This window comes from Amphiura filiformis, chromosome 3 (assembly GCF_039555335.1).
Source record: "Amphiura filiformis chromosome 3, Afil_fr2py, whole genome shotgun sequence".
NCBI classification, from domain to species: Eukaryota; Metazoa; Echinodermata; class Ophiuroidea; order Amphilepidida; family Amphiuridae; genus Amphiura; species Amphiura filiformis.
In genome coordinates, this window is record NC_092630.1 from 57,139,543 (window position 1) to 57,211,631 (window position 72,089).

General features: G+C 36.9%; 2 protein-coding genes across 2 annotated transcripts in view; one reads left to right on the forward strand and one right to left on the reverse strand.

Moving 5' to 3' along the window:
- The first annotated feature begins 17,058 nt into the window (after positions 1–17,058).
- Positions 17,059–55,965, forward strand: LOC140148813 (uncharacterized). Its single transcript, XM_072170884.1, has 30 exons — positions 17,059–17,111; positions 17,966–18,272; positions 24,471–24,617; positions 25,282–25,440; positions 26,519–26,641; positions 29,650–29,829; positions 31,005–31,145; positions 33,676–33,822; positions 35,381–35,611; positions 35,994–36,123; positions 38,413–38,622; positions 38,864–39,061; positions 39,256–39,459; positions 40,203–40,430; positions 41,262–41,430; positions 42,833–43,082; positions 43,974–44,181; positions 44,985–45,213; positions 45,958–46,141; positions 46,389–46,488; positions 47,017–47,217; positions 47,756–47,875; positions 48,840–48,962; positions 49,697–49,928; positions 50,634–50,666; positions 51,436–51,571; positions 52,902–53,036; positions 53,616–53,771; positions 54,652–54,786; positions 55,547–55,965. Exons 2-30 carry the CDS (start codon positions 18,192–18,194, stop codon positions 55,739–55,741), a joined length of 4,785 nt encoding a protein of 1,594 aa, XP_072026985.1. The 5' UTR covers positions 17,059–17,111; positions 17,966–18,191; the 3' UTR covers positions 55,742–55,965.
- A 13,461-nt stretch (positions 55,966–69,426) lies between these two features.
- The window catches only part of LOC140147728 (monocarboxylate transporter 13-like), a 6,556-nt gene continuing 3,893 nt past the window's right edge, over positions 69,427–72,089 (reverse strand). Inside the window, exon 4 of the mRNA XM_072169486.1 lies at positions 69,427–70,615. The gene's annotated coding sequence lies outside the window, so the exon portion shown is untranslated. The remainder of the gene's footprint in view (positions 70,616–72,089) is intronic.

Here is a 72,089-nt window from a genome sequence, read left to right on the forward strand (position 1 = left end):
GCTTTGCGTGGAATTATCTTGACGGTTAATTGTCAATTCTTTACTGGTATTATCCTGGGGAGATGAAGACTGTTTATCAGTCCCTTCAACCACACATTGCTTTTCACCACCTTCACACGTGATATTGGCGTTTGCCTTTTCTTCTTCGTGTTCTTGTCCTTTGTTGTCAACATCACGAAGACAATGAGTACCGTCCAACCTGATTATGTCTTCCTGTTCCAACAGCTTCTTATCGTCCTTCTGTTGCTCTGTTGGATAAGATATATTTTGATTGGAGTCCAAATGTGTGCTTTGTTCCATCTTTACTGTTTTTGCAGAAAGACCATGAGCGTTCATTCCTCTAGTCGTATTAGTCCCAGGCTGTCCGTTTTCGGCAATACCACTATTATCATCCTGCTCCGCATGTTCGGAAGACATTTCCAGGCAAGCATACGTGATGGCGTCAAACATCATACCTTTTGCTACTGTTGACACCTCTCTTGACGTTTCCGCAATGGAGTTAGGTTTGGGGTTGCATGACAAGGTTATCGCATCTCCCCTTGACCGTGTTGGTGTAATGGACGTTCCACGGTTTGACTGGTTGCTATCAGACTCAACATGATGTTGAGAAGCATGGTCAATATCACCGACATGTTTTGGTTGCTTACATTTACATGATGTAGGTGCCAAGGCATCAGCTATTGAAATAAACCTGTTTTGTGAAATTGGTTCCAATTTTACCAAACGTTGGTCTCGTTGACCACCAGCACTGGCTTTGAGTCTAACCATCTTGTCAGGAGTTGGAATCGGAGTTGATGAGATAACGTCAGCGTATTTGGCACACTTGGAGCTTACATCGCGGTATTTAGCTGCCAAATCTGCCCACGATGAAGACATATTTACGTCTGTAGACGAAGAAGGGTGTGGATCGAGATGATCTACAACTGTAAGCTCTGCATCTAACGCTTCCGTATCCGTTGGAGATAATTGTTCACTGCTGGTGGTATACATGCATGCATCCGATGGCGAAGATGAATCGGATGCTGATTGAACTTTGACAGCTGAATCCGAATTAACCAGAGGTGGTCCTTCGTATTTGGTTTCCAGACCATTAGGCTCTTTAGATTTCAATATCGCCTGGTCATCTTGCGTTGTTACTGTGCTGTGCGATGCGTAGTTTTTGTCTGAAGGTTCAATATCGGCGCGCGGCTGACGTGATTCATTAGATTTCTCGTTAGAGTGAGTTGCATCCGTGGTGGTGTCATCGATACTCCCGATTTTGGTTATATCGTCATCTTGTGTAAGTTTTGCTTTGTTATCACATTGGTGCTCCTTTGCAGGTTGGTTACTAACCTAAAAGGAATAAAGAGTAAATATGCATTGTATTCATCGTAGAAGTGATGATGTAACAGGAATAACTACCATAGCAATAGGTGAATACAATTTTTTAATATGTCACCCTTCCCTACAAACAGGTTGCACTCATCACCTGCGCATATGTCTGCAATCATAGATTGAATACATAATTACCGCTCTTTTCAAAGATACAATACGATTGACCAGCACAGAATGAGAGAAGTGGTGACCAGCATGCTATGAATATTCTACAGAATAAAGATCCAGGTCTTTTTCCCTGATCTGACATCTATATAAATAGTTCAATGCAGAGGTACCGCGTGAACGTACTAGTGCAGTGCGATATATTCAACAACTGTATTCACCTATTGCCATGCTATATGGTATAGCCACAGAAATCTACACCCACTGTTTGGGAGCTGAAGATCATGCCTTCCATAGGGGGTATGGATTTCAAATGGAATAGCCCAATAATGAACGAAGTTTGAAATTTAATTTGTACGAAGTCCGTATCGGTATACATGTAGCTGATAAAAGAAACAAAAAGTATCAGAAAGTACCCAGCATGCAAACACAAAACGTTTTCGACATAATTCGCAAAAGGTTAGAGAAGGTTGCTAGAATGTCGGTTTATATAAAGGTATAAAACGTTTTCATATGACATTGAAAAACATTTTTTGAAAACAAAATGCAAAATATTCTAACAACATTGGAAATATTTTGCAAAAATGTTTGCAAAAAATATTTCATACTAACATTTTTAAAATGTGTAGTGTGTTTTCATACAATTACAAAACGTTTTAAAAACATTTTTTAATGTTTATGTCGACCTTTAACCCAACATTTAATGTTATTAACACGTTTTTACCAAAACCCGAAGTATAAACCCACATGTAGTAAGTAGTAAATGTTTTAAAAACGGTTTGTGTTTGGTGGGTAAGGTGTAAGCCTAAAATCTCCGAAGTAAGCCAGAAGGCAAGTTACCTGAGGAAAGGGCTGATGTCCTTCAGAATCAAGTTCGTCTTTCGGTTTCGCCACCACTTCAGTGTGTACTGATGGACTCGCTGTTAAGACGGAAGCAGAAGACTGGTCAGAAGACTGCTGAGGTGTTCGTGGATCTGTGTAAAACAGGAAAAGAGTGGTGAAAACGCGCGATGATCTGTTGTTCCAAATGGAGGCATGTTTGAGCTATAGCTGCGTATTATACATAGTAGTAGGTCATCATAAGAAATTATTTATCGTTAGCTTTAGATGTCTAAATTGTAATCACTAATTTGTATTGCGACGAAATTGGGAATAAAAGTCCCCAATCCCATTCTCACTTTCTTATTTTTCAACCCTAGGGGCCAATAAAAATAGGCTACACACGCTTCATTTGTTAGGAGCGGTATCCATGCTATTTCTTTTCTTTGCAAGCTTGGCTTTCAGAGTAATTTGCTGGAGTCTGATCACATCAGGACCCAAGTGTGTGCACTGCATGTGTGTCCGACCGTACCGTTTGAAGTTGACCTGCTAAACGTTAGGCCTATATCACAGCCGTTTTCGCCAAACGTTTGTTCAACAATTGCCGAGCACAAACGTTTGTCAAACATTTTCGTAAACGCCCGTAAACGTTTGGCAAACGTTTTGATCGCTAAATGTTTGTCAAACGTTTGGCGAAAGCGGCTATGTACCCTTCAAGCATGGACGAAGAATAGAGCCTCTACTTACGAAAATAAAAAGTGTATTATCACAAATACCAACCTTTGTCGTTTACCCTGTGTATTGAATCCTCGACTTCGGCATCGATAGAACATGAGGAACCCATATTCCTTATGGTATTCACAATTGTTTAAAAAACCTCTGCTTAACTTTGATATTTTACGTTAATTGCAATCAAAATATGTAAAGAAAAGGCATGACATCGACCATCGTATCGTAGCTGCATCAAGAACGCTGCATGCAGTAGCACGCGCACTTTGCGAGTCGCGCCAAAATAAGTGCGTTCGCACTTTTAGTTGCGTCAATCACGCCCTTGGCGTGCGCGCCTAAAATCCCGGCAAATTCAAAGTCACATTTTTGGGCAAAAAGAAGAAAATGATTTGTTCACAATAACTTTTTCATATTTGTATTTGTATGTGGATATTATTTTTATACGTTCTTGAAGAAAAAGGTATTTTCACTTAAAGGGGCATTTCGTGATCCACAGCCTCATCCCCCACTTTTCTATAAAAAAAATGAGATTTTTATATCACTGGAAACCTCTGGCTAAATAATGTTTATGTACAAAATATTTCTTGCAGATTAATTCGTTTAGCAAAGATATCGTGAAATTTCAATTTCGTTCTGGTGCACCAGAACGAAATTACAACGCATTGTCTATGGAGAAGTGTAATACACATAATCATGCATAACTCGCGAACGCAAAATCGGAATCAACTGAAATTTTGGGAATAGGTTTTTTTCGTGGATATCTAATGAAAAATGACATAAATAGAGGATGCTATGATCACGAAATACTCCTTTAACGCGGCTGTGTACTCAAGACGTTGTTTCTTTCGCAAAATTGAGCTTTTTTGATATTTGTTACTTTGTTATGTTTTTTATAAATACAAGGAAAGAAAATCCAGATTTATAAACTCCAACTGCGCTATTTTATGGATTTTATTTCACTATTTCATTCGTGTTTGCAATTTTAAACGAGAGAAAATCTTTGTTGTATCAGCGGGTGACACGCGCGCAACAACGCATCGCGCTGCGTATCGCGCAATTTGTTAACGCACAGATACGCTACGCATACGCGACGCTTATCTGCATGCGTGGCGCATCCTTTGGAAACACTAATTTCAAGTGGTCAATGGCTCCGTTTTAGCTGATAAAATGTGGGTTTTTTCAAGTTCTTTTCCTCGATTTGAATATCAAGTTATGAATGGATTTCGCTCAAACTTCTCAACGGGCTGTGGATTTACCCGATGTTCACATAATATAAGGTAGAAAAACGAAAACTGCCGCATTCTCCTGTGAGATTCGATGAAAGGGCAAAATGTGACCACTTTAAACTTTAACGGCCATTATTTCAATGTTCATTTTCTCGGTAAAATGACGATTTAGGTACGATAACTCAATAAATACAGCATCTATAGGTAAGCAAATATGATCATCGTAAAAAGCATGATCGACTCAAGAAACGGTTTTCTCATTTTTTATATTTTGGTCTATTTCCGATTTTAGGCATCATTTTGTGCAAATAGGCGTTTGTGAATTTTAAAAAGTTCAATTTGATGCCTTATATGGTCAATATCTCAAAAACTAAGGCCGATATCAAAAAAATAAAAAAACCGTTTTTTGGAATGGAGCCTCAAGATTGAGCTAAAAACAAAATAAAATATTTTGGAAAGAGCGTTTTTTTTGTTATGATGTACCTAACAAATATTGCCAAAAACTCACTTTTTGTGATTTTCTTCATAATTGTTGTTTTTACCCCAAATCTGTATTTATATTAAGATTTATTGATGTCTTGCCTTTATAAAAATGTATACTTTTATATGTCTTGCGCGAATAATTACAAAGTTATTGCACTTTTACTACATGCATGTCTGAGAGTACACAGCCACCTTAAGGCATGGGATCATTAAAGTAGCGTTCTCCGAAAAGTTTTTCGATAAATTCATTAATTTCTCAAAAAGTAAAAATCTCAGTTTAATAAATAACGGTTAAAGTGAAAGCCATTATTGGGGGCCTAATTATCGTATCATTATAATAGGTCTGGCACTAATGCAAGCATTTGTTTCGGTGTCCCAAATTCATAGTAAAATATGCTGACGCTATTTTTTACAAATCGCCTGGAATTGCATATTTAGGTTTCAGCGATTGCTGAAAAAAGACGGGTATATTTCTGAAAAGCGTTTCCGCTTGGAATGTAGATGCCTATTGTGGAGCTTAATGTCCGTGATTTTAATTTATAAGCTCTTTCATTGACAATTTGCAACGTCTTTTGCACACCATGCGGGTCGCCTGCTTGAATCCCGATATTTTAAAAATTATGGGTTTTTTAAACCAAACAACCAGCAAAAGAGTTCTCTAAACTGCCCTCTAACCGCAGATAACATTAGATCGACTGTGCTATCGGTAGAATTTAAACGACAACCAAAAGTGTTCGCCAAAGTCATGTAAATATGGACTATCGCGGAATATGGCGTTTTAGTAAAAAGTTGCATTTTTGCCAGTGATTATTCTGTTCTTGCTATGAAGAACATTATGAACTTACCTCAAACGTAGAACATAGTTGGCAAATATATTCCGGTTCGACTATGACTTATTCCAGATCCTTGATCTTTGCTATTGCCAAACTTATGAGCATATTTGTATTTTGTAAAATGGCGAAAATATTTCAAAACTGACTACTCCACCAGCCATACTTTAAACGTGTCATGCTGTCCTTTCCGATTTTGACAGAATGCCGTAAGCGTATTGAAATTCAGATTCTGTCCTATTGATTTGAAACAATTGATTCGAACCAACGTCCTTGATTCTGCTGTAATGTGTTCAGAAGTTTATGGATCTTGATCAATTGTGCAACAGCTGTGCTCAGTTTCTCGTATAATAAGCGTCTCTTTGTTATTTACATTAGATAAATGATTGGGAAATAAAGAGAGTTTATTATCGTGAGTTCTATATATGTTTTTTGGTTTAGTTTATCACTATGCACAGCTCAAGATATATAAATATATAGTGCGTTTTATTTTTTTAATTCATCCCATTATTTTGGCTTCAAATGGACATAAACCATTTTTTACAGTTATTACTGATATTATTTCTTGACTTTTGGTAAACCGAAATAATAAACTATAAAACCATTAACTTATGGAATATATTTCCTATAAGGCGCGTGAAAGTCGATTCCGAGATTATCGTCCCCCCTCCCGCGTCACTTTTTGGAAACCAAAATACCCGCGTCAAATTTTCAAAATGCCAAAATAATTCATTATTTCCAAAGTATCAGTGTTTTCACCAGTTTTAGCAATTGGAAACATATATTTTTGTTTGTAAAACATATATTCATAACTTGGAAGCAAAACCAGGCTCTTTTCTAACTTTCCTAGTACTTACCCATATAAAAACATGTTTATAAATCACATGAATGAGTTTGGTTTTAAATCAACACGCATTTTATAGGTCAATAATGAAATCTGATGAAATAGTGAAAAATGAAAAAATGAAAAAGTCACCTCACCAACCTGGAAAAAAGGACGATAAACTCGGAATTGACTTTCATGGGCCTAATCTATACTGTCATGTTGGTGCAAAGTAGAGCATTTGAGATTGTTCATCAGGTGGTAAAAGTTGTTCCTGAGAGCATCTTAAGTCCCGCTGCCTTCAAATTCCAAGCCGTAACAGTATCAGAAATGTTGAATGATACCAGGCAGCTGTTAATTGCCTAACCCATCCCTCCCCCATAAACCCCGGGCCATAAACACAACGCATGCCCCTCGCATCCACACACCTCGCTCTGCTTTCACTTTGCAATGGAGCTTATAACTCCCCATTAAGAACTCAGGAAATCATTTTGTATTCTTACATGTCAAAACTAAGCATAAGCCTGTCATTATCTTGCTATTCGGGGGAGCACTTCAGTTATATGAGATCTACTAATGACGCCTACTAATTTCAAAAGACTATTCGGCAACATAATCAGTGATAAATATAATAAAAGTTGTAAATGAAACAATAAAAGCGTCTGAATCAGGATGACGATAGATCCAATGGGAAACAAGTGTGTGTGTGTGGGGGGGGGGGGTGGATGACAAACCATGTGATCTGGGGGATAGCGAAAGGGGGGGTCTTAATTCAGTGATCCCAGCGAAAGTATAAAATGGTAAAACAAATTTAAATTGTATATAAAATGCCTAAAAGTGAAGGATAAATCATTAAAATTGTCATTAGATATTTTTAAACGTTTTGGCAAGAACCGAGGAAAGCAGCAGTATTGATACAGTTTAAGCCCCGTTCAAATGCTGAGCCCTGTCCTATATTTTGTTAATCTTTTAAATCAGTTATCTCCTCTTGGGATTGTTCTTCATTGCCAATGCCATGATTGCTTTTTATAGTCTGGTACAACAGTACTGTTATAATATGTTTGACATATTTTGGATTTTAGTATATTTTGATGTTTTTCATAGTGCAATAGTATTTTGGTCAAATTAATATTTGCGTGCAATATGATGCTTTTCTGATCTAATACTTTTTTTTCCTATAGATGCAATTTTTGATGTATTTTAAAATTTCTTAAAGTGTTTAATATTTTTAATATTTATATGTATGTTCAAATAAGTAATTTTACATGTAATTTGGCCGTTTGGCCACGATATGTGAAAAATAAAATACCGAATATAATAATAATATCTGATTTCTCTACATACTATGTAGAGAAATTACAGATTCATGTAAAATAACTTATTTTGTCTTTAATACAGGGCTTAATGTTTGCACATCGAAACTAACAAAGGTGCTGGGCAAGGTGCTAAAATCTAAATTTTGCTGATTCATGGATTTCTACATTCTCCGGATGAAATTACTGAACAGGCTTTTTACAGCCCTACATAGGCCTACTACGCATCAGTCACCTTCGCCATCCTAGAAAATAACGCCACTGAGCTATTATGGAAGTCCCCCGGACAAGACAAATTTCAATACCATTTAAAGCTCGAGGTACTTGCCCACTGAAGCATGATTAATAGCTGCTAGTATTGCATAATATTGTAAAGCGTTTTCTATCGGAAAAAATATAGTCTGGTCAGTACTAAAAGCGCAGAGTGATTTAAAAATATTACTATAGTCTGGTCAGTACTAAAAGCGCAGAGTGATTTTATTTATTGCATTTTTAATTAAAAGAACCACTTTTTAGGCAAGTTACACAGCTGAACTTGTGATAGTATTGAGATACAACAATATCATGGTATAAACAAGAATATGTTCCTTTGGTAAAAATTTCTATTGTCTCTACCCTTAAGATGCATGACGTGTTTTTGTTTGTTTTTTACATTTAAAAAAAATCATACCTATAGATGGGTTTTTACAATGCATAGGCATACGTGGTTCGTCTCCCGAATAGAACCTTTTCAACGAAACTCATGTGAGACGTTACAGGGTAAAAAGAAACAAGTTGGTTTCCCGTAAGTAACCGGAAAACGATGAGAAATCGGTGGATAGGCCTATATGTCAGGGATGCAAATTGTGATTTCTTCCTCAGGAGCAAGGTTTTGGGCTCAAAATATCCTCAATCATACCAGACATAAAATAGCTTTATTCTACACTTCGAAAGATGAGAATGTTAACATAGCATGTTTTTTTGGAAAGACTCTACATTTAAAGAACGAAAACCGTCTCTGCAAAGGGCTGTATTGGAATAAATGTTCGCGCGTAGCGCGCAAAATTTTGTATTTTACACTAGTTTGGCCACATGATTGGGGTGAATTTTGGTGGGACACGGGCTCTTTTCCCTTTCTTTTCCTTTGCCCTCCAATTTCTCTTATTTTTGTCAGATGGAGAACTTTTCTCTTTCATTTTTTATTAGAGGCACTCTGCCCACGCCCTGCAGAGCATAATTGCTTCATTGTCTCAAGCACATTTTCAAATTTCTTCCCAAATCTGTTGTCTGATATTTAGGGGTTTGAGTAACCACAGATAAAAGAAAAAGTCTGAAAAAATGGAAAGCTCCTATACTTTTGTACTTGAGAGATTAAAGAGATTAAAATCAAGATCAAAACATCTGAATTCAGATTTTAATCTGAACCCTCACACTCCTGGATATTAGTTTGATACTGATAGACTTCATGGTAGTATTGTGTTTTGTCACCACTCTTCAGTCCGTGTTGTCCTTTCCTCACTGGCACTTCTGATTTCATAGAATTGATACTCTGAATTTCCTTTGTGACTCTTTCCATAACATCCTCATTGCCACCTCTGTTCTTTAGACATGATCTCTTTCCACCTGCCTTCACCCAACTTCTATACTTCCCTGTATACCTCCTCTAGAAATGAAATTTAAATTTCCTCAAATATACATTGTTACCAATTTCAGGGAAATTTCCATATTCTAACACCAACACCTTCCTCTTCTAAGGCTCTTATTTCTTGAACAATCGTGTGAATTCCTCAAACTTTTGCACAACAAGTGTCTTGAGATTTCCTCACTTCCATTCAGTGGCTTCACTGCCTTACGGCCAGGGGTAGCGCGAGCACAAAAAATCAAGGGGTCCAATTTACTTTTTCTGGAACCTTTGGTACCTGCAAAACCAACATTTAAGGGGTCCGATGAGAATTTAAGGAGTCCATCTGTCCGAAATTCTCAACTTTAGAACTTGTCAAATATTCCAGTGAAATTATTAGTGTTGTTGGCCTATGGTGATTCAAATGATTTACTGATTTTTTATTCTTAAGGGGGTACTACACCCTTGGCCAATTTTGTGCATATTTTTGCATTTTTTTCCCAAAAATTATAGCGCATCGGTGATGACAAGTAAGATATGTATATTATAGGGGCAAGGACTACAACTACTGCACTGGAAATTTTATTTCAGCACAGACAACAGTTGTGGAGTTACAGTCAAAAATGAGGGAAACGCAATATTTGATCATTAAATCAATAACTACTTGCCTTGAGTTGCTGAATTTTCAGTGCAGTAGTTGTAGTTCTTGCCCCTATAATATACATATCTATACTTGTCACCAATGCGCAATAATTTTTGAGAAAAATGCAAAAATAGGCAAATAATTGGTCAGGGGTGTAGTACCCCCTTAATTGATGATTGACGTGAAATTAAGGAGTCCATACAGTTTTTATCGGACCCTTTCAACTTGAGATTTAAGGAGTCCAAAATGGGCAAAATGAAAAAATAAGGAGTCCCTGGACGCGCAAACTCCTTAAATGCGACCCCTGCTCAAGGCCCTCACCTATTAACTTGTTATCTTTTGCTGATGTTTCATCATCGTCATCTAATACCTCACACCTCTGCTGCATCCTCCTCTTCTTCTTCTTTCCTCTTTTCTTCTTCCTCTCTTCTTTTATTTTTCTTCCCCCTTCATCCTTTTCCCCTCTTTCTTTTTCCTTCTCAAGGCATCATTTCCTCAATTTTGACTGTCATTTCCTAGGAGCGGTGCTCCCCGCTCCCGCACAATTTGCATCCCTGCTATATGTTATAACAGGCCTACCTATGCCTCAATGCAAATCACAAAAAATGTATTGTCAAATCAGTGCAGATTATGTTTATAGACATAAGTTTTATGAAAACTAGATTGATCATAGGATTTATTGATTTCATATAACTTGCAAAATGTACGAGAAAAAACTTTCATTAATTTTGGCTTGAAAATATTTTTTATGGATTTCTTACTTGGATAAAAAGATGAAATGCGGTAAAATTAGCCGACGAGAAATTAACTTGTTTTTCTTTTAGCCTTGTACGATAATGAAAGAAACGTAAAGGATGAGACTACCAATGGGAACAGCTTCTTACAGTGTAGGGTCTGTATGATTTATTTATTGTTCAACCACAAAATTATCTAATTATGTGCGTTCAACAAAATATAAAATAACAATCCCAATGCTCAATATTCATAATTTTCTGTTTATATCCAGTGTATTAATTGTGCATTGCGTTAAGTCGTACCGATTGCTCATGTCATTGGTTTAGGTATACTTTTTTTTTTACAAAATGTAAAATCTATAATTACCCGATAATTCAAAGCTTTTCTAAGTCAAGATCGACCAGTATTTGTTAGAAATGTTATATTCTCAAAACGATTGTCCAAATCAACTATACGAACCCGCGTACACATCCGCGGAGACCCGTCACTTGGAAAGTGTGCTTTGATGTCAAGTTTGAAAGCGCATGCAATACTGTAACTTCTTAATTATTCACGCGCGGAATGCAAAAGTTTAATTTTATTTTGAAATAAAAAGAGCCAAGGAATATAAATATAAACACGGATTTGGTGTAAAAACAACAATAACTGGGATAAATAGAATGTGTTCTTACACATTTTTGGAATATAGGCCTACTTTAAAAAAAAAACTTGCTCAAATGTTAGACTGTCTCGCAGCCTGACTTTTTACTTGTCTTTTTCTTTCAATCTCAATCTAAATTCTGTAATTTGCGGCATCTAGCTTCCCGCCGAGAACCGTGAAATACGTGAAAAGTCACTTTTCACTCGTACTCGTACTCGGGACTTTGCGGTTCTCACTCGGCGGGCAACTGGACGCCGCAAACCGTTGCAAATTTAGAATGAGATTGAAAGGAAAAAGAGAAGAAGAAGAAAAAATTCAGCCAGGGTGTTTTTCTTAATCTTGAGACTCCATGAATGGGCTATTCCAGAAAATAAGTGCACACCCCCTATAATAGAGGAGTAACTTTTCAATCAAAGAAATGTCTGGATTTCCAAGTCTGCTTTCTGAAAACGACTGGAATTCCAGTTGCCAATGTCCCCAGAAAAAGCCTGGAAATCCAATTAAATGAAGGAAAAATCATGGAAATGTCCCAAATGAGCTCTCAAATTGAGGATTTCTGAGTTTGAACTGTTTTTCTGCTGGATTTTTTCGCGTTTGGATACTTTAAAAGTCTGGATTTCCAAAAATAACGACTGGACAAAAAGTCCGGATATCTATTTTCTGGAATAGCCCAATTCCAGGGACGGTTTCTTCATCCTTCAATCAACGTGAAAACAGTAGTTTATGATGATGAAATTGGACCATATTATTCTTAAGACGGAAGATTTAAAGCAAATGTAACATAAACATTATAATTGTTGATCCGTCACTTTTGTGAATCCAAGTTTCAAAGTTAGATTCATAAAGTTTATTCGTATAATGTGTTCATGCAATATGTTGTTCATGTCAAGCGCAATCGCATCCTTCAAGACCAGTAAGTTTGTTGCTCATTTCATCCATCTGAAACAGGAAAACAAAGAAAGAATAATATATATAGGTATTATTTAATAGGATATAAAGCAGCGGTTCCAAATTATAAGGATCGCGAATCAACTTTATAGGTCGCGGACTGTTTTAAACTTTGATGTCTTTTAAGACATTAAAATGCGTAGAAGCTCGTAGACTATGAGGGTACAGCCCGTCACTCAGAGACCCGGTAGTTAGAAGACCCGCTATATTCAAAAAACCCATTATTCAGAAGGCCCGATAGTCAGAATTTTCTGAGTAGCGGGCCTTCTGAATAACGGACTTTCTGAATAGTGGGCTTTTTGTTGAATTTTATGTAAAAGTCCCACTACTCAGAATTTTCTGACTAGCGGGCCTTCTGAACGTGGATTTTCTGGCTAGCGGGCTGTATCCGTTAAGACCCGCTACTCAGAATGCCTACTATTCAGACTTCTGGCAAGTGGGCTGTTTTAACCCTAACCCTAATCCTGACCGCTCTAACCCTAACTTCTGAGAACTGGGTTTTCTGAGTGGCGGGTTGTCTGAATCGAGGGTGTGCAAAGGGCTCGTTAATCAGAAGGTCTTCTGGTTAGCGGGTGATTTTAAATGAAAGCAAGCCTGCTATTCAGAATTTGACGGTTTTCTGAATAGTAGGCCTTCCGAGTAACGGGTCTTCTGAGTGACGGTTGCCACCCGACTATAGCGCAAAGAAAATTACTTAACAAAATGAGAATATGGGGGTGTAGAATTGTCACCCCTGGGTAATTTAAGATTTCCAAGGTCAAAGTTTATACAGGGGTCACAATTCAAAATTGCGCAATTTAAAAAAAAATCATACCAAAATGTAATTCCTCTTATCTTAAGGGACCGATCGTTATTTACGGCAGGGGGGGGAATGGGTGTTTTGGCAAAAATATCGACAACAAATTTCGCGTTCCCCTCGCGTCCGCTCAAAATTTTCGCGTTCCCCTTGTTTTCCCAATTTTCTCCATTTAAAATTTAACAATCCCCCTCCTGGTTCAACTAAAATTTCAGGTTCCCCCTCAAGACCACAAAAAAATTTCGTGTTCCCCCCTAAATCTACCCATTCCCCCCTGCCATAAATAACGATCGCTCCCTAAGGATTCAAAAAAAGTATATAGTTTGATCCACCTCCGACTTATCGTTTTGGAGTTATAAGCCAAAATGTAAAGGGTTAACTTTGAAGAGGTACAGGGGTTGAAATAGATAATTTTTGATAAAAATGGTCTCAAATTGTTGGCACTGTTATCTCAATCGAATAAAGAATAGATATACCAACTGTAATGACCCGTTACCTAAGTAACCATTAAGAGAAGTACCAGTAGGTCAACATCAGTAGGACTCAGTTGACAATGACCTATTTTGATGTGTTACCTAGGCAACAAATCATTCTAGGTGGTTCAAACTCGGGTTCAAACTATTCTTTTATTCGAATTTTGTTATTTATGTGTTAATAACCGTAGGTCTAACTGGTAAACACATCCCAACTAACCATGTTAATTGGTTTACTGTCGATTCAAAAACTAATTCCCAGCTTTCGGGTCAACATTTGTGCTATGGTTCTTGAATGGAGGTCATTGAGCTAGCTATATGCCACTGGAAATTAGATAATTTGGCTCAAATTATTATAGTGATAGTCGAGTCTTACTTGTCTCCCAACGAGGACAGCATCTCTTTGAAGTTGATCTAATTTACTTTGCAGTTGATCCTCCCTGTTGCACCCACCACCGACACAGTTGTTACCTACAAAGACGATAAAAAAGGTACTGAATTATATGAGCTTATATGGCGAAAGACATTATTATAATATACCATACGCTAGATCATAATAGGAAACCAAAATTTAAGTTTTACACATAAAAAAATACTCGCCCCTATAAGTCAACCCGGGGTAGGCCTACGACACACATTATTATTGTAGGCCTACCTCTTCAACGCTGTCAATAGTATATTTCGAAGTTCAATGACGTGGGTTTCCACTGTTGCCAACGTGTTTTCAATGGATACTATCAAAAACCTGAATTGAGACAAGACTGAGACAGTCTGATGTGGCAGGAAACCAATTGCTTCCTAACATATTATTGTGTAGCCTAAAGCAGTGTAGGTTTGTAAAAATCCTTTTGGGGATCCAAGTATTTTATATATATTTTAATGGCGTATCAGGGTCAATTTTCTGAAGGGACAACTAAATATTTCCGGGTGGCGGGCCGGGTGGACATCATTTTGTTAGGAGGATGTCATTTTCTTCGGCGGGAGGGGGAGAGGGGGTATGTCAGTGACCGGAGTCATTTGTTTTATGACCCCCCTATCACGGGCTAAAATTTTTACGACCCCCCTATCTTGGGTCGAAAATTTTTATGACCCCCCTTCCGCTTAAGACTCTAGACAAATTATTCATTGCTGGCACTAATGATTTGTATGCAAAGCCAGTGCTAAACACGCTAAGGGGCTGTGCAATAATCGATTGCCCTCCCCCTCTCGGCCCGCCAAACAATCGCTTGCCCACCGCCCTCTCTCGGCCCGCCAAAAAATCTTTGCCCCACTTGCACATGGCAAATTTTTGGGATCCCAATTTGCAAACCTTAATGGTCAAAATACATGTATGCGAGCGCAACGAGCAGGAAAATTTGCATATTTAAGCGTTTCCGTACGGTTTTGCTAAGCCTTTTTAGAGCGTTTTATTTAAAAGGCGCCCAAGAATGTGTGCTTTCCCCTCCCCCCTTTCGGCTCGCCAAAAATTTCTTGCCCCCCCCCCCCCCATTTTACCAGGGCTTGTAATTATTGCACAGCCCCTAAACGTATACCTACCGTAAAACCTCGTCTACAATTAAGCATATACATGTAGAGTGCTTCTGATGAAAGCTAAATTATTCCAGGCGCCATTATGGAGTTTGAGCAAATATATTTACAGATCCAAGCATATACAAACAAGTATTATTGTAAGACCAATCTATTGTATTGGTATATTTACGCATGTTTCGTATTAATTAAGCTTTCATCAAAAACACTATATGCTTGTAGACGAGGTTTTACGGTAGTTTGTATTATGTTAAATATTTATATGATTATAAATAGTTGGTATACAAAATTGTTCATAATTATACCACAATTTTTATCCAGGGCAATGGCATATTATAAGGGATTACCATAAAAGTCAACAATTATTTCAACAAATTGATGCAAGAAAGTCTCTTTTATATCGGCTATTTAATACTAATTTTGATTATATGTACTTACTTTGCCCTGAGTTGTGGATAGTTTGTGATTCACTCTGCAATATCAGTACTAGTAAAAAGATAGACAGCGTTGCTGCTAGTCTAGTCCTTCGATGCATATTGAAAACAAAGCAGGATGTACAGTAATCAGCAGTGTCAAAAGGACGGTCCAATTACTAATGATATTTAGACTTGAAATGAAGTTTTCACTGCTTCAAAAACTTTGACAATTCTCCATATTTACAATCAATAAAAGTTTCGTGAAATCACCGATATGGACGGAAGAAGTTGAGAATAAATCCGGTGCAAATTTAAAGTTTAACTTCAGCACTGAATTTTGATTTCTCGACTTTGTAAATTTGTTCACGACGTTCAAGCATCCAGAAATAGCTGACTGCCTGATTAACTTCCCACCAGTCAGTCGCGACTCTGGTTGTGACTTGACCCTTTGTGCTCGGGGCAGATGTTTTAGAAATCTCTTGTGGAGCCTTGTTGGGATTTCTGACCATGAACTTGGAAGCAACCTTCCACGCAGTCTGTTTAATTGTATTGCTTTCAATGTCAATGTTAATGTAGAATAGCTAAAAATCGTAAGACTGCATATTTGTAACCCAGGAATATTTGTAAAAGAATCTGGGGCAATAATAAATGTTCAGACATCCCTTTGAAAAACGAATCATTCAAACAAAAACGAAATGAAAAGAGATACCGTAAAATGGGGTAACTTTGGGCACTTTTCAGAGTTTTTAAACCACTGCTTCCAAACAAAACCAATTATATTTCTAATTAACTCTTTTTTGTGACATTAGGGTTCCCTTCTTCACCTTGAAGTTGAAAAAGATTTTTTAATAATTTTGTAAGGGTGCCCTAGGGGTTCAAAATGACCTGACCATAGTTACCCCGCCTTTGGGGTAACTTTGGTCACAGTAGGCCTATTACATTCCATGAAGGAAAAAAAATCAAAAAAATTGATCTTCGCTGAATATGGGCAAGTTGTTGTTTTTTGTGACATTTGACACCTTGCAAAATTAATCAAACACACATCCTTGCTCACAAATATCGATTTTTATTTTTCTGAAAAAATGTAAAAAATGCTGATTTTGGTCAAAATCCCGCTTTTTCGTAAATTTCAAGGAAATTACACACGAGCGACTATTATTTCTTCCAAACATATTTCTTAACAAATTGACACCAAATATGACTAAAAACAATATTGCTGTACAAAAATATGACCATTTAAAAAAAAAAATTTGACCGACCAAAGTTACCCCGCTGACCGAAGTTACCCCATTTTACGGTAGGGATGCATGTCATGTAAGAAGTAAAAAAAAAATAAGAAAGACATTGAATGAAAAATTAACATGATTAAAGGTAAAGTCGGCCGGAGCGGCCGGAAAGAGGAAAACTCGGAACTAGCCCCCCCCCCCCCCCTCGGAAGCCTTTTAATAGGGAACAGACTCATTTGCAATAATTGTACCACATTTATCATTTATAGCCTAGCCTGCCCCGATTCAGGCTTTTTCTGTAAAAATATTCTGTTTATTAATAAAGTTTGAGAAAAAATGTTGGGAATTTGATTTGCTAAGAGTCACGTCTTGCACCGGCTGCGGTTTGCATAATCGGAAATCCAGGTAATCCCATATAGGGTATAATCTTCTTCCACGGTAAACCAAACAGCTTCCGTGGTAAACCTTATAGCGCCATCACTTGATGAAAGTACGTTATTACTGGGCGTGAGTTAAAAGCTATCTGGGCTAGAACTATTGCGACTGTAGGGGTGTGCTTGCCCACAGGTAAAAAAAATACTCGTGGCGGTTAGGCCTAATAGGCCTACGGTCTAGTTTAGGGCAACGGGGGGGGAAAGGAGGGTAGGCCTAGGCTACTACGGGGATGTGCGACTGATTCGGGGTGCATTTTGGTTTATTGATGGCCCTCAATTCCATGAAAATTTGGTTTAAGAAAGATTGTTTTATTTATTTATTTTTAAATTAATTTGTTTCCCAAATTTTTATCGGAAAGTACGTGTGCCAATTTCTTTATTGTTAACATGGCGTGCGATAATAAATAGGCCTATTAATATAATTTTTAAATGCTATTTTATTATTTTGTTTTTAATTGAAAATCTAAAATAGTATAAAATCGTATATGATGCCTTAAATTAAAGTTTAAAACGTTCTTCCAATATTAAAAACTATTATTAAATAATCCCTAACATCTCAGACAACACCCCCCCTCCCCCAACACACACACCTACACACCCCTACACCAACAACCACATGCCAAGTCTTGGCGAAAGTCTACCTTGTACTAGTACATGTGCAACCGCGCGTGCACCATGCCCCGCTAAAATACACTACCCTATTACGAGCAATGGAATAGCCCGTCAATCATACACAGTGGTTGCTCCTGGAAGGAAGATTATACCCGATATGACGCGGTTGCTCATGGAAGACAAGAAGGATTATACCCCTTTTCGGTAATCCAGCCTGCGGAAATCGGCAAGAAGGAAATGTTACGACTGGAAAAGAAGACAATTTGACCTTTGCAAGCCGATGACACATCGCGTCCCAAACAACAGATTCTGAGCCACCTGTTGCAATTAACGGCTTTAATTGAAGCGTTAAATTCAATGGTATCTGGGCGGTGGCGTCAATTGTAAATACTGATGATAAACTAGGCATTCCAGAGATGATATTGTGAAGGTGGAAATCATGGAGAAGTCAGGGGGAATGCTTTCAACGCTTGTCCAAACTCGTTCCATTGAACGCGTGTTGGCTCCTATTGCAGCACAGGTAAATACAAATTTTTAAGCTTTATACCAAACAGCTAGTACAAGGAACTTCACAAACTGATACTATCTGTCCATCGTAAAGCCTGTTACCGTACGATAATGTGGTGAAGGAATATTACACAGTCAAGAATAGGCTCCATCATTTTTTTGTAGTTAAGACTGTCCTTTTTCACATAACGCAGACAAAGTAGGGCCAACTTGCCTAGAAATGGTCAAATTTTGGCAAGAAATATCTCTGTGTAATCCTATGTTAAGTCCCATATCACACAAACCGTTCAAACCCAAGGGAACGTCCATTATATATGAGCCTTATATGGAAGTCACCACTTGACTTCGATTATTCCGTGGTATCAAAAGCCACAAGTACTCGAGTACCATCACTTTACCTGGTCTCATGTACCCATACCTAGTGTATGGGTACATGGTATTACCAGGCATTCAAACAGGCACGGAGAGAGCTGTCAAAGAGTGTATATTTCAAAACATGATAACTACACCAGTTATAAAAATTCCTGTATACCTACCACTTTCAACTTGCATTAAAAGTCCTTATTCCATGTCTGAAAAATATGATCCCCAATTTGTACTCACTTTGTTCAAGAAAGTTTAAATATCCACAGTCAAATTTCAGCTGTATATGTTCAATGTATATTCCAAAACATAACCCCAAATCATGATTTCCAATTATTACACCTCAATACAGCCCAAGGCAGTGCAAGCAATAAAAAAGTCACTGTGTGTCCACAGAGCATTTAATCCATAGCACCCCAATGTGTGCAGAAAGGCATGAAATGGCAACCCTTTCTAAATTGCCAACATGTTAACTCCTCATTGGTTAATGCTTGCATGCTTGAGTGGAGGGTATTTCAAGACATAGCATCATGGAATAATTGGTAGGAAACGGCACTATCTCATTAGCATGAGCTGCACTGTTATTTAAATAGCGTATTGTTATTTAAATTTGGCCTCAGACCGTATAGATGGCGCTAGTCATGGCATGCAGACGGAGCCTGTTCGAACCAGTGGAAGTGTACAGGCATGTTTAATTGATGCATAAATCACCGTTCTGTATATAGGTATATTTTGTACACGATTTCTTTATACAACAATGGGGGTGATATTAAATGTATTAAGTTTATCAAATGTGACATTTACGTGCTTTTTTATTGTCTGTAGTGCAGAGCTCCGCCGACTGAAGCAGCTTGAAGCTATAGATGGTATGGTGCCAGCGTGGCCGTCCCTGGCTGCATATGTAGAATTCAATTCCAATAATATTGAATTATATCAGATTCATTTCAAGCAAACACCATTGGTCTGCTCTTGAAAAGAAATGTTAATTCCCAAAGATATATAATCGAGTATAACAATGTCATTATATTATGTCAAAACAGCCGTGAGAGCTTAAAATGTTCAAGGACCCTGGTTACGTGATTTCCACACGGCGTTTGGTGATAAAATATGAATAAGGGATGAAGTGGTCTTCATTTCTGATCGGTCAGATGTGGTGTAAAAGATTTTGACTTAAAATACTACTTGTATTTCATACCTTCTCAATTTCCATCGCATTATTGACAGCAAGTCCTAATTTCGACATTGCTATTGTAAAAAGTCATTCCCTTCTCAAATTAGCAGACTTTCAATAAAAACATATCTCTGGTGCCTAATGGAAATACCAATCCGCCATTACGCGTGCAGAGGTCAGTGGTCTCAGACCGTATAAGCGGCGACTTTCAAGCTTGGTACTCGCATTGAACAGACAAAGTTCGCATACTGAATGGCGGCTTTATTTGTCAGCCGTAATTTAACATGATCAAAGGGTCGAACATGAATATTCATAACCGATCAATAACTGGACTCATTTTCTACCAAGCAAACCAGCGGGATTTGTCATTGCTTTGCGTGTTTAATAGAACAACCGTGAGTTTAGTGTCACCCCCCTTGATAGCATGCCATGCATGTGCAATGATGTGTGCAATATTGCATCATTATCTGGAACATGTGTGCATATTATCATCAAATTGAGGCATAGTTCTTATTCTCTGCACATAGATGGTATTGAAGAATAGGTCAGCCAGTGCAAGGAATGAGATGGAAAAAAACATCCTATCCTGCATTTGGGAAGAAGCCATCTCCCAACGAGTGTGGTTGGGAGTTGATATGGCAATTGGGAGGCTTGGCCAAGCACATTGTCATAAAGGTCAGAACATGCTATGATAACATCTCTGATCAATTCATGAAAGTTGGACATTTAGGAAGCTGCTGCTGGGAATATTGACATGAAATTGTCATTTTGAAGGAACATACATGTTGAAAATGGATTCTATAAATTCTTCACCATGTGCTGGTCAAGCTTGAGCAAATATGAAATGGTAAGTGAAACATATTTGGGAGAAAATTACAGCTGTACATCGAAGGTGGCATGTTTTGGTAGTCCATTGGGAAAGTGAATTAGTATGATGTTCTGAACATATACCATCACCCACGTGGTCAGCTGACATTATTTTAGCAGATTTAAAAATAAATAAAAATACATTTATTATAAATGAAAATGAATCATGATATTATGATTTTTTTTTTTTTTAAAAAAACACAGGAATTATTAGTACCGGTACTAGAGATTTATCATGTAAAATAATAAACAAAGTCGTCATTTTAATAAATCATGACAAACTTATAAAATTAAAATCATGCTACTATGCTAGCCTACAGTACCATCTAAATAAATTTAAATTAATTCATGAATGATAAATAAATGAAAGTTACCTGAAGAAATTAACAAAAATAAGAACATAAACAAATAATATATTATACTTAGCTGTAGGCCTACAAATAAACTAAAACTACAAAGAAAAAGATAAAGAAAAAATCTGAAATGAATTCAATGTAGGCCTACTTTTTAATTGTATTTTTACAAATTCAAAAATAAGATAGTGATATTAAATAATAAATAGTAATAATATTAGGTCTAGTAATAATAATAAATACCGGTAATAATAATAATAAAATAATGATTAATATTTATAATAATAATTTAATAATATAATAGTAATAAATAAAAATAACAATAATAGATAATATAAATAAATAATAAATAGTAGTAATATAATATTTAAAAATAATATTGATTACAAAAAAACCATTTAAAAAACCAACATTCATCGTGTTTATATCGTGTTATTTTTAATAATATTATCAAACTTATTTCTCCACTGAAAATTATAAAATAACTGTAAACAATTATAACTAAATATATTATAACTAAATATTAATTGAGTGACAGCCAATCGATCAAAACCCATCATAAACATCCAGGCATCCATTGCCAAGACGGCGTAAGAGGATTAGGTAAATAATAACAAAGAACTAGTATTATAATAATAAAGGACGTTCCCTTGGGTTTGAACGGTTTGTCATATCACATCGGCGATCGAGGTTTTTTTTTTCTGAAGTTTGGTTGGTACCCACCAGCGTCATGTGACGTGACACAGCTAAAATAATCGACCGGGAATTGGGGATCGTTAAAACGTCAACAAATTTCAAAACACAGAAAGCAGTAAACTTAATGGCGAGCGGTCCGAATTTGGGGCCATACAAGTTTACGTGGTGAACTACCAAACAGCTAGTAAAGAGATTTAAATTAATTAAAATTAACCAGAATAATTGTTGCCTGTGAGTACATGGAAATCAAACAACACCCCCAGTTAAATTTTTTTTAAAGATATAGGCCTGCAATCCGCATATCAAATTGGGGCATAATTTTTAAATTAAAAAAAAGAAAAGAATTGTCAACACAATCATGACATGACATTAGTTCAACTTCCAGTAAATGTAACTCAGTAATCTTTATTTAACATTATGACATTTATATCTGATTACTGAGTTACAGATCGGTATATTGAGATCCCTTTCGCAAATAAGCTTATTCTGCAGGCCATCATTACCGGTTGCCGAAAACTTAAAATTCTTCTTTAAAACCACATAAATAACTTACGCTAATGTAGTCCAATATGTGATCTTCAGACACTCCGGCAAACTATCCGTCTTGATATATTCACTTATAATCTGAGACTAGTATACTATTCTCAGCTTATATAGTAATAGTATAATTTGATGGTTTTTTTTTCGGACTTTCCACATTTCGTTTCACACTGTTTACATGGTGTGAATTTTGTGACGTCACTCCGACCAGGGTTGCCAAAACTTTTTAGCCCAAGTCGCGGGTAATAGCTGTGAAATGTCGCCCAAGAGCCAAAAAATCGTCCAAAATTTTAAAGTGGATTTAGGGGGTGGGGGGCTCTACATCCCTTTTATTTTGAAATTTTTATATAATTTTTACAGCCAAGGTTTAATTCAACTTTTAACCAAAACACTCGTTACTGTCACCCACCGCTTGGAGGTAGATATAGGACTTTGGGAGCATTATTACTATTGTAAAATCACGTCCATGCTGTTCTGGCACAGCCCAAGGTGTAAGTTTGTAAACACGCCACCACATGTTGACAAATTTGACCTTTAACCTCCCTCTTCTCGACGGGTGCGACTAGGGGTGTCTATGTTTACATGCTTTTGAGTTTCTCCACCGCGGAATACGCATGCCCTGCTTGGGAGAGATCATCACATGCTAGGAAGCTAGACTCTGCACTCAACGCAAGCTGCCGCTCCATCACAGGATGTCTAAGGCCTACCAACATGGACAAGGTCTACCTCTTGGCAGGCAAAGAGGAACGCCGTAAACAGACCATGGACGTAAGACACCCCCTCTTCAACCACACACCACCAACCAGACGGCTGAAGTCAAGGAAAAGCTTCATCACAAGCACCCTCCCTCTGCAAACAACATCATCAGAGGCTCGCACCCAGATGTGGAAAGAAAGGCTTTCATCTGAAGCAGTCACCACTGAGATGGGGATTCAACCCACAGAATCACTACCTCCAGGAGCAAACGAAGTCTGGGCAAACTGGAGATGCCTTAACCGCCTCCGAACCGGTGTTGGACGTTGCAAGGATACCCTTCACAAATGGGGATACATCAGTGGCCCGACCATGTGTGATTGTGGACAAGAGCCACAGAAGATGCAGCATCTGCTGGAATGCCCGCTTTTGGAAGATCCTGTGACGACAGACGATCTGGCGCAATTTTCTCAACGGGCACAAAAGTGTGTTTCTCAGTGGATAAGTACTGTTTGATGTAAGGACACGAAAGAAGAAGAAGAACCGTTTAAACGTACATCAAAAAAGGTGTCTTTTTTAAAGAGTGTCCCTGGACCAAGAGCTAATGCTAGGATCATTGATGGTTGACATTTAAAAAAAAAAAGAAAAGAAAATAAGCCTTATTAGTGTGAACCAAGGTTCATCCTAACATTTTAAATTAGCTCTAGGTCCAAGGACTTACAGAAAATAAAATATTCCAATTTATATTCAGTGATGTTAATGGAGAGAATTGAGGGTTGAATCAATTACACCAATGGGGTAACTGAGTGGATGCATTGGGCTATTCTACTTTTAAAATGAAATCCATGGAAGAAATAACCTTCAATTCCCATACAGGGGATGTAGATTTTAAATGGAGTTACGTTAGTTACCCATTCAGGTAACCCCATTTGTAATTCACACTCCCAGGTGTGGAAGATTAAGGTCAAGATTGTCTTCATTGGCATAGCAAGAGCCTTATCAGCCCTTGTTTCTTTTTCGCTTTTCCTTGGGCCTCTGAACCCTCGGGACCTGGGAGTTCAACCGGGACATTCAACCACTTGCTATGCCCCTGCATGTCTTCCATTGGGGGTCCATGCTAATCATTTCATTTCGTCGGTCGCAACACATAGTGGCGTACGTGAAGGACAAAATACGTCTCCGAGCAAAACGTTTTTGAAGGATATGCTACTAGTAACTGAGTCAATACTCGTCCACTGTTATCTCTCAGTGGCCCGATTCCATTTAAGATTGAAGTTTAAGGTTCAAACTATAACACTGTATCGTTAATAGTAAACAATAAATAACTATTATAGGATAATAGCTGGCATTAAACCTGTACGCCACTATGTGAAACGGAAAGTTTGAAAAAATCACTCTACGCCACTATGTGTTGCGACCGACGATTTTTACTGTTAGCCTTTAATTTAAAGTTTGTGGCTCATATTTATAGGAAAATGTCTGTGTTTACATCATTACATGTAAAACTATTTATTTATTTAATTTGCAGGTATCACAGTTGATTCTGTTGAATGATGCCACTGAGAGAGTTGGTGGGAAATTGCCAAACCTAGTGCCATTTGCACAGTCTGTTTTACGGGCAACTGAAGACTTGGTTCAAGTTGGACAGAAACTGGCTATAGACTCTGCAGATGAGGTATGGTTGAAAAGGGATACCGTACATATATAGCGCTAATATTGTAGCACTAAAATATTATTAAAAATTATAATAGAAAATTGATCTGTTTTACCACATGAAATAGTGAAATTTCTATTCCTTTATAATGTACATTTAAAATAGGCTTTGTGCTTTATTAAAGCATTATTTACAATGTTGTTTCATGCAGGCCAGCCAAAGCCAAAGCCGACCTACACTCATCAGAATAATGCTATTCTGATGATAATTCTATTCTGATGATAATAATCCTTTATGTAGACATTTAACTGGCAATAATAAAGTAAAAAGTTTTTTTTTTTTTTTTGCCATGACCCAAATATATGTATTTTTAATGTTTTGTTTCTATTGCCTTTAATACTGGGAATTTCAATTGAATGAACACAGCTGCACAACAGTGTGACAATTTTCTGCATACATTGCGTGATGAACGCTGGGGTGTATAGCGCGGAAGTAAATCCGACCATTCAGCTCACTTGTGATTGGTTAAGTATCTTAATTATTGTATCCAAGGTTGTGCGTTCGCGTTGTAGTTTGAAATACGTGATAATTGTGGTTGGGTCATTCAATTGAAATTCCTAGTAATAGTCATCTGCTAATTTGTGCATTTGATCAATTTGTTTCCATATTCAATACTCCATTGAAGGTGTTACAGCGTGACATGCCCAAGGCCTGCGAGGAGATGAGTATATCAGGTCGTACTATTCTCATGGCTGTACAGAGACTGCAAGCTGACCAGGGATGTCAAGATACAAGAGATAATATGGTTGTAGCTGCCAAGAAGTTGTTACAAACTACTATGAAGGTATGATGCATGATAAGCTAGGCTAGCCAATAGATGGCTATGTAAGGCAAAAAAAAGGTTGGTCTCAAAGCTCGCGTGCGCATTAGTAAAATCGTGTGATTTGAAAAAAAAGGAAATGCAGAATTCTTTTTTATTTCAATTTTTTTTTTACATACCGTAACCACTCGGTATAAGTCCACCCCACTAGATGGCAGATTTCACTTCAAAAATGGGGGTGGGCTTATAACCGGGGAGGGACTAGTACTTGAATTTAGAAATAAGAAAAATCATCCCCATTTGTAATGCCCAATGTACCAGTAATTTCTATCATCTATGTCAATTTCTTAAAATTCTAAGTGTGGAATGTTAATTATCAACTGATATTTTTTATATTTGTTCTTAAATTTGAGAGAAAAGCATTGATTTGATTCAAGAACGTGGCCAAAATTTAGTACTGGGCTTATAGCCGAGTGCACCCTTGTTCCCAGAATGTTCTGAAAAATAGGGGGTGGGCTTATACCTGAAGGTGGGCTTATACCCGGGTTGTTACGGTATATGTAAACCAGCAGATGGTTGCTCATTATTCATGGAATTTGAATTCAGCCCTGCCCATAATTCACACCAGCTGTCATAAGGAAGTGTGGCTTTCATACTTTGACAGCAAAACATTTTTTACAAGTTACAATTTTACTGTTTGTGTATTAGTTACAACAACTATTTTTGATTTGGTCATGGTTTTATAATGCAAGGAAAGTATAATGTGAATATATTTTGCAATGGTATGAAATTACTCATAATCACTATGCTTCAAATGTCATCTAGGGGTCTTTTGGTGTTATTGAACTTATTGTAACAGTCGTGTGTTCTTTATAATATTATTATTCGAAAATATAGAGAACAGCCAAAATAAAGAATGTAAAAGTAGGTGACACTTGTGGTCAAAATTTAGTATAATTAAAGACGAATAAGGACTAGTTTGTGTCCGAATGTGCACTCAGGTCAGCAACCAATCACGCCGCTACTTTGCCCTGACGTTAGATGCAAACTAGTCTTTTTAATTCGGTCTCGAATTATACTTACGTTTTCTTGTTATTTACAGGTGTTACTTGTATCTGATGATGCGGAGGTACGTCGTATAATCCGGGCAGCACGCTGGGTACAGGATAGGCTGCAGCTTGTCAAGTCAGTGCAGAGCATGAATGCATTGGTTTCTTCATTCAAAGTAAGTTGTTGACCTGTTTTGAATTTTTTCAAATTATGTTTCTTTACAAAAATGAGTAGGTGTCAAGCAATGTAGATTGAAATTTTTTTCAATGTAACTTTAATTCTGGTCTTTAACTCATGCCCAAAATCAGCAGCTTATTGGCTTGTGCAGTCCTGCATGCTAATTGTTAAATATTTTCAATCATCACACAGCATATGTTGGAATGACACAGTCATTATCGCAATCAGCATTTGCATATATGCAATGTTGTTTGAGTATACTGCATACACACATTGATTGAGCAGACCACTATGTTTCAGTATATGGCTAATAATTTGCATTACTTGCGGAACCTTTGATGGGATTTAAATTCTTTGGATGAAAGTAAGTGTCACCTGTCAACATTATAGTATGGTTGCCCAGAAGCATCTGTCATCAATGATTTCTATTTGTTATGTGGCTTTTATAGTGATTAGTGATAATTTGCTAAACAATTCTTACTTGGTAGGATGATTGACTATAATCGCCTCTTGTGCTGTATAGTTTTGTGTGAGACTATTTGCATACAGTCAGTCATGAATGTGATTATTTGCATATTTTTTGTATCTACAAACCTTTGCTTTGATCACCTTAATTATGAACCACATAATTCTAGTTGGAACAAACATAGATGTGGTAATGAAGCAAAAAAATGGTGAACATGAAAGCAATCTGATAAAGATCTGCAAAGTGATGCTGTCAAATTCAGAAACCATTACTTAACCTACGTATGCTATCAGTCAACACTGGGGATAGCAATTTACACTCACTTGGTGAACCTACAAAATATGTGAATGTGAATTGCAACAGAACTGTGGAATTTTGTTTTACAATATTTGCTTTTATTATAACAAAGTATAAGTCTGTTATCAGGTCAAAAGTCAAAAAGATTGTGACTTAATACAGTCACTCGCTCACTGATGAAAGATGGAGTACCATCTGAAAATTCTGAGGTAGGAATAAATTCTGAGATAGGAATAAATTCTGTGGTATGAATAAATTCTGAGGTAGGAATAAATTCCGAGGTATGAATAAATTCAGAGGTAGAAATAAATTCCGAGGTAGGAATGAATTCAGAGGTAGCAATAAATTCCAAGGTAGGAATGAATGAATTCAGAGGTAGCAATAAATTCCAAGGTAGGAATGAATGAATTCAGAGGTAGCAATAAATTCCAAGGTAGGAATGAATGAATTCAGAGGTAGCAATAAATTCCAAGGTAGGAATGAATGAATTCAGAGGTAGCAATAAATTCTGAGGTAGGAATGAATTCAGAGGTAGCGATAAATTCCGAGGTAGGAATGAATTCAGAGGTAGCAATAAATTCCAAGGTAGGAATGAATTCAGAGGTAGCAATAAATTCCAAGGTAGGAATGAATTCAGAGGTAGCAATAAATTCTGAGGTAGGAATGAATTCGGAGGTAGCAATAAATTCCGAGGTAGGAATGAATTCAGAGGTAGCAATAAATTCCAAGGTAGGAATGAATTCAGAGGTAGCAATAAATTCCAAGGTAGGCATGAATTCTTTGTGGATCAAAAGTCTAAATCAAAATCAAAGTATAATGTTCTTTAGGCAAACAAAGTGAAATTAGTATTTGGTATTGATATACTTTGCTAACTGAAGTTTTATCAAAATTTGATCAATGCAATCATAAAATTATACATAAAATTATACATATAGAGAGAGAATACGTGCATTTGTTTGTATTTTAAGTATATTAATATGGTATTGACAATGATGCGAACAGTCACAGGTGCACTCGGTATGATATGTGGAAAATCAATAATGATGTGTGAAAAATGGTAATTGGTAGGATAGCAGTGAATTTCTAACATTTGGTTAACATTTAACAAAATCACTAATTCAGCATGTAGCCTGAGACTGTATGCTTAAAATGTGTTCACTTTGGCATATGAAGAGTCATAATTGGGAGGTAACTTACAGAAATAAGTTTAAATGAAGTCACAAAATGTTTAGAATAGTGAATTTAAAAATGTGTGCTCCATTGAAAATAAAATATTGTAGGTTTATTTGTAAATTTTCCATTTGACAGGAGAAAACAATGTGCATACATATTACAAGATGTATCATAATGATATTGGCAGAGTACAAGACCATTTACAGTAGAATGTAATAGCTGCCATTTGCTATATATTTCAATGTACTTGATCAGTAACACATGAAGAACCCTAACTACATGTAAAGGTGATATCTTGGGTTAGATTATAATGATAGACAAAGATAAAAAGACTAGTTTGCGTCTGACGTCATCTGTCAATCAAACTCCGAGCACGGTTTGTTTACAAGTGTCGTGATGATATGAGTTGCTGAACACGGCGGTAAAAGCGGGCGCCTTATTGCTAATTTTGCACCTTTTAACTTACAAACCATCTCAAAAGTTAGGTCTTAATAGTAGGAAACTTTTTTTGGCGAAGGCACCATGTCCACAATGCCTAGAAAAGTTGCTTTTTGCCTTGTAAGAGTACGTAATTTTCGCCATTCACTGCTATTCCTTTTCTCCGATCGGCACCAGCCAGATGAATCGACCTTCCTTGTACGCGCTATCAGCCAATCAAGGATCGTAGAGAATTTGATTGACAGTGACGTCAGACGCAAACTAGTCTTCTTATCTTTGTCTTTCATTATAGTGGTCATCAGGAAAGTAATACAGAACATCAACAATTTACAATGAGGGCATTGTGTTGCAAACAATAGGTGTTTTACATAAGGAAGCTATTTTGTTCAATTGTACTTATGATGGTCTAATTGGTCTTGCATTCTGCCCACTCTGCCTCCCTTTTCAATGATATCCCATTTATTTGTTGTTGCTCACATTACTGTAACAAAATTTCTTGCACTTCTAAATTCTGTCATTCCAAATGGAAAAAAAACCTTTTTGAAATTATCAAAATTGATCATTGATATATATTGTGTAGTGATTTGTAAAACTAACTTAACTAAATCAAAATATGATTACTATTTCCATAGGGATTTTCAGAATCAGTAATGCTGTTATCAAGTCTATGTGATAGAAGACAACAGGATCTTACTCAAAAACAGAAGAAAGAACAAATTTTAAGTGCTCTGACAACATTGAAGAAAGCTGTACCATCCCTAAGCTCAGCCATGCAGATGTATGTGAAATATCCACACAATGCACAGGCTAAGGTAAGAAAGAAATGGTTTGTAAACATATGGTTCATAGGTTGGGAGTGAAATTGTATAAAATAATGCATGCATGCTGAGATGTTGATATGTCTAATGCACAAGCCAAGCTGGGGGAGTGCATTAGATGTCCCAACACTCAGTACAAGTGCATTATTTTGTACAATTTCTTGTGCAACAAGTAATATGCATTTATTAACCTTTTTCATACATGAGAAAAAAATCCAGTGATTTTTTTTTCTATTTTTATCACAAAATATTGATGGCAAGTGCGAGCAAATATAAATGCATCAACCTGCAAGAAAAATGAACATGTACGAAGGCATTGTGCATAGCATGTGGAGTAAATGCATCAACCCACAAGAAAAGTAAATGTGTTCAAAACCCACTAAGCATTTTACGTGGAGTGTGCACCTGTGCATTATACAATGCACTCCTCGCATTTTTCTAGCATGTATTTAGATTGGTTCTTGGCTTCTCACTATCTTGAGAGTATATGAATTACAGTCATTGGACCAGCAAAATGTGTGTTTGTGTGGGTTTCAAATTTTGTTTGTGGCTTCCTGATTTTCCAAAGTGTAAATTGTCAATTGTAATCGGTAGTTTGACAAATATTCCTGAAATGAGCAGGCATACTTACTGGGTTTACATGCAGGGCTCACTGATTTCTGATTTACAACCCCAATACGATTGAGTCACTGTCCCATGACTGGTATGATGGGAGAATCTTTTTTTCCATCATAGCATAAGACAGTCTTCATTAAAGATGTAGGTTGGCAATCAAGGACTAATTTTGCTAATAACAGGGATGTGAGAGTTCCTCTTTTCAGCTGATTTCCTCTTTTTTTGTTGCCAAAATTTACGCGTTTTTCTTTTATTTTCAGCCCATATTTGGCGTTTGTACCCTGATTTTACACTGTTTTTAGTGATTTTCCTCGTTTTCGGTCTGTGGCCTCTCACACCCCTGTAATAAGGACTTAGGGAACAAAGTGATTGTTGCCAAAACTTTGTGCTCCTTGAATATGAGGGCAAGCCTCTACTCTTCTACCACCACCAGTGATTTGCCAAATATTGCCCAATCTAAAGCAAAGGACCATAAAAATAAGCAAACCCCATAGTGTATTTCCTTGTGGTGATAAAATAAATAATTGAAATCAATTTGATTGTTTGTATTTTAGGCAAGTAGAGACTATACCATGCGTCAAGTATCAGGAGCCATTGAGGACATCATACATGCTATACAGAAAACACCACAAGATACAAAGCAAGAGCTGTCAGACACAAGAGAGCCAGGACATTTTACAACTAGAATTCAAAAGGTATAAATCTCTTCACTTCTCTTGCATTACAGGTAATATGAGTAGGTGACATATAAAAAAAAACTCCAGAAAATTTAAATTCTTGACCAGGATTTGAACATGGAAATCAAATCCTGCTCAAGGTTGGGAATGTTTTCTCTTTTAGCCAACTGGAGGGACAGAATTAACTCATAATCAGATCTTGGAATATATCACCTAGTTTGTTACTCAAATGTTCCATGTGTAAAATGGATATGCAGCTAGGTCACAATGTACATATAATATTTAATCAATCATAACATAGATTTGTGTAGTAGTTTCCAATCAAATGGCCAAAGATTTATTACTTTTATATAGTATTCTTAGTCAGTGGGAGTGGTCTAGTTCGTAGACACATTTCTGATTGGACAATCGCATGATTTCGGGTGCCGGCTATCAGGCCGTAGACGACCCCACGTCATCATGCATTTTGATAATGCGTTACACGCGTGTAGAGGTGCGCGTATTTATCGCGCTGGGTGCGTAGACTAGTGCGGAATACGCGAACGCGCTAGCAATACGCGTAACAGAATACGTGAAGTTGTAAACAAGTTTTGTTCATTTTATAATGAGGGGAGTTTTTATGACGGTAACTTAGTTTTTGCTTAAAAAATTTGTTTACAGTTATTAAAATAATATTTAACTGACTAAGAATGAGAATTCTAAATTTAACTGACTAAGAATGAGTATCGTAGTGGATACCGCGCAGCCGGCATCCACTACTCAAAATATTGGACCTGCCTGTCGTCTATCACACGGTAGAGGATAGGCAAAAAAATTCCTATCGTTTATTCTCTAAGTATTTGTACCACAAAAGGTAGGAACTAGCCCATGGGAATTGATTGTATAAGTAAGCTGAAATGTAGCGGCATCAACCTAGGTAAAGCATGCAAAGAGGGCACAGTATTTTCAAATCTACGTATTAGTAATTTATGGTAGTACTTGGTGCTATTGGAATAAGTCCTGCAAATATGTTTCTTACTCTGTTCCCTTTGATTTAAAGCTTATTTGAATAATATTGGTAAATTTTTAAATTTTAGTATCTTTTGGCTTGAAAAAGGAAAATGTTCATTCCAATGCCGACATAACATGATTGGTAGCTGAGCACTCATCATGTCAATATTCCCTATTTGTATTAGGGATGACCAATGAACCATCAACTTGATTAGAACACTCCCATAGACATGCAGGGAGCTCAACTGTGCACTGCTTGCACAGACATTTCTAAATTGATCTCATTCTTTTATTTTTCAATATTTTTCTGTAAAATTTGGGGAGGTTACTGCCAATTATATTTTAACTATCTTGCAAATTACAGCAACATAACTTATTTTGTTTTTCTGTAAGTGCGAGTCAAAATTGGTCCATCGCCACAGTGCGCTTAATTGCCAGTGGCTGAGTTTAGCACTGCTCAAGAATGGCACAAAATATTCAAATCAGTAAGAAAAAAAAAAAACGTGGCCTACTGAGCTGTAATTTGGCAGAGTTGCCAGTAATACCTCTATCATACCCTCTGTAAAAAGGTTAAAAAATTGAACAAGTAGATCTCGAGTTACAAATTAAATCACCAGCTTCCCTTTGGAATTTTTATATTCCTTTCAAATCATGTTAAGAAGACACCTTTCTGAACATAAATGTGAAGTTTCGTGCTCATTCGATGTATTGTTCACCTGATCTTAACCCTAAACGTTTTCTTATATTTAGGCCTATAACATCTACAACTTGCTGCTGGCTATACCTTGTTTAGGACTTTCAAAAGAAGTACCTGAATGTGCAACCATAACTGTTTCAAAATAGCCCGCGATAGTCATGCAGGTAACTCCGAGGTCAAGCATTGAATTGGTTTGAACAAAGATACTCATAATGTATTGAGTGCTACTTTGGTTTGAATGAGGAATACTACAGGAATACACATGAGCATGATGAGGATAATCTCTATTGTTGTGAATGAGTCAATGACCTTCAAAACTTAAGATTTTGTTTACATACACCTACTAATTGGTCATATTAAACCCAATAACATTGAAATTCTTGGTTGTGAAAAAAAAGTTCACCTACTTAGTGCAATTTTGATTTTGTGCCATATCGGCTATCTTGGATGATTTTTGGCAAATGTCCTCTAAATGCATGATTTCAATGCCTTGGTTTGAAAAAATAAGTTATGCCAGTGACTAGTTAAGTGCCATTTCATAAGAAACACCTTTGCTACTTTCTCAATATGCTTGTTTCATGTTTGCAAATATGTTGAAATAAAGAAATATATAAAGGTAAATATATGCTTATGCCAATTTTGCTCCCAACTGCTATTTTTGGACCTTGTCATTTTATTTCGTTCCAATGACCGGTCAGAATGGGAAACTTTGATAATTCATAATTCGAAAAGTTTTTGACCGATTTTGACCATTTAACCACCAGAATACTTCTGTTGATTAGTTCTACTCAGAAAACAATCTTTTGTAGCAATAGGGTCAACATGAAATTTTGATGGTTATCCCTACTTATATTGTTACAGATAGTACTATTTCTGTCACCAAACCAGCGTCTTTCATTGGACCCAGAATTTGACTGTTTGCTGGAGGGGGTTGTCAGACACAGTATGGCAGTAGCATCACTCTCCAGGGAAAAAGTACGAAATGAAATTGTGAATACATCGAAACAAGTAAGTAACATAACCTTGGATCAGGATTGGCAATAAAATAAATAAATCTTGGCGATTTAAGGTTATACGATGTATTGTTGGTCGAAGCAGCAGTAAAAAAGTAGTTTACAGCATCTTGTGAATGGTAGTGAGCTTTAGCAAAAATTGCACTGCTCAATTCATAGCGAGCGTGTAGAAGAATTAAAATATCACAGATATCCTTTTGTAGGTCCTGTGGTTCTTGAGTTATGTTGTAAAGAGGGCTGAAACAACAACACTTTTGTAAAACATACATAACACATTTAACAACAATAAATTAAGCAAGTTTTCAAAGTATAGGATTTGTAGAATGAACTTTTGCAAAACACCATAGTGTTATTTTTCAATAATATATTGATTCAGATAATGAAAATCAACTTTTTTGGCTGCTTCGACCAACAATACCTCGTATACCCTTAATACAGCACACAATATGAATTACACTGCTACTGAGATACATCAGAATCATTTACATCAACAAGGGCGTGACCGGTAGCGCAGCTGCTCTCAGGATTTGTACTGGAATCACCCCTAACCAGGGTTCGAATTCGTTTAAAAATTTTGCGTGACAGTTTTACTAAAGCATATACTAAAGCACTATAAAAATGCTATACAAATGCAAAATTGGGTAGCAGTTGCTTCAAAATAAGGAGCAAACTGCCAGGCAATACAGCCGAATTCGAACCCTGCCCCCAACAGCCGTTTCGTGATTATGAGTCGAAGTCTTTACCCCTGACACCACCTGTAGCTATAGGAGAAACCTGAGGCAATGTTGTAGGGAAAACATTGGAAACAAAAAGAAAATGAGGGAAAAGCTACAAGACAGCCAAACAATTTCAAGATTAAAGATAATTACTAAATAAATGAGCAAATAAGCAAACACAAACCAAATGTATTAGCCCACACCCCACCCAAATGTGATGCAATCAAGCAAAATGAGTCGGATGTCGGGAATATTGATTTTGAGATATAACCAATATTAGTATTCAACTTCCTTTGTATTTTATTGTTCTGAGCAACACTAAAATGGCTATAACACTGGAACCATAAGTCTAATTATGATGGGGTTTTCAGCAAAATAAAGCTCGGAGAATAGCTCATGTAGTAAGATTAAAAACTGAATTTTGATTTTGATCGACATCAGACTCATTTTGCTTGATCGCATCACAAATGTTTGTCTCTCAAACATTTTGCAAAAAACCAAAAAAAAAAAAAAAAACACACCCAAAACAATCTAAATGCTACACAGAATATGTGTGCGTGTTTTTAGCCCACTTCTTCTGATTTTTTGCTGCTACATGACTACTTCAAAATTAAAAACAAAAAGCCAGTAAAAGGTCCAGCGCACAGGGCTACACATTAGAATGTCTTCACATACTTGTATAGGCCAGATTGTTACAGGCATGCATGTGTTTTGAATGGGTTTATGTACTTGTGTTTGAGTTCTGGTGTTGATTTGGATTGGATAATATTATGATCATGGCTAGGGTTAAAACCAATTCAGATATTTACTATTGCTTTTTCTATTCCCAATTTCAAGATTCTGAAGAACAGAAACATTATTCTTGATCAAAGCCAGTCAGTGCAAGACAATCCTGCATTCAAGCAGCTGAGAGCAGATTATGAAGAGAGCTGTGAAACCCTTGCCAAAGAACTATTACTGATAGAGAGATTAGTGAGACAAGCTGTACTCTACCAGGTGGTTGATGTCTTTGTAGAAACAACAGAACCATTGGATAGGATGGTCAAAGCATCTACTGTACGATTAAAGGTGAGTCAAAATTTGTTGTTAAAAATGTGCGTTCATTACACAAAGGTTAGACTAGGAGAGGCCAGACTTCTTATGAACAGACTGACAATTATAGTTCACATTTGCATTAAAATAGAGAGTACATAAGTGTAACACATCCTGGTCAAGTTAATGTGATGCAAAGACAACCCATAAAAGTAGTGTGTGCATGTGCAGTCTTGCTGTGTGTTCCATTTGCTGAGCTGGTTGCTATGCACAATCTTGTACAAAGGGGGACAACAACATGCCCGGGTATTGGACCGAAAGAATATCAAATACATGTTGAGGTACCTTGGTCTGCTGAATAATTGCTACAGATTATAGTTTAAATGATTACCAATTTATCATGTTTTCTTGTTTTCAGGAGAAAGGACCATTGCAAGAGAAGACATGTGTAAGAATCTTGCAGCCATTGGATGATGCCTTACATGACCATGTGGATAGGATGTGTCAGCTGGGAAGCTTTATGGCAGCAAGCTCAACTAATAATAAAAGTATGTATATGCTCTTTGATAGATATTATAGCCATGTTAAGTATTCAGCAAAATCCCTACAGTTAAAGTTTCATTCGAATGAACACAATGGTAGCAGATTGTATTTCAAATATGGGTGGTTGAAAATACTGATCAAACTAATCAAAAGTCATTGTTGGAAATACCAACCAATCAGGAGTGTGTTGGATATTGATGCACACACTTCTATGCACGCATTATGCAGTGAAGTGTATGCGGTGATTATCACCCTGTGTTCATTCAAATTACTGTATATGGGCAATTCCAAGCGTTGCGGAATGATGCAAACTGCCTTTGTACGAATTTCTTTTTGATGCAGCAGCCAAATATGTATTAACAGCACAAGGTGAATAGCATAATGTTAAAGTATTTTTGGTTAGTGAATGATTAAGGTAGGAGAAACTTTTCCAAACCACCCTAATTTCCTAATTTGCATATGCAAAGTTCAAGCGTTCTTGGAATGATGCGCACGGGACCAGTATTTTTTGCACTAAAACATTTTTGACAAACTCTGTGAGTTTAGTAATCTGAGATATTAAATTTGCCACTTAATCTAAAGCTTAGGATGTAAACTGACAATTGTCAGTATCGATTAAAAAAAAATTTGGGCATCGTCTCTTTATGCCAAATTTTCCGACACTAGGTCACGCTATGGAATGATGCAAGGAGCGTTATGGAATGATGCTGTGTGTAAAATCCATAGAAAATGAAAAGCAGTCCATGTTTGAAAATAAAATAAATAGATCAATAAATTTGAGTAAATTGTGTTTTATATACTTGGCTACTTATGTTAGCTGACAAATATCAATATTTATCCAAAATATTTATCACTGATTTTTTAAATCAGATAACTTGTGTTGCATGGTCACATTTTGAAACTAAAATTATGTCAACATTTTGCTAGTCTAAAATTCTTGGAAGTGAAATTTAGCACTGGGCGTTAGCCATAGGATGTAACATAACAACTATCACCATCTATCAAGAAATAATCATCACTGTTTTTATTTTATCGTAAATTTAAAGAAAAATCCTTGCAATCCATGAATCCTTATGGCATTGCGGAATGATGCAGGGGGTTTTGTGGAGTTATGTCACTTACAATGGTTCAGGCAATGCTGAAACATCAATTACTGTAAAGATAATTCTGTGCAATGCATTTCAGAAAGTTCTAACCCAAAATTGTGAATATTTTTTTTCAAACGGGCACATTATGAATTATGCATCATTCCGCAACGCTATGGAATGATGCAACTTTAATTGGTCGTTACCGCCGCAAATTAGACTTTTTGAAAATTATTTTTGGGTCATTGGATAGGGATGAATAAATTTGCTTTGCATTCTAGTTTCAATGAAAATCAACCTTATTTTAAAATTGCAGTGGTAATAAATGATACTTTTGCGTTGGAATGATGCTTTTAATCGTAAAATTGGTACTCAAACGATGCTGACGAAGCTACACGTTATAAAATTTGAAAATTTCTGGTGTTTATATTTTGAGCTGCTTATAAGCTTTATATTCACATGCATAATTTGTTTCCAAAATTTTACAGTACAGAGCAGTTGCTGTGTTTTTAGTTTTGCTGCTTTTACCAGTCAAGAATATGCAAATTTATGCAAATTAGGATGTTTTTCTAACAATGGACACCATTTCCTCCTAAAAAAGTACGTTTTCAGAAAATATAGCTTTTTAGCTACAATATGAGACCAAAATCACATACTTGGACTTGATTTTTAAATTTTGACAATTTGGGCGAGGTTGCTTGGAATTGACCATATAGTAAAATGCAGGTATATAAGAGAAAGAGATTATGATTGTCATGGTTAGAACCACACTAAAGTTTTCTGTTAGTATAATCTGTAGAAATAGACATGATTTGTTGGGGGTTTTTTTGCTGAAAAATGAAAAAAGTGTCTCATAGTTTCTATGTATTCATCATTCTCAGCAGCCATATGTAAGACTTTCATTTCAGGGAAATCAATATCAATCCACAGTTTTTGAGGCCTGCATATTGGATACTAATCAACTATAGAAGTAGCCAGAAAAAAAGGCATGCAAGAAGAGTTTGAGGATGGGAAAATTTGAGGATGGTAACAAGTCGAAGCTTATTATTAAAATTCAGAATGTCAAACCCAAGCAAATGCACATTAGTCAAAGAAAATGACTGTATGGCTGTGAAGTTGCTTACTATGTAATTGTGTAACTTTCAGCAACAACCAGAGGTTATTTTAAATAGTAGCACTGTTTTATTGATTGTTTTATCTCTCCTACAGGGGTTAATGTGATTCTGTCAGCAGTGAATGCATTAGAGGTAGTTGATCCAGAAGTCTACCCAGGATGCATTGCTGTGAGACAAGACAACTATGATAAGGGTGCTGTAGAACATCTGAAACTAATCCATAGGGAATGGTGCAATGAAGTGCGAAGGCTTGTGGGAAGTATTGATGACTTGGTGGATGTAGAGAGATTTGTGGAATTATCAGGTAATTACTGTCCTGACATTTTATACAATGTTAGCCATGAGCATAATGCTGTGGGAATGGTTTATGTCTGGCATATTTAGGTGAAGATATGAACCATAATTGGCATATCAGCCATATGTAACTATGGTGGACTACTACCTGATTATCCTATTAAAAGTATCCTAACACTTTTGATGAGGATTGTAGGTCTAGTTCTTATATGCAAGTTTTTAGCATAATTATCACCCTGTTTCTTCCTCAGAAACAAGCATGGAAAGTGATGTTGAGGAATGCAGACAAGCAGGCAATATGGCGGATGCTGTGTTACTAGGTGAAGCAGCCAATAGGTTGCTAGGGCGTGCCAAGCGAGTCATGCAAGTTGCTACCAAACATGTTGATAATAGTGACGATCCACTCTACAGGAATGGCCTGCAGGTTCATATTAATAGCCTTAAACAATGTAAGTAAAGAAAAGGAATAAAACAAATTCTAGAGTGACTTTTATTTTGTAGTGTCGGTGACATTGTACCCACATGGAGAAAAAAAATCCAGCATTGAACATTAATATCAGAGTTGTATTAAGTTTAGTGCAATGATTTAAGCATGATTCGTTACTAAATTAAATACAATTGCCTTTATGTCACCATGCCACAGCAATAACACTGGTTAAAAATGGTGCCCACAATGCAGTCACAGTGATCCGTAACAAGAGAACACAAGGACAACTAGGGGAGCGATGCGATCACATGATGGAGTGTGTGCATGACGTGAGATTAGCTATTAGTGGTACAAATCATCCAGACATTCTTAGTCATACCAGGGAAAATGTCAGAAAGGAGAGGAGATCTAGAGCTTCAGGTTGGTATTGATTTCTAACTTCTTAATTTACCAGATCAACTAATAATATAGAAGTTAACACCCTACTCTTTTTGATGCTGACTAAACTGAATAGCAATCCACGTATATCTGTTTAACATTCCTAACAAAGTATCATGATGTGACTATTACATTTGATTGTCCAACATAAATGGGCTGTAAAGTCTCCATTTGAAATTTTTGAACAGGCAAATATTGAACAGGCAAATTCTCTTCAAATAAGTTTTACAGTGATATTTTCCATATTGCTTGTTACGAAGGTGGTAAAAAGTTAAGAAATAGGCATAGGAATTCTTCTATTGTTCATTGAAAAGTTCAATGAACCATACCAATGGACCACATCATACTCTTTACCCCCAGATGAAATAAGGCATATTTTACTCAAAATTTTTCTCCACCAAATAACAACCTAATACTCTTGTGAGAGTGATAGCAAAGTGATTGATCCCTAGAAAACTGGGTGGCACCAGAATGTTATTGACCACTTCCCATTGGCTACCACAAGCAATAGAGCTTAACCTCACTGGTCTTGCATAAAGCTGTAACTAAACGATATGGCGATATCAATCAATCTATTGATTGTCCAAGCACTGGAGTCCAAGCTTGGACCAGTTTATTTCAAAGGAGGTAAATCTTGTTTATTGTCTAGATGCAATAAACTTATAATAATCACTTATTATATATAATCACTAGTGTGTTTGTGAATCTAAATTTGTTTTTCTCAGATTTTCCCGAGTATGAATCTTCCAAAGCAAGACAAGCTGATCTTGAGGACAGATATCTCAACCATCTGAGACCGACATATCCTGTCAACGGAGGTAGTTTTCTTGATGACTTGGGTCCTGTGGACTTGGAGGAGAGTTATCTCAGTAAACCTACAGATGATTCAAGTCGTCTGCTGGCAGGGGCTGGGATTGCTGGATTGAATTTATCTTCACACAGTCAAAAGAGAGGTAGGAAATAATGTGAGATTGAAATCCATGGCCAGGTGTGGCCGCTATCTGGGTTGAACTGCATCAATATTTATTACCCTTGCTTAAAAATATTCCTACTTTATTTCTCCCAGGAGTCAAATGGTGTTACATAATGCAGCTGGTCTCTTCTTTGTAGGAAAGTATTTTTCTGCAACGTACACCACTGAAAGAAGACAATAACTTTACAACCACATCTTAACATTGACATTGTTAATCAAAATTGTATGGAAATTGTCATTGTGTCACTCTGCAGTCAAGCGTAGTGAGGGGGATTTTTACAAAGATATAAGAGTTTGGAAAAGCTATGGAGTATGGAGATTTAAAATAATGTATCTCCAGCGTATACCCCGAAATTGACAATAATTGTTGTCTTTTAGTCTGAGTGTTTCAAAGGTTTGCGCATGTGGTTTTTAGCGTGTTTTATCATCACAATGTATTACAAGTAGCATGCACACAAGCAAGAGCAGACAATAATCAATAAGTCTGCTGGGCACATATCAAAATAATTTCCTGGTACACTGTTTTGCCCTACATGGTGGAGACCAAACTAAGTCGATATTTGATATTACTGGTATTTCATTACAATTATATAATTTGACATTTTATCAATAAGCTATTCATGTAAATTTGATATAGAACCTTCCTGACAAGACATTTACATGATGGCCAATTCAGTGCCTTATTTCATAACTTCTTGATGACTTTGATGGAATTTTTCCAACAATATTATAACTTAATTGATGCAATCATTCAGTTAAGTTCAAAGTTTAACAACATTGCCTATCATTAACTTGTTTCTTGTCAATGCAGAAGCACCAGTGAAATTAGCCTATCCTGTCGATCAACTGATGAGGGCTGTATTTACTGAAGATCATGAGAAGTTAGAGAAACGTCGTCAAGAGGTGGAATCAAAGACAAAGTTTCTTGTGAATTTGACTAACAGAGCAGCAGAATGTACACCTTCACAAGAGTTAAAAAGGTGAGGATGAATGAAGGGAGTTCATAGTGATGTGAAAATTGGTGTTTTCATTAAGGTCAGCGAAATTGAGCATTTGTGTCTAATTAATTGTCCAAACGCAGACCAGCCATGTAAATAAGCATGGATTAGCTTGTATGTGAATGTGATGTCACCTTTACTTATATATAGTATTCATCAAATTCCTTCAGCGGCATCTGTCTGCTCTTTTCTGATTATCGCATAAAAAGAACTAGGTCTGACGATGCTACGCAGCTTGAGCAGCAAATGAGGTGCCTATATGATGATGAGGTGATTCAATTAACCAATCAGAACCCCACTTCCGTGTTTATGCCATAAGGTTAAATACCACTAATTATGTATTACACGGGTTTCAATGGGAAAATGTCTAATTTCTGGTTGAATTTTCTCATATTCAGAACTCTCACAGTTCAATGCCACTAATATCAGGTGAAACTATATGATTTAGATGCCAAATGATCAAAAATTCAACATAGGTTGACCTGAGACTTTTCTTGTTTTAACGCACTGAACCGTATACACCTTAAAATGACAGTGCGCCCTCGAAGCTGAAAGTCACAATATGATAGGACAAATATTTACTAAAAACCGAAGCCGTATGTATGAATTTTGGTACTATTACAACAAAAATGTCATATAATGAGAGAAAATGTACCATTTTGAAGCATCAAACTCTAAAAAGTACTTTTTGGCTATATAACTTGATCAATTTCAGCGATTTTAATGCAGTCTTTTGAATGCCATGAAAACAAATAGTTACTCGTCGTATTTTAATGTATCGCCCAGGCCTATTAGTGGTATTTAACCATAAACAGTACCAAATCAGCAGATCGCTGAAGAACCTTGCTGAAAACTAAAGTGAAAGAAAATGCTGCTTTTATTTTAATTGCTGAAGCTGGAACCTGTACAAGACAATTGTTACAAAGGTCAAGACCTAGCTAAGTACACACTCAATATAAACAGTTGTTCATTTCAGGTAATGTTTTAGCTAAGAAAACAACTTATAACCACTTTGATTAGGGAACAAATCAAAAGATCGATGACGTCCTATAAACGAAACTAGTTTCGTTTCTCAGCCGACCCCCTCCCTCCCTGCCAGAAACGTAATAATGAAATGTTGAAAATATTTACATAATAATATTAATGACACATTCTTCAGACCGATGTTTTTGTACAAACGTAATCGAGTATTTTTACCCCCTCCCCCCTAAAGGAAACTAGTTTCGTTTATAGGACGTCATCGATCTTTTGGTTTGTTCCCTTAGACAAAGTTAGCCAAGCCTAAAGGACAATTGTCATTTGTAAAATTTCTTGTACTTATTTACGGATCAAGGACAAATGGTTTAGCAGAAGATTGATGAAAATATTTTTTTATATATGACAGAAAATTGGAATCCAAAGCCACACGTCTGCAGCAATCTCTAACCCCACTTATGGACAAGGTGGATGCTTGTGCTGCATCTGTTGGGGGAACCATATCTAAAGCAGAAACACAAATCCTGGCAGAGGAGTGGACAATGGCTGCCAATGATGTCATAGCAGTCGTCAAGGAAACCATTGGGGTATGGTCAATGCCGGGGTCAAAGGTTGTTGAGGCAGCTGCAGCAGGGAATACTGCTGTGCTACCCAAACAGGTAATAGCAAATGAATAGCAAGGGGAGCGCTTAATTTTTATTATTATTATTATTAAGCTTTTTTAGTTAAACTAAAATTAGCACACATGTGCCATGGTGATAATCCTCCATTTCAGGCTCCTGTCCTGCTTAAAAATATTTTAACCGTTGTTTTCAGGTAACTTCAATTCTTATGCCCATTATTATATATTTTTTCCGAAAATGTTAGCATCTTCAGACTCTATGTGCACTAAATTTGGCTAAGTTTCAACACTAATAAAATGTCAGTTCCCAAGATTGTACTGTGCAAAATATGTGTGGAACTTACCCACTTCAAACCCCCTCCCCCAGGCCTGCGACTCATAATTCCATGGTTTGATTTATAATAGATGGTAGATGCTGTACAGAATGGACAATAATAACTGAGTGTTTAAAATGTTCAATTATACAAGTGCTGGGGTACTGAATTGGTTGATTTGTTTTCATTTTTGTTTTAATCATTTCATCACAATTGATTTATGTTAAGTTACATGGTAATGTTACATTAAATTTTGTTGTTTTTCATTGCTTTAGTTATCAACATGTCATGTCTCTCAAATGTTATCATGAAACAATATAAAAAGCGTATTTGATTCATAGTAAATAATAGGCCTTTTCATAATAGGCATTTTTATAATCCTGCAAAGCTCATTGATGGGACATACATTTATAAAGGTGGCCCAAATAATATACAGGCGTAAAGTGACCTTACATGGCACATCAGAAATACTGATGAGTGTAGAAGTAAACTGTTAGAACATGACACATGTACACATGTCATAATGAAAATGTCTGCAACCCCTCAGGATGTTCTACATTCATGCATGTTATGATGTATTTACTCAATGATGTCTTATATCTCTTCCACACTAGATTGATTCACTTTATCAACACAAACAAAGTATTCATCATCTAGTGGTAGCTGTGGTAGAGGCTCTCAGTAGTAATCCTAGAAATGAGACCCAACGAGAGCAGAATGACGGGCCTCCTCAGGTGCAGAAAGTACAGCATGTAGCCGCTGATTGGACAAAACTTTTACAAGGACTCGTCGGGAATGCTAATGAAATTGCCATTAATACAGGTATGTTGACTGTGGTCTGTTAGTAGGGTATGACTTGACCTTCCTTAACACTGATAAATGCTTATGAGAGTGAAGAGTATGATGGGAAGTTATGAGGACATTGGTTAGCAAGGCATTATAATATTTGTTATTCTTTTTATGGATGATGAAATAATGGACAATGATTGGGCAAGATTATTGGGTGAAATAGACAAGCAGTGGAGCATTTGCCTTTCAAATCTACCTAAAAAAACCCCATTATAAATGTAAAAGAAGCCCCAAAGTTGAAAAAGATGTCTTCGTCCTTTTTGAATTTGATCCATTTATTAGGGATGCTCATTTCAACACAAAAATATGGAATTTGCATCGTTTCACACAACTACTTTCATAGAATGATGGCCCACAGTCTTTTGCAAGGTCCGCAGGCAATTATGGTCCTTCTTGAAAAGAAATCACATCAAATCACAACTGCACATAATTTATTCAATACAAATAAGATTTTCATATTCTTGGGACATATTGAAAAAAGATGAAGACACACATAAGATTTTTCAACTTTGGGGCTTCTCTTACGTTTGTAAGGGTTTTTTTGGTAGATACCGTATGCTAACAAGTATTTAACGGCACACATTCAGACACGTGGAACTTTCAAAGGAGACTTGAGTCATATCACCTGAGTTGGTGTGTAGGCTAAACATTAAGGATATGTGCAAATGCAATGTGTTCATCACACACTTTTAATGTTTCAGTGTTCAAACAAAAACATTTGTATTGAATTGATTGTTGGCATAATTGGCTTTCATTGCATATGATTTTAAACACAGATGATGTAGTCCTTTTAGATCTCCTGGCAAGTCGTCTGCTGGATTGGTCCGTTAAGCAACTAGAACTCCTGCATGTCATTGACTCGGCAACCCTGGAGCAATCCAAGATGGCTGCCAATCTGGCAACAGTTGCTATGGCTGGCAATAAAGAATCTGTACCAGATCATATTAGGACAGTGAAAGATTTTGGTGCTAGGATGGTGGACATGGCTGATAAGACTTTAATCGGGTATGTGCATTTGCAAAACAAATCAATTTTTGATAATCTAATGGACCTTTAAGTGCTACACTTTAAAAAAATAATTTGTGTTTAGACTGCTAAATGACCAGGTGAATCATGCTGATTTGAAAAGGTCTGTAATCATGGGGCAGGTGTTGTCTGTTCACAGAGGTGATTGAGGAAGCAACATTTCTCTTTCCAAACATGCATGATGATCATGGACATGCAGCTTGAACTAGTGCAAAAGACCTGGTGTCTAGTTGCTGTTGAATGTTGCAATTATGATTTATGAGATTTACACAGGGCCAACTGCTTGAGAGTTTATACATTAGTAGGGGAGCACGGTGGCCTAGCGGAACGGGCGCTGACTCATAATCGGAAGGTTGCGGGTTTGAACCCCAGCGACGCCATCTTGTTGTGCCCTTGAGTAAGGCACTTTATCTCGATTACTCCTCTCCACCCAGGTGTTTAAATGGGTACCGGCATTCTTAAATGCTGGGAAGGTAACAGACTCGCTGTAGAGGAGGTGTAGCGATCCCCCTATAGCAACATTACATGGAGGAGTCTGGCCCAATCGCCAATGAAAGAGAGATAGGCACTCCGATCACTGTTTATACAGGATCGTCTCCTTTACCTTTACCTGCCTGAATTTCGAAATAGTGATTTTCTATCATTTTTGAATTTTCTGTGTATGTCTGTGATCCTTATGAATACTTGTATGTATATTTTGTTTTGTTTTTGTGTTTGGTACAGCTGCAAGGATGCAAGCAAGATGGAGTCCACCACCAAACTGGCGGATATAGTGAATAAATTGACCAGCTCCTTTACCAATGTTGCCATTAGTGTATCAGATCATTCAGCAGAAAGTGAAGGGGAATCAGCTAATGCAGTACTTGAACAAAGGCTAGGATTCGTACAGAGAGAGTGGTCAGCAAAGGTGTGCATAAAGCTCAAACACTGTTTTTACATATCATTTATTCTTCATCTTTCACCTGTTTTAACCGATCAACAGCACAATAGGGCTTGATGTTATTGTGGTATTGACTGTAATGTGATGTTTTCTCTAAATTTATGGACAGATATTTCATCTGAAAAGGATAAACCTAATATTATTTTTTTTACACATATGTCAGTTCTTTTCCTAAGTCAATGTTTTATATCAATTTCTTTTGGATATTTGCTAGGTGCATCTGCTGGGGTCTGTAATAGATGAGATGGTTGGTGATGTAGTCTTACCTATAGACAGATTGTATGGTGCAGCCCTAGCTGTTAGCCAAGCTAAAGGTAAGAATGAATTAATGCAGGCTGGGGTGCCATGGGTGTGGAATAGATGAGATGATTGGTGATGTAGTCTTACCTATAGACAGATTGTATGGTGCAGCCCTAGCTGTTAGCCAAGCTAAAGGTAAGAATGAATTAATGCAGGCTGGGGTGCCATGGGTGTGGAATAGATGAGATGGTTGGTGATGTAGTCTTACCTATAGACAGATTGTATGGTGCAGCCCTAGCTGTTAGCCAAGCCAAACGTAAGAATAAATGAATGCAGGCTATATAAATGAATGCAGGGCAATAAGGATACCAAACAGACAGTGCAATGGTCATGCTGTTACCTCAAGCATGTCGTTGACCAGTTCATGTGTTTTTTAAGACTATTTTATGTGTTAACAATCACATAAATGCGTGTGATGTCAACCATGTGCATAGTACCAAAAAGTATCCAGCAAAATAATATGCGCTGGATGGTAAACCTGTAAGTTTGAATAATTTACAGTCTGATCATGTAAATATTATGACATTATTTTTACCCTATAGGAAGATCTAAACAACTGCTACTTGAAGAGTTCCAGGACCATGCTGATGAACTCTGTGCTCGTGTGACTCACGCTCGCCAATCTTGTATGAGGGCGCTTTCTTCAGTGCAGACACACCCACTGAAAGATGTTGCTCCAGCATGTATTGATGCTGTATGTAGGACCACACCACTCCTGGTTGCTGAAGCAAGGAATGTGGCTGGTATGTTTGCAAAATAGGTTGTCTTTAAAATGACTAAAAATGGGACAAAAGATGTGACAAATGGGAGACAAAAATTTTGCTTTGGCCCCTCACACTGAAATCCTTGCAATGCTATTGCGCAGAATGACTGGTGTTAGAGAACTTTTTAATTTTTATGATCAGAAAAATGAGCATGTAATAGCAAGAAACTGGCCTTGCTGGAGTGTATGTTTCTTGATCACTATGGAATTCCTCCCACAATTTACATGCTGATTGCTGCAATTTGCATATGTTGAATGCAGCCTCATCTCATATGGTGGTGTACCAGCACCTGCCATATATTTACTTCTAAGTTGATATATACCTATATACTTTCGACATGTAGTTGCTCTTAGAATTCTGAAAATTATTGGTTAATGAATTTAAACTGGAATAGCCCAATATCCAAACTGCTGGAGCAATACAGCTAAAAACTTATTATTACTAAGTCTCCATGTAAACATCAAACCACCCACCTTTAAGTCTGCTTCATTGTGTAGCTTCCTTATTGATATTTCAGATAATCTTGATGTGAAAGAAGATCATCTTTGTGATTTGAAGCGACAGTGGGCATGTTATTGCAAGGCAGTGATTTCATGTTTGGTTGAGATCCCTGAGGCAGATTCACTTGCTATGAGTGGTAAGTAAGAACTGTAATTGAATACCTGAGTGGAAGAAGGGCCCAACTCCAAATTTTTACAAAAATGAGTTAGACCCAGCATTTTATTGCCAGCAGACTATTCTTCCTTATGTGTGAAAGATGAGCCAAAATTCCCTCTCAAAAATAGTCTTCCACATACACTTAATCATGGTTTTCATGGAAGAAAGGCCCAACTCCATGGAGTTGGGACCTTCTTCAACAAATATTTGGTTAAAGGGGAATTTTGTTCATCCATGCAATCTGCTTTTCACTAAAATAAACTTTCTTGCCAACATATTACATGCTTCTACTTGTGCAATTAATGGATAATTTCCAAATTTCTGTAGCTATTTATAACACTGAACTGAATTGAAACTTGCAGTATATTAATTGAAGAAGGGCTCCAGCTCATATTAAGACCTGTACCGTTGCCATGGAAACATTATGTATGATTTCGAATATATGTAATACTGTATGTTCATGTATTACAGGTCCCCTGAAGATGAAAACATTATGTCTATAAAACTTTTCCAAATATTAAGTTTTTTCTTAATATCTCAAAAACAGTTTTGATGGAGTTGGGCCCTTCTTCCACTCAGGTGTTCAATTATAAACTTTACCTCGTCATCCATTAGACACTGAGTGATGAAAATAAACACGCCCTGAAATAACAAAAAGTTTTAATGCTTGAATAATAATAAATACGAGGGTCATGCAATAAGTTCTACCTCCGCTCTTGTAACTTTGGTTCTGGAAAGGGAAGCTTCTTCAAAGTTGGCATGGTTTTTAAGGACATTGGGACCAAAACTACAGCTGGGGTCATCTTGATTTCATGTATATCCATGCAGCGGCTCTTGAAATATTCTTCTTACATCAATAGCATAGTGTTTTCATTATCATTTTTTCTAAAATCTTACCACTCTTCATAATTGTGCATATCTTGTCCATCATACTTTGATTGCAGAAGTTGTAAGAGCTTTGAGTATTAAAGCCGATTCCACAAAATCAGATGCAGCTCAGCCTCATCCCCAGGGTCTTTCCCCTCGGCAGCAAAATTTAATAAGAACCTTACCAACATCACCACAAGGTATGTACACAAAGTGACCCAAAACACACACATATGCCCATATCATCAGCCTGCTACACTAATTGCCTGAGAAAGTACAAAATATGGTTCAAGCATGCATTTAATTTTTTTTATATTCACCAATCTTTGCACAAGAACAAATGATAATTATACAAATTAAAAGGAGTAATCCGAAATAATCAGGGTGATTACTTAACTGATGCATGCTTGAACCACATTTTGTACTTTGTTCTCAAAATTACAAAAAATGACTTAGGCAATTAGCGTAGCTGGCTTACGATATTCCCATACACACAGAAACATTTATTTCTGTATGTCAAGCTTGATTTTCCTGTAAAGGAGGACAGACATTGATCATTTTATTTTTAATATATTAATTAAGTAGCATTTTATCATGAATGAAACTGGAACTACCGAACCATGTCAAGTTCTTGGATTGCAAGCATAGGTTTGCTTTGTCCAATGCATAATGATTCAAAGTTTTGTAAACCTACATATATTAGATTGCAGAGAGATGCATACTAAGCTTCATGCACAATGCATGCATGCAGATATGGTGAGGGGAGATACAAACACTGTGAACAGAACACAAACTAAAACAGTCTTGGTAACAATGTTCAAGAAGTTAAATCTATTATAATTTTCTGGATTAAGATTATTTTCCAGCAGCAACAGAGAAGGCATGTTTTTGTGCAATAATACATCAACTACAATATAAATTACCTTTTATACAGGTGTATCAGTCATATCGCCAACTACTGCTCAGCCTATGCATCCATCAGCATCATCAACACCAGTAAAACCTCGCAGATACTCTCATTCCCCTGGGCCAGGTCTTCCTAGCCGACCTTCATCAAGGGTCAGAGGTCATGACAGGTCATTCCTGACAGGTCATGATATAAGTGATTTAAGCAGGACATCTCCATCCAAGTGGAATCCGGATGATAGTGGACAAGGAATTGATGGGTTAGTAGAGATTGAACAAAATATAACAATAATAATAATAAACAGTTATTTACCAAGAGTCACTTATACCTTTCTCTTCAAATCCACGACCAAACGATGGATTAGCCATTTGTACCAATTCATTGCTTTATATTCGGCCATCTTGGTTATGACTGGTATAACGGTAAATGTCTGATTTAAGACAAACCATCACAATATGCTAATTAGGGTCAGGGGTTACTAACCCTTACCATAACCCTAACTCTAACCCCTAACCCTAACCCTAATTAGCATATCGTGGTGGTTTGTTTTAAATGAGACATCTACTGGTATAATTGTATGGTATTCACCTCACTCACTGCAGAGAAGCACAGTGTGAATTACTGCATATGGGGAATCTGTCGGCTGACCTCACCTATCCAGCTGCAAGGGGGAATCTGTACTTTTTTAACATTTGAAGGCCAGGGCAATCATATTGTTCATTTGCATAATATCAAATAGAGTATGTGAAGAATGTTGACTTTTAATTTAATGATGTCGGAAATTCTTTAGACTCAAAATAATCAATCCCAATAATTGAGATTATTAAGTATTGAGATGAGGACCCGTATACATGCCTCAGATAAAATTACGCTATCCTTGGTATGGGACAAGGATATTATTACGCTTCTTTCAATTATATCAATTGTTAAATTAAATCATTTTATTTCTCTTTCAATGTTACAGACCTTACAGGACTAAACCTCTTGGTATAAATGAGTAAGTATGACATTTTGTATTATTATTTCAAGGGGTGGTGTGGGTTTAGAGCAAAGATATTAGACTTAAGAGTCTGGACTCAGAATAGCCTTGTGCATAACATAGTGAAATAGTAAGGAGGTTCTCTTTTGTGTTTCCTTCATGATTGACATGGAAACATGTCAGACTCCAGACTAATGACATTGGTTCAGAGTCAAAGGCTGTTGATGGTTTGAAGAACAAATATATGTGACCTGATTTAGTGCACTCAATCAGGCTAATGTTATGAAATATGAAACTGAGATATAGCCAGAAATAACTTAGGGTTATAGTTAGACATAGTTAGACTATAAACATGTAAAAATGTTGTAACTTATAACATGGGGTTTGGACTGATAGAAAGGGAATTTTTAACTTCATATAAACCTAACAATAACTCAATTTTGAAATTATATGACTTAAGCCTGAGTGGACTGGATCGGGTTACATTACACTTACCAAATGTATGCATTTGCCTCCTTTTCAAGCATGATGTTCTAATGTAATGGTGCTATATAAGTCCCCTAAGTTAGTTACTGGAGAAGCTATAGTTTAAGGGAAAATAGGTTGCATAATTATAAAAATGATATCCCATTGATAATGTTGCATTATATAACTGCATAAATTTCCATTTATACATGATCATAACATGTATGGTATAGCTTGGAATGTGGACTTCTAATGAAGACCCAACATAATTGTTTCTTCAAAGCTTTCACAAACTTACTTCCATGTAATCTTACCTCTGCAGTTACCCAAGGTCTCATCTCAAAGGTTCAGTGAGTGCCTCATGTCTTCCTGCTGACCCAAACAGTAGCTTTACATTACCAGACAATAGTATAGGAACAGGATTCGGACCAGGCACCAAATATGTCAGCTCAATTGCTGTAAGTACATTGTATGGATGACTATGTCTTTGACTGTCTGTCCAGTATTTCCCTCCTCAAAGCTTTTTCTAATTTTTTTGCCCTTTGAAACGGTGGTGCATGATTAAAATTATATTTTTTGATAATGATGTGTCAGATTTGTTTTTAAGATTTTGATCTTTGACCCCATAAACTTTATTGTATATTAATCCCAAATTGTGACAGCTTTGGAAACTGAAAAGTGTACCACACTCATCTCCTTGCACAGTGTTCCATAAGCTGTATTACTTATGCTCAGGGACATCTTTATTTACCGAATAAAATGAATACATTGACTTTAACATGGGCAACACAAACATTTCTGGCTTGTCAGGGTGCACATTTTATGTTTAGAAAATAGCACATTAAGAGATCGTTTGTTTTGATTGTTGACTTTTGTATTGAAATGGATAATCATAACTCACTGGCCAAGTCTGACGTCAGAACCTTATCATCACTTAGCAACGTAGCTCAAGTCAACGTCATCTTTGTGAATTCAACTTCACGAACCAAGACCAAATTGATCACAAGACAAAATTCAATGGCCTTCACACAGGTGTGCAAGTCATAGTGTGAACTAGTAATGAAGGCACCACTCGGAATGACCGTATTCCGGAACTCTATTACACCCTCAGGGAGATGATGTTTTTTGCGACAACCAAAAGGCGGAATATGGCGGAAGTACCACCCGAATATTGCATGATGGAAAGTAGGGAAAAGGTCTACACCAGGCACAAAAAGAAACTAGTCAGTTATAGTCATCCTTGCTGTTCAACAACCTGATAATTTGGGATTATTCTGAAATAAACATTTTGTTAATTGGTCTTTGCTTTCTCATTTGACACCCTGTTCGTGACATTTGTGCAAGAATTGACCAAGATATGCGCCTCCAAACTCTCAAACCCCAAAATCAAAAGTTGCAATTTTAACGAATCAATTGTGCCTGTTACATTGTGAGGTTTATTATTTGGCCCGTGGTGCTTGTGTACCATACAACAATGCATTCCCATTGAAAATCGTTGAAATTGCAACTTTTGATTTTGGGGTTTGAGGGTTTGGAAGCGCATATCTTGGTCAATTCTTGCCCAATATTCACGAACAGGGTGTCAAATGAGAAAGCAAAGTCCAATTAACAGAATGTATATTTCAGAATAATCCAAAATTATCAGGTTGTTGAACAGCAAGGATGACTATAACTGGCGAGTTTCTTTTTGTGCCTGGTGTATAGTGGATCATAAAGACTGTACACCTGCCATTCGTAGAATAGTATAGAGATTGTTATGATCCATGTTACGGCTCTATTTCTTTTCAGGCTGCAGCTCTAGCTTTGCAGCAAGAGGCAGATAAATGGGAAGATGAAAACAATGCTATTGTAAGAGTCGCTAAAACCATGGCTTCACAGATGTATGAGATGTCAAAATATGCTAGACGCACAGCATCTGCCGAGGTAAGTATATGTGCAGGTGTTAAGTTTTTCTAAATATGCTGGACATACAGCGAATTCTGAGGTACCCAGGAAACACAAAACGTTTTACAGGAAATGTTTTATTGTTGGGTTAAATAAAGAATTTGAAACGTTTTAATAATGTTCTAGAAATATTTGTGAAAACTAGATGCAAAACATTATAACATAATGTTAATGTAGAGTTAAAATATCTTGCAAAAAAGTTTGCCAAAAATATTGTACAACAACATTTTGACACACCATGGATGTCCACAGTTCCTAGACAAGTGTTTCTAGATGTGAAATGCCATAAAAAAAAGTGTTATAATTAATGAACGCAGTAGCCGGTGTAGGCAAGTCCGCACTTCAATGTCCATAGTAAGGTGGAAAACACATGTGTCCATGTTTGTATGATAAGCCCTTGTTTGCCAGCAGTTGCAGATTTTGTATGTGTGTTTATATTATTCAAACCTTTTTTTTGTGTGTGTTTTCTATACATAGGCAGAGTATTTGGTTATGACTCTGGAATTACTCATGTATTTTCTATATATATATTGATTGCTCTCTTTGTCTCTATTTCAGTGCAAGGGAGAGTTGATAAACACAGCTAAGGCCATAGCAGCTAATGGCAAGGCTATACACAAGTTTGCAAAGATTATTTCCAAGAACTGCATAGATATGAGGTTCTCACAGGACTTGATGGCTGAAGCAGAACAGATTCCTGTTTTATCAACACAGGTTAGTGTGGTTTAATAGCACAACTTTACTACTGACACTGTGAGTCTGCAAGTGTTTTTTTTCATACCAGTGTAAGCCAATCAACATTGTCTACTATACCATTTTTCACCCTGACGTGGCAGTGTCGTCAGTGCGCATTTCATTAGGCGCAGCTTGAAGTAGGTAATGGGCGCTCAAAGCACTGGCGTAGGCATGCACGCACACGCTTAAAGACGCTGCATACATGCGCGTTCTAAACATCTACCTCAACACTGTCCCATCACTGATGTGGATGAGATGACAGAGCAGCGTTGCGCTGTCGGCCGGGAGAATACAATTGGCACGTGCAGGTATAGGCAGTGTATATGCGATATCTCGTGGTTTGGAATTCACGTAAAGCCGTTGGTTCTGTGTACAGGACGAGTCACCCCTATGCATGTTATAGTGTCAGAGCTATTCAAAAAGAGAAGGGGGACCATCCCCGGTTCTGATACCTGTACTCCCTCTAGGTTCAAGAGGACAAGATAGGGGAGATACAACATACAAGTTGTATACCCATAGATCCAGTAGAACGTAGAACTGATCAGGGTGAAAAATATTATATGATGCGTAGGACTGGGTAAGACAGGCAGGCTTTACTCAAAGTCCTACTCTGTATAATAGCCAGCTTCTTGAATGCAGTTGTGGATCGTATTCACATTTGAAAATATCTTCGTTCAGCAAATTTGTAAGATCCAAGATCACAATATAAAATAACATTAGTAATACTGTTAACATTGAATGTTATTTTAATAAGAGGACCTTCGTACAGATTACATTATCAGTGCATGTGAAGCTTGGAAAAAGAAAAGGAGTTTGGTGATTGATATTTATATCACATTTACCTTCCATCCAATTACAGTTGAGTATTGTTGCTAGCGTGAAGGAGGCTACACCAGATGACTTCACTACCGATATTGTCCTGGTCAAGAATGCAAGCAACTTAATGCAGGCTGTTATGAACACATTGAAAACTGCCGAGGCTGCTTGCGTTAAGGTATGCATGCATATTATTTCTTTGTGATGAATGTGCAATTATTTTACCACAAAAATTATTGAAAATCTTCACTTTAGGCTAGTATTTAAAGTTAAGGCTGAATGGGCTATTCCAGTTGGAATGCATAACCCCCTTAAGATATGACCTCATTCAGGTAATGTCATTTGAAATTTGCACTCCCTGTGTAGGAGATTAAGGTTATATCTTCCATAGGGAGTGTATTGATTTCAACTGGAATAGTCAATGTGTGGAAGCCATGCTCACCATAGCCCAGGGGTGTGAGAGACCAGATATTTATCTGTTTCCAGATATTTTTCTGCACTTGTTGTGTATAAAAGTATGTATGGTTTAAATAATTTCAGATTTTTTAAAGCTAAAAACAGATATTTTTTCAAAGACACACTCTCAGGCCTGCCATAGCCTTGATCAAGGCATATGGCTATTTTTCTCTCTCATATTTGATAGTTACATCATGGTCAATAAATGGCTCTACTGTCTTTTCTTTGTTAATTTGACCTTTTTACATTGTGTGGAAGGTATACACTATTCAACCATGGTTAACCATGGTTGAGTAGCAAAGACATGAGCACCTTCCATGCTGTATGTACTTGTTGTGGAGTTCTTATTGCAGTTCAGAATTCAGCAGCAACTTTATCTGATGATTGCTGTTGGGGCGTGAAACTCTGAGAAATAAAATCATGCTGTTATAACTGTATTTCGTGGCATAAATTATATATTTATTTTTTCATATTTCAAATAGGGCTTAAAATCACCAGAGGAGAGTGAAGATTCAGATGAAGCTGAGGCATCTGCCCTAGCATCACAGTGGCGAAGGAAATTACACAGACATAGACTAATAGAATCAGCTAATGATGATACGGATCATCTGGGATTAAGGCGGGTTAAAAGGAATGTATCCGCACCATCACTCACTGAGATAGTAACACGGCCATAACTATACAGATAGAATCTGCTAATGATGATACGGATCATCTGGGATTAAGGCGGGTTAAAAGGAATGTATCCGCACCATCACTCACTAAGATAGTAACACAGCCTTAACTATACAGATAGAATCAGCTAATGATGATACGGATCATCTGGGATTAAGGCGGGTTAAAAGGAATGTATTCGCACCATCACTCACTAAGATAGTAACACAGCCATAACTATACAGATAGAATCAGCTAATGATGATCACGGATCATCTGGGATTAAAGGCGGTTAAAAAGGAATGTGTCCGCACCATCACTCACTGAGATAGTAACACGGCCATAACTATACAGATAGAATCTGCTAATGATGATACGGATCATTTCGGATTAAGACAGATTTAAAGTAATGTGTCCGCACCATCACTCACTGAGATAGTAACATGGCCATAACTATACAGATAGAATCTGCTAATGATGATACGGATCATTTTGGGTTTTGAGACGGATTAAGAAGAATGTATATATAACATGGCCATAATTATACAAACATAGGCTTTCTGAAAGAGGATCATAAGGTGAAATGTAATAATAGACATAGGCTAATTATAGTTTTGGCTTATGATGATACAGATCATTTGGGATTAAGATGGATTAAAGGATGTTTGTGAAAATGGTGTCAAAAATTATTTGAAAGAGCTATCTACTTTGTTTTTTCGGTACTTACTGCCAATCACATGTTCATTAGTATGTAAAAGTTTAAAGAACAACAGTAGAAAAATACTGCTACCACAGGGGTTAATTTAAGCAGAAACAAACCTTGTAATCACTGTTAAAGTCAGTCTTGAGAAGTGGACTGATCATGGAAATCATCTCCTCTGAGCTCCTGGAGCATTTTGTTTGTCATCCTAAAGATGTTTATTTTGAACTATATCATTTGTTCATTTCATACGATAGAGTTTTGGCGAATTTTTTACACTTTTCACATCCAGGGGTGAGTTTAACAAACTTTCATTCACTTTCTTTGGAAACCATTACATAACATTACTCAACATCAAAAACGTCATTCACATAAATAAATCCTTGCACAACTTAACCATTGCCTCAGGGATATTGCTTAGAAGCTTTTCTATGATACCCTATTTGTTAGGAATTATCTTCAAATGCTCTTAGAAAATTACAAATAAGTGAGGCTACATGAGCTCGGTTGTTACACATTACAGGCCAGTATGAGTGCCTCGTTAAGAAATTAAGTGCTAATGAAGCAAGTAATGAAGAACTTTATTTTTGTTTTTTGGCTGAAATATGTAACCTAATATCTTATTCATAAAAAGAAACAATTAGATTGATGTTAATAATAGTTTAGACTGAATTATTCCAATTAAAAGATCAGTGGTGGGTACACAATGCAATTGGTAGGTCTATTCTTGCTTATGACCAGGAGGACGAGCAAAACATAACAAAGACGAAAAACAAACGAGCAAAAAAGGGCCTAATAATTTTCGTGATGCATAATATCACGCTCAGCTAGCCAAGCCTGTTCGGAAAGGTGCTTCTTGACAGCACGTTTGAATTTCGGCAAATTCCCAATTTCTTTGATTGATTTGGGTAACAAATTCCAATGATGAATAGCAGTGAAATAAAAAAGTATTGTATGCTTGGCCTTTGACTTTGGGGACAATGAAATTGACTGAGCTACCCCTGGTACTATATTTGTGAATGGACGAAATACGGGTAAAATTGGAATTAAGATAATCTGGGGCGGTACCCTGAAAAATTTAAAAAACGTTATTCATTTTCATTTGAATCACCCTATCTTTCACTGAGAGAAATCAACTCTATCCCGCTCTCTCTGTCCAATATGAGAGCGAGGACCTAAGTTTAAAATAAATCTTACCACTCTGTTTTGCATTGTCTGTAACCTTTTCTTGTAATGTACAGACAAACCTGAAAACCATGAAGAACATGCATAGTCATAGTGACATAAGATCAGGGCAGTGCTCTGTTTTACGGCACTTTTCATTCAAAAATCTCAAAATTTTATTTTACTTTACTGACTCGAGGAAGGTATACGGACTATAGATAACTACAGCAGCTGATAAAAGACCTTTGAAACATCTACTACACATGTACCATATATTCACTAATATTTTTCTAAGGGCAAAGGCAAACTCTAAAGGTGACCTTTGACCTCTTGTGACATATAAGGTGAGTTCATTCAAGTTTTCCAATATAAGAAACTTACAAAAGCATCCAGTTTCAAAATGATATCCATTGCAATTGATGAACAATATACTGCACAGAGTAGAAGAGTGCTCATCTTCTCTTTATCAAACACATATAGTAGCTTTTATACTTTTCTAAATCAAATATAATGCTAAAATAGGATGGCTTGAGGTGCTAATATATTTGATCTTTTGTACTTTCAAATCACTTGGTGTATTTTTCTTCAGAATACTAAATTTTGAACATCCAGTTGGTACAATTTTCAATAGAAAGCAGATTGTAGAGAATGGATGAGTTGTGTAGAATAATGTGCAATTGCTATTGTTTAACTTTCAATATTTTGCAGGGTTTAAAAATATATAAAAATTTTGATCGTAAGTGTAAAGATGGCGCGCAAAAATTTTGCATTATATAACTAAAGATTCTGCGCGCATTTTGATGGTTAAGTTTAAGAAGTCACCAGCCCTTAATAATTCTATAACCCCCCTTTTTTGGGTGTTAAAAAATTATAACCCCCTATTTTTGGTCCAAAATTCTATGACCCCCCAGTATATTCATGACCCCCCATTCTGAAGAAAATGACAGCCCCTAATGTGTTCAACAAAACAGCATTTGATCAAATTTGAGCCTATTTTATGACTTTTTTCGTAATTGGGCTATTTCAGTTGAAATGCCTAAGAAATACATAACCTTAGTCTCCCACATAGGGATTGTAAATTTCAAACAGGGTTACCTGAATGAGAAGTTTAGGAATTGAGGTGTGCTATAAGGTGTGCGATGGTGTACGCGCCTTAAAACTTAATCCCTGGATCAAACAATGGCAACTGAGTAGTTAGTTTTTGTGCTAGGTTTATACAATGTGCATATATGTGAAATCGGGTCAGGGTATATAGGCCTATACATCTGATAGACATTTTACCTCATTCAAAAACATTCCAATTTATTTGAAGTGCCTTTCTCTTGTATATATATTATATATCTTACGTAACTTTCCTATTTTATATGTAGAATATTTGCAAGCATTTTCATTCCATGTATGCCTTTTTTTGAATTCCTAACTCAAATTATTAGAATCATAATTTTGTATGAATTGATCAACATTTGTGAATGAAGCGATCAGTTATCAGACTGATACTGTGCCTATTTTCCATTTGTACACATTGGTGAAATAAAAACCACTTTTATGTTTAAGCAATAAGCATTGGATTGTATTATGTTTTAAGTGTCTATGTGTTGGTTGTGTGTAGAAGAAACTAATGTATAGTTTACCCCATTGGAGGAAAGAATCAAACATAGTCATATAGTTTTCCTGTCTATCGACGAGATGATGAAATTTCTACCTTACTGAAAGGATCTGGAGCCATATTTCTAAAAATGTTTTGCCGGACAGCAACAAATTACAAAATCGTAATGCAGAGACTGCAAAATTGGGCGGGAAAACTCATTTTCTGTGCAAAGAAGTGTGATCATGCAACACCGTTCATCAAAGAGCTCCACTGGCTTACTATCAAGAACAGTATAACATTCAAAATCCTTGTCATTGTTTTCAAGTGCCTAAATGGCTTTGCTCCATCATGCCTTGTTTGTAATTTGTCTCTGTACTCACCTGCATGAACTTGCTTATGATCTTCAACTGACACTACCAGACTCACTGAACAAACTTTCACACCTCGCACTCTTTAATCTGCTGCCGACAGATCAGATTGCACCTGAGAATTATATTGTTATATGTACAAATGAGCAGCTGCAGTGCCCACAGTGCCCAGCTTGAGTCTACTGATATCACTTCAACATATGTTTATGAGCCTCATAGGCCTAAGTCAAATATTATGGACCACAGGGCCCAAAATGTTAAAACAAAGGGCCATTCCTCATCAAATAAAGCAGCTTCAGGGCTCAGAGTTGTGCCCATTTTGGGCCCAAATGTTAAAACAAAGGGCCAGCCGTTTCTCATCAAATAAAGTAGTTAGAGGGTGCAGATTTGGTACACTAATATTAAAGTCTTCAGCATTATATTGTTATAATATGTATATAATTTAGGGTGCATCAAACGCCCCATATGTCAACCGATTTTCTTATTTGGTCAAAGTGTGCCACTTGCTAAAATATTAATCTACACCAAATTGAAATTCAATCGGATGTTGTCTTCTGGGTCCACCAGGAGATCAAAGTTTGGACGGATTTTTGCAGCAAATATCACAATTGCAAATGAGGCAGCCTTTTATATTTCCATTGTTTGCACTTAAAGATCATGGCTCCCATATGCATTTTATATCTAATTACACTTAAAGAGTGGAAATTGAATGTTTCATGGTTTCACATCATTTTTGTGGTGATTGACAATAACTATTCCTTAAGAAATTAATAGCTGCCATATACCAAAATGTTATTTTAATACATTTGCTGTTAATCCCATGCAATTTACCTGTTTAGTTTTACGAGCCTAGTACAAAGCTACACCGATGTTCATTAAAAAGCTTTTTTGGGAACATGACCATGATGACTGTCCTCATAAATGAGACTATTCACCTGGTCATTGTTAATGAAAATCCAGTCTTATGATAACCAGTTCCTACAAAATCAAGTCGCCAGTTCCATAAAGTTGCAGTTTGTGCTTCGCAGAGTTGGCTTCTTTCTTCTGTCTTGTTCCACAACCTGTAAGACGTTTTGATAATGTTCCTCAGATTGGGCTGCTGATAAGAAGTGTGAGCTGAAGCTTGACACCACGTTCTGCAGCATCATTTACCACATTGATGGCACAAACATTGACTAGTACTAGGTCTGGAAAGCTGGAGATTGAGGCCAAGTGTCAACGTTGTCTGCAAGAAATCCATGGTCAAGCTGCAGAATGTGCATGTTGATTGTTGCTCAGACTTCTTATCAGCAGCCCAATCTGAGGAACATGACCAAATATGCAAAAGCGCAAACTGCAACTTTAATGGAACTGGCGACTTGATTTTGTAGAACCTGGTTACCATAAGACTGGATTTTCATTAACAATGACAAGGTGAATAGTCTCATTTATGAAGACAGTCATGTTTATGTTCCCAAAAAAGCTTTTTAATGAACATCGGTGTAGCTTTGTACTAGGCTCGTAAAACTAAACAGGTAAATTGCATGGGATTAACAGCAAATTTATTAAAATAACATGTTGGTATACGGCAGCTGCTATTAATTTCTTAAAGAATAGTTATGTACAACACTTGCCAATCACTACAAAAATGATCTGAACCATAAAACATTCCATTTCCACTCTTTAAGTGTAATTAGATACAAAATGCAAAAAGGGGCGTTTTGATGCACGAGCCCCATGTGCATGTGTCACATAATATGGGCCCAGGGCCCCAAACGATAAAACATAGGGCCGGCCTTCACTTAGTAAACAAAGCAGCTACAATGCCCAGCTTGAGTCTACTGATAGCACTTGAGAATTATACTTCAACATATGTATATGAGCCACATAAATCAAATATTATGGGCCCCATGGCCCCAAATGTTAAAAGAAAGGGCCAACCGTTTCTCATCAAATAAAGCAGCTTCAGGGCTCAGAGTTTGTACACAGATTGCACCTGAGAAGTATATTGTTATATGTACATATGAGCCCCATATGTCACATAATATGGGCCCCAGGGCCCCAGACGCTAAAACAAAGGGCTGACTGCTACTCAGTAAATAGCAGCTACAGTGCCCAGCTTGAGTTTACTGATAGCACTTGAGAATTATTCTTCAACATATGTTTATGAGCCTCATACCAATGTAAAATTAAGCACCAAAATATCCGTTCCATAATTTAAATTTACATACTTTCTCTGAAATGGCTGTTCCATTTAATTGACATGCTCCCTCTGAAATAGATTTGCCCTAGTCAAATTGCATATTGTGAATTTCAATCTTATCAAAATTGCATAGCTTCACTGACAACAGCATCCCATAGAGGGTAAGAGAGACGGGGTCGGATGACTTAACGAATAACTTCTTGCCAGGACAGAACTACACCCACCCACCGAGTTTGAGCCCCGTATGACTTATGACGGCCTCACATAGCAGTCACAGACAAACAAACAAATCTACAGACAAATCTACAGACAAACCTACAGACAGATCTACAGAGAATAGCGTATTATTATATAGATATACGAGGGTCAGTCAGTATGTTTTAAAAGTTGACTCGTGACGTCATATGTGGATTGTTTTTCATGGCATTTCTCAATGATTACATAAACATTGGACCTTTGTCTTTCAAACAACGCATGTAAAAAATATATCACACACGTGATTACGTAACAGCATTAGCATAAAATCAATGGTCTAGAGTCACCTGGTGAAATTGAGTCGCTCTCAACTTCTGCTCCATTCTCTTGAGTCATGGCCCAAGTTTCTGAGCCATTTGTCATGGCTGGGAGGACACACTGGTTGTAGACTCTCTTTTTAAAGACATAATGACATATTGCCCTGCATCACCTCATTCAAGTTTTCAAAAGCACCCCATCCTGCTCTTACTCTTCTTCTAACTCCGTCAAAGTGGTTGTAGCTCATTTGGACAACGTGACCCAAGTACACATATTCTTCTATTTCTAGTGCTGTTTGGTGAATGTAGATCTGTTTCTTGATGACCGTCTGTTGAACATATACGTTTGGTCTTGCTCATGTTGATCTTCAGCCCCTCTTGCTTACTTCAAATGTTGAGGGCTTGCAGCATAGACTCCAGATCATCAGGGTTTTCTGCAAAGATTATGGTATCATCTGCAAATCTCAGGTGGCTTATCCTCTCTCCATTGATGTTGATCCCTTTCTTTTCCATGGATAGCTGTTCCTTTGCTGTATATGTCCTTGATTTATGTTGACATTATGTGCTCTAGATATCCTGGTCAACCAGTGCCTGTAGTACAGCTGGAATTTCAACGCTGTCGAAAGCCTTCTCATAGTCTACGAAAACCAAACACACTGATTGCTGATATTCATTTGATCTGTGGTAGAGAATCCGCTTCTAAATCCGGCTTGTTCTCGGGGCTGGTTGAAGTCCAAGGTAGCAGTGAGCCTATTGGTGATGATTTTGGTGAAAAGCTTATAAAACATTGGATAGAAGACTGATTGGACGATAGTTTCCTAGATTTGTGATGTTGCCTTTCTTATGCAGGAGGATGATAATTGCATTACTCCAATTGTCTGGTTTATTCTCGGATACACTGTGTGAAGAGATCAGCTAGCTTACTAATTACAACTTCACCTCCCTCCTTCAACACATCAGTCAGTATATTATCCTCTCCTGGTGCCTTTCCTTTCTTCATACCCTTAAGGGCAGATCCTACTTCATATGCGTTAATGGGTGGTATATTGGGATTGCTGGTTGAGACTTAAAAAGTGGGCCTTCTACTGCGATCTCTGGATACAATTCCATCCCGGTCTGTTATTACTTCCCTAGCCTCATCTTGCAGGGCAACCATTTTGTAATAGAAGCTACTCTCAGCAGCCGGCCGGCATATGATGCAGCGCCATCATATTGTGTCCGGTCCGCCATACCCCTAAAAGGCTAATGGGGCTTTATGGCCGTTGAGATGCTTTTTCATAACCTTATCTTTTCCAAGACGCCTGCTATGTATGGAATCACTAACACATCCTATGCTCTTTTCCGTGTTTTGGTTGTCATTTTTGTTTGGTTTATTTTTGACCTTATTAGCTCTGTCCGTTTTTACTTTTTCTATTTGTCCAATTGGGTCATCCGCACTTTTCTAACGCGTACGCGTTCTTGATGATGCTCTTCTGCGATTTTATCCTCGTGCATTCTCGGTGATGACAGATATTGATCTGTGTGTTTGTTTTCTTTAGACGAGCAATTATTGCACAGTATTGTCTCATTGTCTGGTTTTCTGATGATTAGGGTGTCAAGGAATGGAATTTTTCCATTCTTCTCCGTTTCATAGGTGAACTTTATGCTCTCTGGGTCTCTGCGGGGTCAACTTTGTTTAGATGTTCGGTACGACTGTCCATCGTGCCCTTCTTCATTATTTCGAGAATTTCATCAACATATCTTTTCCACATGCGTGGTCTACAAGCTAAGCTGATTTTCTAACCATTCCATAAACATATTTACCGCAATCGATATTTATCACGAAACCGAACTTCTGCTTATACATGTATACCCGAATTGAAAGTTGTTGCATGTGGAGTAGAAGCTCATAGTCCACGATGTCCTCGACTTCAAGCGATGTTCTATTTTTAAGATCTTGGTCGCGAGAAAGGCGATCTTTAATTAATTCAAGCCTTTTGGTGACCGGGGTGTTGGTGAACAATGATACTACGTCATGTGACACAAAGATTTCGTGTTCTTTTAAAATCACTTCACCCACTCAAAATCATCTTGACCCAATTGTTGGGAATTGTTGACAGGGTGGATAGAAGTTGGGGCCAGAATATCTGCCAATGCACAAGACGTGTTGTAACCTATACTACCAGTATAATCAACAATTGGCCTGAGGAAATTGTCTGGTTGTGAATCTTGGGGGTGGCATACATACGAGAGGCACTTCTCCCGATGGTCTAAGCAGATCATAATGAGCTTGATTGATTTTGGCTTTATCACGTAACGTGCTCAGAATTGTCATAAGTTCTTTCTTGAATTTGGCAGTGGGTTCGGTAGAAAGCTTTTCATATGTTTTTTCATCAGAAAGCAAAACATTGATCTTTTCATCATAATCTACACTGTATATCCCACCGTATCATTTCCCTTGTCTGCCTAGACTATGCCATAGTCGAATTTTATTAAAAATATGTTATTATTAGTCATGATGAACCCATTTCGTTGAACTCAAAATTATACTGATGTTTATTAAAATTAAAGTATTCAATAGTAAAATGGTCATAAAGAGTTAAAAATATCAGATGATTAGTGACAATAAAAGTAATTGAATGCAACAAAACCGGGCAACGTTATTTCTATAGATCTGCTGCGCATTCAAATTGCATTGTATTGCATCGTAATTTCATTTGTGTCTATGCTAATTATGTTTACACAACATGAACTCACCTGTTTTCAAGCAAATTCGCCGATAATAGGTGATCAAAAGCGATCGGAATGTTACAAAAGTACAGATCGCATTCAGCTTACTTCATATGAGATGATCTTGGGAAAAATACGGCATAATTTGTCTTGGTGCTTGCGGAATGCCATGCCGTTAAATATTAAAACGTTGCGGCAATTCATGATTGACAACTAGCAATCGGCGTGTCCTTCGTATCCTCCGCTGTCAATTTCTTATCCACTCACTAATCCTCACAAAAGCTTTGTGTTGATTACGTAATGTGTGGAGGCAAATTGCAATAAGTACAATGAAATAATGAGTAGGGCGGGCTCCGAGGCGGGTTTCTTCTTCATCTTACGTAACAGTATTGTTCTCCAAAAAACCCGGAAGCTTGTCGTTTGGAGCTCTAGCTGAAATACAGCAACATAATGTAAGATAGTAAATGTAAACCTGTATTTTAGCTAGAGTATCTCGAGCTAGGTATAACTGATCATGTATCAAGAGAAAACCGTATCATAGACTGGTCTAAGTCACATCTTTGATCCTCTACTCAAGAACAACGCTGGAGATAGGAATACCACGTCCGGGAAAATCAAAACATCCGGTCGAGTTTCCCGCTCTAAGCAGATGAATCTTTGAGAAAGCCTGAATCTTTCTGGCGAAACGGTCAGCAGAAAAACATTACTGAAAGAATTACAATTATTGTTTTTTATTTGACCGAGAAAATAAATTTCAAATAAATGAATGAAATACATTTCAAAGAAAAAACATGTAGTATCGATCGACTTCCAGAACGACAATACATATCAATAGACAGGATAGAGGATAATTCTGAGTAATCACCCATCAAGAAAATCTCTTTATCCTCCAACTCTATTTTCCCAAGGATGGATTCAGTATACTCGATTTACCTTTAAAGTTTATCCAATATAATGCAATTAGGGACCGTTCACAAACTCTTGTTTGGGGCCCCCCTTTTTGACATGAAAATTATGGGTGAACCCCATAGAAAAGCATATAAACTCAATTTTGCATTCAATGGTCATTTTTTTCAGGGCCCCCCTTAGAAGGTTCAAACAAATTCAGGGCCCCCTTTTTGCATCAGGCCCCCCTAACAATTGTTTGTGAACGGTTCCTTACACCATTATTTTGTTTCCAAAACATTAGTTATTGTTACTTTCCTAGAAATCAGGAACAAAGCATAGCCTTGCGTTGATTCTTACGTTTTATGACGATGAGCTTTCATGCGCATATTCCAGGATCTGTGGGCAGACTTACCAATTAACATTCCTTTATTGTATTACCAATCAGATTATAGTCATCTTTCACTCCAACGCACATTCTAATTGGCATATTTATTAGGCCGTAACTGGCCGTTATTTTTTTTAACTAGTCTAGTTATTATGTTCACATAGATATAGATTGATAATAAAAATAATTATTTCTGTAACATTTCAGTCCCATTGATACTACGAGGGTCATTCAAAAAGTTTTACCTCCATCATCACATCTCTGTTATCTTACGTGCCAGGATATTGAAATTACCCATGATTATACCCTTAAATCTTGGCTAAAAGTTATTTGATGAAATACACACAAATAGTAAAATTTGCCAGATTTCGACTAGACACCACGTTTAAGGGTAATTCCGAATTCGTAATTACGTCCTATTTTTATGAATGGTTGCATCATGATGTGGAAATAAGATGCACAGATTGTTAATAACCTTGAATATACTTACAAAATACAAGAACTGTGCATAAGAATGATGCCTTGATATTAACTTATGAACCAATTATTATGACTTGAACCAACATGTGCTCACCCGGTCGAATTCAACAACCTATGGAAATGGTTCAATCACTCCATCACATCTGCGATATCCGGTTTCCAAAAGGACTCAAATCAATGAGTTCAAATCCCAGCACTGTAATTATTCATTTTATTGCACCTCGATCTCTATGATCAGAACCTTTTTTTTCAATTCGCTGGTTTACCAATGAATTGTACCAGGGACATGGTTATTGCCAATATAGATTTTTTCAAGAAGTGGCTGTCCAACCGCATAGATATAGATTGATGATAAAAATAATTATTTCTGTAACATCTGATCCCAGACTTTCAGTCCCATTGACACTACGAGGGTCATTCAAAAAGTTTTACCTCCATCATCACATCTCTGTTATCTTACGTGCCATGATATTGAAATTACCCATGATTATACCCTTATATGAAGTTTGGAATTAAATCAAAATACTGGACTTACTATTTTTAGCAAAGCTACGTTGCGTGTGATACCATCACACTTCATCAGGCAACTGACCCGCTGGACTGGTCATGTGACAGACGTTCAAACCAGGAAATACCCTCCGTGGAAAACTTGTTCATGTCAAGGGCAAACAACCCAAAGAGAAATCCTCTAATCTTGTGTATGGACTTGTGTGTGCTGGCAAAGACTGTACTGAATCCTATGTGGGTGAAACCAAACAAGCCCTAAAATGCAGAGTAAACCAACATAGGCGGCCGAGCACCAACGAAGCCCAAAACTCCGCTGTGTATGTGCATCTCAAAGAAAGTGGTCATTCGATAAACATCGAGGATTTATTTATTTATTTATTTTATTCATATTTATCCAGGGTAGCCCAATTCAGCCGATAGCTGGTCTTACACGGGGCCCTGCAATACATTTACATACCGGTAACGTAAAAAGGCAACAATTTACAACATGCAATTTATATAAAATATACAACTATTAGATACAAAATTAAAATACAGAAATATATACAATTTTCAAAGTAAAGTAGAAATACATCATTAACAAGTACATGCTCAATAATTTTTTAAGACTTGAATCTTTGCTTGAAAGTCTGCACATTTATTGAACTTCTTACATCATTACTCAATTTATTCCAAACCTCAACCCACTGTATGAAAAAGATGATTTAAAGTACCCAGTGTCATAACCATTTGTGCAAGGCGGTAGAGCCAATAAATTGGACGCAGCTTGTCTGGTGTTCACATTATGCTTTTCATGTACATAAGAAAACCTGTTGATAAGGTACTGTGGTGATATATCGTTAAGACATTTAAACATTAACAGTGATTTGAAATATATTGCACGAGTTGGAAGTGATTCCCATCCTAATATAGGAAACATTATATCAGAAGACGTAAGGTAGTTGGCACACAATATTATTCTAGCACATCGCTTTTTAAAACACATAATTTACGTACATCTTCATTGAAGCGACCAAACTAAACTACACTGCAATAGTCGAACTGCGGTTGGATAAGAGCCTTATATAAAACATTAAGAGTGCGAACGTCAAGAAATGTTTTTAGACGTCTCAAGAGTCCTATTTTACAAAATAATTTCTGTATGACTGAATTAACATGATCGTGCCAAAGTAATTTAGAATCTATCTTTACACCAAGACATTTGGCACTATGAACTCTTACAAGTTGAAAATCATCAATGGAAACTGAAAAAGCAGAGCATTTATCATTACGTAACTTAGGCTCACTACCAATGAGCATAACATTTGTCTTATCAGTATTAAGAAACAATTTGTTTACATTTAACCATGCCTTAATTGCAGAAAGATCGTCAGTGAGTTTTTTAGAAATAATATCAGTATCAGTACCACTGACAGACAGAGTGGTATCGTCTGCGTACATAGATATTTTCCCATGTGATATTACATTTGGCATATCATTGATAAAAATCAAAAATAATAATGGGCCCAATATACTGCCCTGGGGAACACCAACTTTTATTTCAAGAGAATCAGAGACAATACTCTTAAAAGTAACTCTTTGCTTTCTACAAGATAAATACGATGCAAACCATTTAACTGTATCTTCAGATGCCCCAATATAATGGAGCTTTCTAAGCAAAATATCATGATTTACGGTGTCGAACGCTTTTCTAAGGTCGATAAAGGCAACACCAGTCATTTCACCGCTGTTGATGCTCGTCAGCCAATCGTCAACCATGTCAACAAGAGCAGTCTCTGTAGAATGACCAGGACGAAATCCTGATTGATGAACATTTAAGATACCATTTCGATTTAAAAAGAGTAAACATGATTATGCATAGCCCTTTCAATGATCTTACTTATTACAGGTAGGATGGAAATTGGTAGGATGCTACCATTTTAGACAGGGAGGAACAGTGGCACCGCCGAGGCATCAAAGAGGCTATTTGGGAGAGAGTAGAATCACCATCACTCAATAAAAGGGGAGGCCTACGATACAACCTATCTCACGTATGGGACAGAGCCATCAAGCCGATCCCTAGCCGTCTGTCACATGACCAGTCCAGCGGGTCAGTTGCCTGATGAAGTGTGATGGTATCACACGCAACGTAGCTTTGCTAAAATAGTAAGTCCAGTATTTTGATTTAATTCCAAACTTCATATACTACAACTGGATGACTGAAAACATTCATCAATTTGATACCCTTATATGATTATATGATTATATCTTGGCTAAAAGTTATTTGATGAAAATGTGATTTTTGGTTCTTAAGATATGTTGGTTGAAACGAATACAGATTTGGTGCATCGGAAACGGTTGAAAACTGAAGCCAACAGTTTAGTAAGCATCATATTGTATCTTTGGATAATGTCAATAAACATTTTTCAAGAAGTGGTTGTCCAACTGCATCGAAGGATTCAACAGACACACAAATAGTAAAATTTGCCAGATTTCGACTAGACACCACGTTTAAGGGTAATTCGTAATTACGTCCTATTTTTATAAATGGTTGCATCATGATGTGGAAATAAGATGCATAGATTGTTAATAACCTTGAATATACTTACAAAATACAAAAACTGTGCATAAGAATGATGTGATATTAACGTATGAACCAATTATTATGACTTGAACCAACAGGTGCTCACCCGTTCGAATTCAACAACCTATGGAAATGGTTCAATCACTCCATCACATCTGCGATATCCGGTTTCCAAAAGGACTCAAATCAATGAGTTCATATCCCAGCACTGTAATTATTCATTTTATTGCACCTCGATCTCTATGATCAGAACCTTTTTTTTTTTTTTCGCTGGTTTGCCAATGAATTGTACCAGGGACATGGTTATTGCCAATATGGCCGCTCCTCCTTCTAATGCTGCTAAAGTCAGGAAAACGAATACAGATTTGGTGCATCGGAAACGGTTGAAAACTGAAGCCAAAAGTTTAGTAAACATCATATTGTATCTTTGGATAATGTCAATAAATTTTTTTCAAGAAGTGGCTGTCCAACCGCATCGAAGGATTCAACAGACACACAAATAGTAAAATTTGCCAGATTTCGACTAGACACCACGTTTAAGGGTAATTCGTAATTACGTCCGAATTTTATAAATGGTTGCATCATGATGTGGAAATAAGATGCACAGATTGTTAATAACCTTGAATTTACTTCCAAAAGGACTCAAATCAATGAGTTAATATCCCAGCACTGTAATTATTCATTTTATTGCACCTCGATCTCAATGATCAGAACCTTTTTTTTTCAATTCGCTGGTTTACCAATGAATTGTACCAAGCACATGGTTATTGCCAATATAGCCGCTCCTCCTTCTAATGCTGCTAAAGTCAGGAATGATATGTAAAATTCACCACTCATGTCGTAAAGCCACCCTGTAAATGATAAAATTCAAACAAATAAATGTTTATATCATTAAGGGAACAACCCAAAAGTTCGATGAAGCCCTATAAACGAAAGTCCTTTCGTTACAAGGCTAACACCCTCCCCCCTCCCCTCTAACGTAAGTGTCAAATATCGAAAATTCCAACCCGTATTCATTGGGCACAGGGCCGTCGCTATGGTCGATGGGGTTGAGGGTTGCGACAATGCTAGGATTATTGATCACGCTTAAGAAACATACATGTATTCTATCTTATTTTGAAATATTTTTCTTCATAAAAAATTAGGACTTACAAGTTGCAGGTTGCCAGTACATGTACTGCACTCTATATTTATTTGAAATCATTTTGAAGCAACTACTGTAAAATGTCAATATCGTACTTCAGAAAATACTAAAATTTTACAATTATATAATTATTAAATTCTTTAAAAAGATCAACTTTGACCGATGTTTTAACTACTTCTTTACAAACGTAATCGGACTTTTTGACCCCCTCCCTCACTAACGAAAGGACTTTCGTTTATAGGGCTTCATCGAACTTTTGGGTTGTTCCCTAATGACGTTTATACAGGTTGTAACAAAAATTTATCAAATTTAGAAAATAGTATCATGGACTAAGTATATAGAGCACGTAGTGCGATGGACTTGCAACTCCGTTTGTCGACGTGAGGCCAGGCGATCGTCACGCTTGCAACATGTGGCCGTAGATGGCAGCAGCATTTTTCTTTAATTAGCATATTCGTGACGTCATGTAAAACTAAGTCTCCACAGCACTACGCATATTTTTTTACGTAGATTTTAGTACTATCGTGGTGGCAGCAGCATTTTTCTTTACTTTTCCAAAATGGCCCCGCCCGGGAGACGCCATTGGACGCCATGTTAGTGCAGGGTAATACACAGGGAAAGCCGATGCTGTCGCCACCTTTTTGTATTGCGCTAGCATATGAGTTGCAACGGCCTGATAGTATTTAATAGGCAAATATGTCACTTATGGATTGTATTGAATTTTACTTGGTCGTCAAGGTCTTTTCTTAAGCTACTACATAAGCTTTGTTTCAATAAAATCGGTGGACTACAAGCGAAGATATAACCAATTGTGTACTGAATTGAGTTGAACCATGAACCATCTGGTCGGTGCTCTTAAGATTGGTAATTTTAAACAATAGGGCATTTAAAGTGGTATTTTAATTTATGATTTTGAAAATTAATAAATATCATATTATTTACTATTATTTAATATCAATCAAGTGAAAGAAAAACATGATAAATCTTTGCTTTTACTCTGACATATTTGACGATAGAGTTTGAACCTGAACTTGGAAAGACACCAAGTAAAGTTTTTCTGTTAGCCAAGATAAATATTATTGATTTTACTGCATATCACATGTACGCCATGCCACTTTTATTCATTTTCTTTCTGAAAAGCAAAAAGGGAATTTTGATGATAAATACATAGGCTTACATAC

Coding starts and splice junctions, on each gene's coding strand:
- LOC140148813 (XM_072170884.1), top strand. CDS start 18,192: ATGGAGAAGTCAGGGGGAATGCTTTCAACGCTTGTCCAAACTCGTTCC. Junction 18,273..24,470: donor TGGCTCCTATTGCAGCACAG/GTAAATACAAAT, acceptor TTTAATTTGCAG/GTATCACAGTTGATTCTGTT. Junction 43,083..43,973: donor CTGCTGTGCTACCCAAACAG/GTAATAGCAAAT, acceptor CTTCCACACTAG/ATTGATTCACTTTATCAACA.